The sequence below is a fragment of the Camellia sinensis genome, chromosome 1 (genome assembly GCF_055761805.1).
Source record: "Camellia sinensis isolate YWXY chromosome 1, ASM5576180v1, whole genome shotgun sequence".
Lineage (NCBI taxonomy): Eukaryota > Viridiplantae > Streptophyta > Magnoliopsida > Ericales > Theaceae > Camellia > Camellia sinensis.
In genome coordinates this window covers 161,950,314-162,022,402 of record NC_138961.1, presented here as the reverse complement: position 1 = coordinate 162,022,402, position 72,089 = coordinate 161,950,314, and the positions used below count along the sequence as shown (strand labels likewise).

Below are 72,089 nucleotides of genomic sequence, written 5' to 3'. Positions count from 1 at the left end.
GACGGGGTTGGATGAGGCACATAGAGGTTGGTTCAATTAGGCGTGGATTCGCTAGGTAATTGAGAGTATACCTGTGTAATTCCTTTAAATCTTCTTAGTGGATTGTTTTGTGGCTGTTGCCCATAGTTTTTTAATCACAGTTGGAGGTGTCCAATTGTGATTTTTCCACGTTAAAATCGTTGTGTCGTTTTGTCTTGATTGTTTGATTGGGATTGTTTTATTGCTTAAAATCGATGTATAATGACAAATCAACATCTAGAGGATTTTTAGGTTTTTCAAATTTATTATACATTATGAAATATTAATAAAATAGAAAATTAATAAATTAATTTTTATAAAATTAAAAAATTATTTCATTATACATTTTATAAATACTTGTAAATATAAAATTAATAATAAATTGTAAAAAAATGGGAAGGGGCCGAGGCCCCTCTCAACCCCTACATAGTTTCGCCACTGTTTTTAGATCTGTGGAGTCTATCACATGTGCTGTTTCGATAATTCAAATCATTCATTTTATTAGGCATTTCGCGTATCTCATCTACAAAAAATTAAGTTGATCCGATAATCGTAACCTATTGATCGCATTTGTCACAAAAATCATGAATGGTTATTTTGAAAAATACAATTGTTCATTTTTTTAGTGATAAACGCGTTAAATTAAATATATTATAAATATCGGATCAATCTTTTTTTTTTGATGAATGAAATACATGAAATGCACAACAAAATTAATGGTTTCGATTATCGAAACGAAATTTATAGTAAACACCCACGAATCCAAACAGTGCCCTCTAGTATGAACTGAAGGGAATCTCCTCCTAAATAAAATGTAATATATAAAAAGAACAAGATTAGTTTGTGGCATAGCCTTATGTATGGGGCAGCAAATACTTTTTGGGCCAATGGTGTATGTCTCATAGGATTCCTAGGTATCAACGTTAGTCCAATTAGAATGCATTATTCTATCGTACAATAAAAACAAAATAAAATTACAATAAGACCTGTAATATTTCAAACAAAATTTGTACATATTCTTAATTAATATGATTATAACAAAGAAAATTTTAAAACATGGGACACCTTGGCCGATGGAGAACATTCTATTTCAAACAATTTTTTTTAGAATCTCTACCAGCCATCCTTTCTTGCTTCCGTCCATCCATCCCCAACACCAACAACTAAAAAAACAAAAATAAATATGAGTTGAAAACAAAGTACTTGTGTTAAAAATGGGGAAAAAAAGAAAATAAAAACAAAAGAGTAACATCACATGATAGGCAAGTTGAGCTTTTTTGTTTTTTTTATTAGCTGAAAAGGAACTTTATTGATGAATAAATAAACAACTATTTGGATTACATCAACAAAGATGAGGAAATGGAAAGAGCATCATAATAGACCTACACCATTCCAACTATGTTGGCACTGTGAGACCTATCTGATCATATGCTAGCACAGCCCCAAAGTTGGTGAGAGACCAACAATACAACCAAGAGAACAAAAACAGAAGGAAAACAGACAAAAAACAAACTGCCCACTACCTGGCCCAGTCCCACTAGCATAACACTCCCTCAGTACATCACAACTCCTCCCAAACACATCCTAATCTATCCCAAGTTGAGGATGAAATTATGAGTTGTAAAATGAAAATCCTTCAAGAGTGGTTTCAACCACAGAGTTATTCTAGTCTTAATCAACTTACACAGCTCAATCAGGTTTGGATTGGTTGCTTTGAAAACACACTCATTTCTATGCTTCCAAACTAACCACAGGACAGCCAATGGGATAGCACTCCATATCTTCCTTTTCATCTTCTTCATCTTCCCTCTACCCCACCATAGTAATAGATGATCCATAGAGCCTGGTAATGTACCTTGAACCTCCCACCATTTCAGCATTTCAACCCAAACATTCCAGACAAAAGGATAACAAATTAAAACATGGTTCACAGATTCAATGTCACTCTTGCAAAACACACGGACAAGTCACATTCTCATTAAGAACACCAACTCTTTGTAAGAACTCAGTTGTCTTGATTCTCTTTTTCCAAGCTAACTACCCAAATTTGCACCTTAGGAGGGATGAAATTTAGCCAAACCAACATGCTAATTCTGAGAGTTGGGCCAAGATTATCCACAACAAACTTATTCATTGATGCTACAGTGAACTCACCTGAAATAGATGCTACCCAAACAGTCCTATTTACATACTCTAGTCTCATTGTAGGTTCTGCTGTTAGCTGACTTAGGAGATTCTGAAGCTCCAATTCCTCTTACACATACAATTCTCTTCTGAATGATAGATTCCATTCACCTGATACATTTTTCCGATCATAGATTGCTCTCAAGGAATCACTTTTCTCTAAAGACAATCTATAGAGGCCTGGAAACTCATCTTCAAGCATAGTGCCTAACACCATCTATCAGTCCAGAAGATAGTCTTTTTCCCATCCTCAACCTTCAAGTGAAAATTATTCAAATAGAACTCTTGTAAATTGTTTCTCTGCTCAGCAATAGCTACAATTCCTTTCCATACAACTGAGTGGTTACTGGTAGGATTGAAAGATGGCATTAGCTTCCTATCTCCAACTTGTATTTGCTACGTATAACCCTCTTCCACAGAGCTTCATTTTCACAACCAAACCTCCACCACCATTTTACTAATAAGCAATTGTTAACCTCTCTCACCTTCCTAATACCTAGCCCTTCTTGCTCCACACTTTTATACAATTCCTCCCATTTAATCATATGGATCTCTCTCTTTAGTTCTAAACCACCCCACAAAATTGTAGCTTGAAGCCTTTCAGATTCTTTAGCTACCCCTTTAGGCATCCTGAACAAAGACAAGTAATACACTGGTAATGAAGAGGTTACAGTTTTCACATGTGTGTAACCTCCCTACAAAGGACAGTTGAGCTTGGTTGTGTGTATGGCTAAGAAAAGGTGTGGGAATCCCTTTTGATGAGTTCATTTGGCAATACATGAGAACATGGATACGATGGGAATTTTGCACGCAACTTGTTAATATGACTTAAACTGTATATGTAATTAAAAGGCTATAATTGACTATTTTTAGTATGAACCCGAACATAATGCGGCAAATATAACTTGACCCGGTAGCACAACTATTAAATAAGTTGTGTTAGAGTTAAACATGCGTAATCCAAGCATGACCCATCTAAAACATGTAAAATTTTGTGTCAACACGTGAACACAAACTCATATTAATTTAGTCCAATAAATAACGGTTATTAAGTTTGGTAGATGGAAAGTCAAACTATATGTCAATTTGGTCCCTGTAATTTACGAGAAATTTTTATATATAGATAGGGTACCAAGTTGGCATGTATATGTGGTACCTTTAACTAATAACATATTGACAGCAATTCTCTTTGTCAGAGAACATTAACAATCAATCCACCATAAAGTAACGGAAAGTTTACCTATGTTAAAAATTCTCTCTCCTTACTTACCTCTTGCTTCTCTCTCATCATTCAACAAATTGACTTTACACTTCACCTTCCCCATTCACAAAAATCATTCTCAGCTAAAATTCCATGGAAGTAGTTTGAGCCCTTCCACGCCTCAATCTCATCACTTTCAAGTTGGCCCCTTGTACAAAATCAATTTCCTTAGATGTGCGGTTGACCCAAATCAATATTTAAACCGATAATCTAATTTACACCACTGACGTGTAATTTTTCAAAGGATTGGAAGCTTTAAATTCATTCAAATAATCTAAATCCCAAATTATCTATACATATTGGATCTATTTAGTTTGGTTTTCAAAATTTATAATTTAATATAGTTTTAATCTTTTTTAGAACTGAAATAAAATTTGAAAATTTAATGTATGTACTTTTTTTAAACTAGCATTGCATAAAATTCTCTAAATATTTTTATTATTATCATTTTTTATTCCAAAAAAAAAGAAAATAAAATGAATAGTATATAATTGTCTTTTGTATTATGTTAAGTGTTTCAAAAATGTTCAAAGAAAATAATTACTAAAATTTGTTACAAAGAAGGTAAAGAAACAAAAATACTCAAGAAAGAAAAGACATTAGAAATACAAATTTCATTAAAATTCAAATTAAGCCATGGAAAATGTTACAAAGCCAAATTAACCTTTCAAGATCGTCATCGAATAAGCAATACAGAAGCATAAATTAAAACATAAACCAGAATTTTTGTAGACAAACCAAAAGTTCATGAATTTTACAAACATCAAGCTTAAAAGAAACCAAAACTATATTGTTCTTCACAAAACAAAACCCAAAGAATTTGTTCCAGTTGCATGCTTAAAGAGAGAAACTACAGTCTTCTTTAACATCTTCACTCAAGTTACACATAGTGGGAGAACTTTGATTTCCTGTAACACTAGCACCGTTTAGTGACCCCTGCATGAATGTAAATAATACAATTAGATTAGTTATTACATTTGAAAATCAAATATATTGTAATGAGCTAAATATTAAAATATAATACCTGGCTCAAATGTGACATGGAGAATCTAGATTGTAGCATAGTAGCAAAAGGCATATTCAAGTATACAGGCATCTACATTTGCATTAAAGAAGTAATATACTTTAAATAATATAAACTAATTAAACAAAATGAAATTAAGTTGCTTTTTTACATGATGAATATACCTCCTGGACAATTGGAATATTTGTTGTTGGCACAAAAAACCTTGAAGCTCCTACAACATATGGCTGCATTGCGGTATCTAATAATAAATAAATAAACATGTGTGACTATCATTGCTTGTACGAAAAAAAATTAAATTTTATATCTCCAAAAACATAATTTTATTTACGTGTCACAACAGTGTGTAGTGCTTGAGATTTACTTGTACCCACCTTTTCAACTTTTCTTTTTTTCCTCTCCAAAACCCCCTTCATTCTACCATACGTCTGCCCTTTCTTTCTTAGCTGAGGAGGATCCTAAATCGAAATATCAGAAATTGCTAAGGTTGCATGTCCATCATCTTCACATGTATCTCCACCACTTACAGATGCATTATGTTTTTTAATTTGCTCAAAAGTACTATCCATGATCCTATCTACAATCTCACTTGTGGCATCGGAATTAGAACATAAATTCATGAGAGCAAACGCTTTAGGCATTAACCTATTAAGGCACAATGTTTTAGCTGAATTGCCACTATTATCTTCTGCTAATTTAGAATGCCTCTCCCCTACACAACCCTGTTTTACATCTTTTGTCCATCGCTCCAAAATATACTTTTCAGGAATTTTCTTCACATTATTCAAATTGAACACTCTTAAAGCATGACGACATAACAATCCCAATGACTCAAACCGTTTACAACTACATGAGATTGAACAATCAAATGAGTTGAAGTTCACATAGTACTCTCAAGTACCATCCTCTATTCGCATCTTATACATTTCCAATGTCCCATTAGAAATGCATTCGACAACCATTAATGATGTTGTTTGTAAAAACTCATCTTGAAACATTGCAAATATTTTGTGTCTATACACTTTACATGCATGTTTCAAAATTCCACTACCAAGAGATGCAATATGAGGTTTTCCATTAGCATAATTAAAATCATCAATCATCTCTACCTCATGCATCTTCTCAGCATTTTGTTCATAGTGATGCACAAATTCAATAAGAGTCAATGTCTTACTTGCCAGATGCTGAAAAACATTATTTGTGCTCTCACTTCTTTATCTAGAATTTATGTTGCATGAAAATACATCACGACTAAAGGCGGGAGCCCATTTTTCCCGAATGCTATATAGTTTTAAGAGCCATGATTGATTGGGACAATTCCATGTATCAATCATTTTCTTCCACTTATCCTCAAATTCACTTTCATTATCCCATTTGTACAACAAATAGTTAAGCATGTCTTTAAAACTAGAATTATGATAAAGACCATAAATATTCACTATAGCATTATTTGAAATGTGCCATTCACACAAACAATGTTGTGTTTTAGGCAAGACCCTTGCAATGGCATTTGTCATTGCATGATCTTGATCAGTGAAAATAGTTTTTGGTGCCTTATAATCCATAGACTCAAGAAAAGCATCAAACAACCAAACAAATGATGCAATTGTCTCATCACACAAAAATGCACAACCAAATAGTACATTTTTCCAATGATGATTTACCCTTACAAATAGAGCACAAATCATGTTATATTTGTTTGTCCGGTAGGTGGTATCAAAAATTACATCTCCAAAACATTCATAGTCCAATTTTGAAATTCCATCTCTCCAAAAGAAATTACTCATTCGATTTTCGTCATCAACTTGCACTATATAAAAGAACATTGGATTCTTTGTTTGCTTATGCTTAAAATGATTTATTACACTCTGACCATCACCAGCTTCAATTCTTTTTGACCACTCAACTTGAATATAGTTATGACAATCACGCTTAGTGCATCCAATACTTTGATAACCAGCCGCTTCATTTAACAAATATCCATATGTTTTGGACACTCTTATACCAGCATCAACCATGGATTTAATAACACCTTTACTAGTGTCATGTATTTTACGTGCAAATCTTATCAAGTGTCTTTGACTTGATTCAATTAAGGGGTGATTGTGCTCCATGATTAACTGACTGATTTCATAAATGCCATTTTCCACCTTAAAAATAACCCGAGCCTGACAACCACATCTAGTGTCTAGCCTATCATACTTCTTCTCTTGGCTAGTGTCATTAAATTCTCTAAACGCTTCTCTTGAACAAACAAAGCTACGACAAATCAATTGAGTCATCCCTCTTCTGTAAGTTTTTTCATCTCTTCAAATACTAAAGCCTTTGTGATAGGCATATTCATTGTACATGTTATAAGCTTCCTCTTCACTATTTGCAATCATTCCAATTTTTAACTCAACAACGCTATCATCTTGGGCACTTAAAAAATTATCTGGAGCATTTGTATCTACAAATGAATTACAAAAAAAAAAATATTAAGATATGTATATCAAATTTATACATAAAATATTTAAAGCAAAAAATTGATATATATATATATAATTTATATACAGATTTATACATAATATTTATATGTATAAATATTAAATATTAAAATATGTATATATTTATTTATTTAAAGCAATAAATTGAGTATATATATTACATATATTCTCTCTATCTTCAATATTAAAACAGAATGTTGATGAGTTTATGTTTAATCTCCATCAAGTTAGAAGTTGTGTTTAGTGTGTCTAGTAGGGCCTTGTAGTAGAATTGCAGCTACTCTGCCTCAGATTCTGTTTAATCTTCATTTGCTGTTCTTTTGTTCTTATGTTGGCTTTGGTGTTTGGGACTACTTTAGTCTGCTTATGGGTACATCTTGTTGGTTTGCCTTGCTCAATTGTGGTCTGCTTTGTTCAGCTGTGGTGGTTCCTCTATGTATTTGGTTAAGTATGATTTCAATATTGGTTTAGGCAGGGGAGTTGATTCCAGCCCTGTCATCTGCTATCTGCTTTCATTGGTTGTGATTTTTTGATTGTTTGACTCCAGTCCTGTCATCTGTGGTCTGTCTTCAATGGTTGAGCTGCTGCTACTGTGGACTGATTATTGGCTTCAGAGTTTGCACTGCTACTGCTGTGGACTGTTGTGTGTTAAGCTCTATGTTAATGGTCTGCCTTACTCAGGTGTAAAGGTATGCTGCTGTTATGAGAGGATGGATTGTTTTGCTTCAGTTTCTGCTGCTTTGGCTCAGGCTCTATTCTTTTGCTTCAGTCTGTCAGTTTGTTTCAGTTTGCTATGTGTATGTACATAGCTATGTGTGTGTTTGTTGCTTCTATTTTGTTTCTCAGTGTCAATTTGCAATGCTAGTGAAGGCAGGCTAGTGTGTGTATGCTGCTACAGTTGAGAGTATAATTTAGTTGGTGAAGTTGCTAGGTTTGATCAAATGCAGCATGAAATGCATTCAGGAACTACAGCGTGAAATACAATTTTCAATTTTGAATCAAATGCATTTAATTTACTGAAATGCATGGCAAGGCCTTATTTTTCCTTAGAAAGGGTTGTCTGGAGGTTTCTGCTATTGGGCCCTGGTGTTACCAAATCTGCAGAGGATGCTAAGAGTATTATTCATTAGTTTGGTCATTGCATCCTTTGTAGCAAAATCTGCCTCATCAGTAGTAATCTCAGTAGTGGAGTTAGTTGATTCAACATTTATAATATCAACAATTGCTTCAATATAGGATCTGCCTCTGGTTGCTATTGTAGACGTCCCCGAACCCGTCGCAGGGGGAATCCCGTTCTGTTCATTTTGGGCTCACTACAGTTCAGGACTCAATGTCACGGTCCTGTATCTAATCTCGCAGAGTACAATGCAAGACCGATGAATCATCAAAGAGTCCAAATCTGGCAAATCATTTTTTGAAAACAGATTTTTTTGAAAGAAGTGCCAAACATGGACTGCTTTGCCAGATACAGAGTCGCCACCTAAATATTTTATTTTAGGGAATTTAGGAAACCCTGACTTGTTGCCTAAGGCCACGTGTCCGTCATCACCAAAGTTGCCTCGGCTCGAGAACTTGGGTACGATTAGGAAAGGTCACTTTGTGAGCACCCCCGCTCGCCCGATAAAAGATCGGCCTCTACTAACCATGATATCTAGTTTTGAAAACATTATGCGTTCTTATTCCAGTTATTAGCCTAGATTTACTATGTGATGCATACAAATATAGACCGGATCGCCTAAATTGGAACAACATATCTCATGTTTGTTTTGAAAATGGTTTGCTACTCGCAAGTAGGCCTAAAATGCAAACTTTGCCACCCTCGGGTGGGCTTAGAAAACAAGATGATTTGCCACTCTCAAGTGGGCTTAAAACTCACAATTGATGAATTGTTCCAATCCAAATAACCCAACCTTCACCCACAAGCATTCAGGCAGGTATACCACGAAAGCACGTAGCCTCATGGTAAGCATGCTATCATGGCAGTCACTCACACGCATGCAAGGATGCTAACGCATAAAACTTACCGAGTATTCCAAGCCAAAACAGAAGCTGATTAGAAATGATGCATGATCCTAACTATACAGGAATGCTTAATGCAACACATGCAGAATGCAACTATAGTAGGCTCGGCTATTCTAAGGATGGCATGTGAAATGCTACAACTAACAAGTATTCAACTCGGAATTGAAATACAATGCAGTTAGTATGATGCGCCGAGCCCGGTGCATGCAATATAGATGAATGATGCAAACATGCAAGCATAAGTATGCTAATTGAAACATGTCCTAATCTAACCATCATAAGCGGGTAAATAAAAGGGAGAAAGACGTGGGGTTGGAAGACATACATCACACGCACGCACACTTATTACAATTGCGCCCTCGCTCGGAGGGTCCGAATAAATAATACAGTCCGAATAATATTTACAGTTCGAATAAGTACCAAACCCTAATTAATTAACAGTTTAACCAGGAAAGCAAGTAAATTAGCATGCAAACTTATGGACCGCCTTAGCTCTGTTCTGAACGATGAAAGATGCATGCTTGAGTTGCTTGGCGCGGAAATCCATTGCGATGCCCGATTCGCCTCTGTTTACACTTAATCCCGAAATGTTGTGCGAAGCTCCAGAAGGCTGTTGATTTCTGATTTGCTGCAACAGAGAGCAAGAAAGGGGCATGGCAAAGTATTTTCACATATGTATGCATGACTACTCTTCAGGGAGTGTAGTCCTCGATCCTCGTGCCACCAATCACACATCTCGATGCATGATGGCTAAGGAGTCGAATTGCACAACTCGATGTGAAATGAATGCACATGAAAACACAACAAGACCTAAACTCCATCATGGGTAATCCGGAGTGTCGGCGACCGGGAATTGAGACACGTTCCGTCACTCGGAGTACGAAACGTCCCTCGTTTCCAGTGCTTGGGCTAACTCCTATCCCAAACACAATGCAAATGAGATGGCATACACAATGCGACTAACATACAACCTAGCATACACAATGCTATGAAATGGCATACACGATGCTCAATGTAACATGGCACACACAATGCTCTAACATGCGACCTAGCATACGCAATGCTATGAACTGAAATGGCATACACAATGCAAGCTAGGGGGCCCGGGTACCGAAACTAGTGAAGTGCGTTACTCTAGAGGTACCCAAAGAAATGCACCAAAGGCAAAACCAACCCCAAACAGACCCTAGGCAGGTCTAAAACAGTGGGGAAATGGCCTAAAATGATGGCTCGGAATGCAATGGAATGGAGCTCATTCAATGGTCGGTAAATGAGGCATACGAGCCCGACTCTCAAACGTATTTAAAGAGATGAAAACATGGCAACATGGCATTCATATAAGCTTTGAAATGTGATGAAAAATGACCCCAAGGCATAAAAATACCTCAGTATATGCATGCAATGGATCTCAAAACTCAAAGCTAAGCATGGACCTTGAACTACAAGCATGCAAAACTAACATCATTCAACCACAAGACCCAAAAATAGAGCTATGGAAGTCCAAAATAAGCACATTATCAGTTTAAGGCATGGCCAAAATATGCTAGAATCAATGGCCTATAAAGCATGCAAAGAAAGCTAGTGAACCATGAGTTGTTCTACAACTATATGAAGCATATGAGGGCTCACCCAACCATCCAAAAACAGAAGTATGCCATGTCAAAATATGCCCAAATAACCACTGAAACTCAGTCAATGCATGCAAAAATGATGAGCTCCTTTGGAAGGCCATGCAAGGGGTTACTCTACACCTACATGATGGACACATAAAAGGTCAAAACCACATCTGGAAATGAGTTATGACAACCTTAAAATTCACCAAATAGGCCCTGGAATTGGTCTAGGAGGCATGTAATGAAAGGTCTCTTTGAAAGGCCTTGAATAGGATTGCTCTATACATGCATCATAGACATGAAATATGGAAAAAAAAAGGGCTCTGGATAGAGCTAATGCAGACCATAAAACTCACAAAATAATTCATGGAATGTGACTTCACAACATGCAAAATGGAGCTCCTTTGGAAGGCCAACAAAGCTAGTAAAAAGAATGAGGGGTGAGAGGGCCACCCCTCTATGATTTTGGAGCTCAAAGACACATCAAAGCCACTGAAAATCCACTGGATTTCAGTGGTTAAGAGGCCAAAACAAGGCCAATGCAAATGCTCAAATGTGTGGCTCAAAGCATGAGGAAATGAAGCATGCAAGGAAGAAGATGACTCCAAACAGAAAAGTGACCTCAATAAAACTTAAAGAGGAGGTCAAAAAAAGACTTTCTTCAGTTTAGGTCGAAGTCCAAAAATGCCCACAAATAGGGCTAAGATTTGAAGCAAGATAAGCCTTAAAAGAGAGATGGAGCAAACAAGGAGGTAGATGGCCTCAAACAGAAAAGTATCCTTAAACAAAGTTCAAGAGGAGCTCAAAATAAGACACTTTTCAGTACATGCTAAAGCTCGAAAATGCTTGCAAATGGAGCTAAAGTATAGAGCAAAATAGTGCAAAAAAGGGGGTAAATGAAGACTTACCCTTGTATCATAACAATGCAGCAACTTCTGGACCAAGAATGTGAGCTCTCAACCTTTGCAAATGACCTCCAAGGTGCTGGAATGGATGGTGGAAGTGGTAGGCTATGAGGTGCAGTGTAAATGGCCAAGAATATTAGGGTTTGGAGGCTTGAAGTATAGAGATAGAAGGAGTTGTATGTATGCTCCAGCCAAAACTTTCTAACCCCTGCAAATAGAAGAGGAGGCCTCCCTTTATAGAGAAGAGAGGCCAAAGCTTCTCTAAGAAGCTTCAAACCAAGCTCACTTCTGAGGCTTCCAACTGGCACAGCTGGCTTACACTCAAAGAGACCAAAAAATAGGAAGCAAGCTGACCAGTTAAGGTAGTCGGCCGACCACTCTCCCTGGTCGGGCGACCAGGGGTCAAAAAGGTCAAGGAGAAATGCTGGCCGGCCACCCCAGAATGGTGGCCTCCTATATGAGTGCAACACAGCTGTATGGTGGAAAACCAGAAAATGTGACCCAGGAGAGAGAAAAACCAGCTTTTTAGCAAGGTTCGAAAGAGTCAAGAAGAATTACTGGTCGGCCTACCCATATTGGTGGCCTCCCAGATGAGCACAACACAATGGTGGTATGAAAAACCAGAAATTGTGGCTCAAAAGTGAGAAAAACCAGCTTTTTGTCAGAAAAATCGGCTTTACGAGAGAGAAGAAAAGAAAATTGGTTTCCAAGGGAAAAAGGTGGCCTCCCACCATACTACCACCTCCCTAGCAATGAAAATAGGGTCCCTACCAAAAATGAATCCTAACCGATGCAAAACGAGGGTTCGGGGGCCAAAACGCGCGGTCCGGGGCCTTGAAAACAGGTTGTTAAGCACCGGAGGTGGCGTACGACTATGAAGGTGGTCTCCCGGGCCACAGTGTCCCTCTAAAGAGAGGAAAGAAGGTGTGTTCCAAAAACCGGAGCAAACGGAAATAGTCAAGTGGTCCCGAACTGAGGCGCACGGCCGACGACTCAGAAAACCAGAAACTGGTCTCCAAACGGGAAAAATGGCCTACGACCACAAAACGTAGCCTACGGCCACTGAGAGATGGTCTACGAGACTTCTCTCTCCCTTCGGGAAGAGAAAACAGAGAAAACAGGACCTGGTTTGCAAACCGAGACAAAGCACAAAAGAGCCCCGAAGTTTGGAAGCAAGACTTGCAGCCGAGACTCTGCAACCTCAGAACGAGCGCAATATGCACTATCACTGAGCGCTCAATCGGTGACGTCTGAGTCTTAAGGTCGGTCAAAAATAGGGTGTCTACAGTTGCCCCTCTTTGACAGAACTCGGAAGTCATACGTGACAGGAGTGAATGTCAAAGCCCAGAGATGACCCATTTTTGACAAGGCCGAAGACTCAGACAAGCAAGCGAGATAAACAAAGATGTGCCCGCAGGCATGCCCGCAGGCGGGGGCAAAATGCAAAACGATATGCAAGAAGATTTCGACAATTGGACTTATACGCTACGCGAAGCCGATTTGAAAATTGGACTTATACGCTACGCAAAGCCGATTTGAAAATTCAGAATTTATGCAATGCAATGTAATGAAACAATGCCAATGATATGCAATGCATTTGAGATGATCAAACCACAAGCAGTATAAAACCACACAAATATCATAAAGATGATGGAGATGCAAAATCCGTCTACCATAGAAAAGGTGCCGACACCCTCACACCACAATCCCATCAATGGAATAGGCTCGTACACATGCAGAACTATGTGTGTGTAGACGAAACACAAGATACAAGTAATTGGGTGGCATGATATAAGTGAGGAATGATCTGCTGAGGAAAGATCATGATCCTAAATGCTGGATGCAACACACTACACTACAATGCAATGAATGCAATGGATAAGGTGCGCGGCCAAACTGTATCTTGCCTAGGAAAGGCATGGACACAAACAAACCACATCTAACACGGAAATGGTGCCGTCACCCTCAAACCACAATCCCATTGGTGGGATAGGTGCGTACACAAAATCTCATAACCATGCTTCGACGTGAAAAGTATGGGCACATACCAGACCAAGCTCAAGATGGAAAGGCGTAAGCCATAGATGGATAATGCAGTAAATGCATGCAAACTATAATGCAATGTATTCTATATGCAATGTAATGGACATACTAGACGATGTAGTAGTTAGGAAGCGAAGGTACCTTACAGGGGCATTTAGCAATGACCCACCTCAGCAATGTCCTACCTCATGCTGATGTGGGAATCTTCCCCTTCTTCTCAGTTGAACCGCAGGTACTACTTTTCTCCCTGACTATGGTCACAGCTTTCCCTATTCTCCAACAGGGTGACAGACTAGGTTGATTCGGTATCCAGAATTGAGGCGCATACACATGCTATCTCAATCTATGGGGCTGCCATACAAATTTCAAGCCGAGGATAGACCCCTGGGTATTTAAACCAGACTTTAGTCTCGGAAATCTCAAACCTTTGCGTTCTAGGTATGAGCCATTCGAACTCTAGTTTCCACCGTCTCAGTTAGTCTCCTAGGAACTCACCGCAAACACAGACAGGTGGCTATACCACACCACCGGAAGTCATTCGGGCACGACAAACACCAAAGGAATTGCACCTTTAGAGGATTTAAGGTCTCCTAGACCAGAGAGTTCACAAGACAGTGCGAATGAAGATGCGGGATTTAAGGTCTCCTAGACCAGACGATAAAACAGATATGATGTAATAGATAATAGATGCGATGCAACAGAGAGTACAATAGATGCAAAGGGTGACATACTCCAACCACGCTGGACTCATGAGTGGAGGCAAAACAAAGAAAATTAATCAGGAGCGCGTTCCACGCAACCTAAGATAAATTCCAAACACGTTGAAAATCGTGTGAGGAATGGGAGGCTCCAATCACGCTGAAATCATGAGAAGAGGTAAACAAATTCCAAACAAGCTGAAATCGTGTGAGGAAAGGAGACACTCTAACCACACTGAAATCGTGAGAAGAGGTGCAAAAACAACTGCTTGAGCTCGTGCTTCACGCGTCCCGAGATAAATTCCAAATACGCTGGAATCGCGTAAGGAATGGAACACTCAAACCACGCTGAAATCGTGAGAGGAGGTCCAACAATCCGCCCAGCGCGTCTACAACGCAACCTGGGATAAATTCCAAACATGCTGAAATCGCGTAAGGAATGGGACACTCGAACCACGCTGAAATCATGAGTGGTGGTCCAACAATCCGCCCAGCGCGTCTACAACGCAACCTGGGATAAATTCCAAACACGCTGAAATCGCGTAAAGAACGGGACACTCGAACCACGCTGAAATCGTGAGAGGAGGCCTGAAAACAACTGCCCAGGTGCGTACACAACGCAACCTGAGATAAATTCCAAACACGCTGGAATCGCGTAAGGAACGGGACACTCTAACCACGCTGAAATCGTGAGAAGAGGTAAACAAATTTCAAACACGCTGAAATCGTGTGAGGAAGGAACAAACTCTAACCACGCTGAAACTATGAGAAGAGGTCAGGTAAACAACTGCCCAGGTGCGTACACAACGCAACCTGAGATAAATTCCAAACACGCCGGAATCGCGTAAGGAAAGGAACACTCTAACCACGCTGAAATCGTGAGAAGAGGTCAGGTAACTCAGGAGCGCGTTCCACGCATCCTAAGTTAAGTCCCGGGGGACCACGATCCTAAATGCTGCCCGGCGTAAAAGGATAAACAATAAGAGATAATACAAGATGCAAATGAATGCAATAAGTGCAATGATACAGTACATGTTACAAGCGATGTAGAGCATGACATTTAGGGAATGCAATAAACAAACAAAGTGGCACTTTAGAAAGCACCTCATGGAGTGAGTGGCGGTAAACCGCTTTACTCTGACGGGGAATGGTATTCAAGGAGAGTACTTTTGATCGCCATTCTGGCTTGAAACAGTGAAACAATCAACACAGTATTCTGTTCACTTTGAACACACAACTTGTATCAGCACACTGCTCATTCTGAACACGCAGCTCATAACACAGTATTCGGTTTACTCGGCACACAGCTCAGTCTGAACAGACAGTCCGATCTGAAAAGACGGGATGTAAAAACAGAACCAGTAGAAGTTGAAACAAACTCGGATGCTCCAAATTTTCCCTCTTTTATTTTGCTTTACAGTCTGGAACCCATATAGCTTCATATAGGTCCTGGTTTTACTGTTCTCACATAACCTGGGTCAAATCCTGCGGTTTTTTTTTTTTTTTGAAAGAACAAAATCTTGTTTTGCACAAATATGGAGAACGACACGACACTCCCAAGCACAAAACGATTCATTTTGAAATTGAGAAATGAATTCTTAACCGGGTATTGAGCCTACAACTGACCACAGCCAAAATGACTTAACAACGGAAAACAAAGGTAGAACAACCTAAACACAACTCAACAAAGGAAAAACAAGGTAAAACAACCTAAACACATTTATTGACACTCAAAACAAGAATCGAGACAAACAAAATACACAGACACAACACTCAGCTGTGTTACAAAGGCAAGATACCTCTTGGTGCACGAGGAGCCAGTTTCTCCGGGTATTGTTTCCCACCCTTTCTTATTTGTGATTCTCACATCACTCGGCCCTCAGGCTCAGCTTTTCTCACAAAACCCTTTTCCTCACTGTCTCTCAGCGCACATCTCTCTATTCTTTATTCTCTCATTTTTTATCACTCCCCTGGGTGGTTGATGGATAAACAAGAAGTTGCGGGCTCTTGCCCCTAGCATTCTGCTAGATTCTCTTTCTTCTGCGCACAACTAGTGAATTCCTCCCACAGAGGAATTGCGCTACAACTGGGTGTGTAGCAAATCTGCAGCTGACATCGGTTGACGTTGCTCTGCTGGGGACATTGGACGTGATCAGATCTGTCCAGATGAGGGAGTGTAATATCTTGCCCCATTCCAGCTCGTGCTTCACACTTGGCTTGATACCTCGTTGCTTGGAGGATGTGAGAGCTTTCTGCCCTTTGTGGTCAGCTTCAGTGGTGCCCCTTTCTGGCAGGTAGATTGCCCTTTTTGGCAAATAGAGTGCCCTTTCTAGCAAGTGTGTTGACAATGGGGAAAAAATAGAACACCTGACCCAACTGTGCCCCTAGTTCATCAATTTGACCATTTTTTGTTTTTGGCTTTCTGTTAAAACAATTTTGACCAAAATGAGAGTTAGATTAACATGCTTGTTCAATTTTCTGATTTAAAATCATGCAAGTCAGGCTATGAGCACTGAAAATTTTCCTTTTTTGGGTCCAAGAAATGGTCCAGTTTTAGAAGAATGGAATAATTTTTGAGAGAATTAGTCAACCTCATTAAAAATTCTCAAAAACTATTTTTGCAAATGGTCACTGCTCAATGAGCACAGAACCTACTCTTGAGATGCACAACCTCAGATATGAAGGAAAATTACCCCTCGCTTGAGGAAAGTTACGTGGCAACGGAAAGTTGCCCCTTGTTTGAATAACGCCACATCGCGTTGTATGGCAACGGAAAGTTGCCCCTTGTTTGAATGGCACTGCAGCGCATTGCAATCAATCATCAGGGTGATGATCACAACCGAATTCTCGGATATAGAGAAGACAAAGATGACCAGAACCATCACATGGACACAGTCGGATTTGAAGTGTTTTACGCTGGACTTCAGAGTGAAGTTGCCTACGTATCCCAAAGATGGGAATCAAGCCTTACGTAGTTCGGGGTTAAGGTACACTCGTGTATTAACCTCTCCCTTTACACTTGAACTTTTGCCAAGGCCGCCCTTCCGGGTTTTCAACCTTGCGAGCTATGTTCTTCTTTTCTTTTCAATTCTTTTTTTTTTCTTTTTTCTTTTTTCATCTTTTCCTTTCATTTTCTTCATTTTTCTTCTTTTCTTCTTCTTTTTTTTTTTTTTGCATTTTTCTTTTTGTTTTTTTGTTCTTTTTCTTCTTTTTTTCTTGCTCTAACTTTTGCCTAGGTCGCCCTTCTGGGTTTTCGGCCCAGCGAGCCTCTCAAGGGTAAAAGTGTAGCTTTGTCCATGTCAAATGGTTTTGAGATCCTGAAATCATCTAAATCCAGGAGAATGGCTGTCATTCCCTGACGATGCAGGAGTCCATCCAATGGGGGCTGAATTTGCCCCTAGTGTTGTGGATAGGAACTCAGTTGTCCTTCAACAGTATTTTCTTCTTTCCTCCCTTCTGGGATTTGGCATTCTTCCCGATCATCATTGATTTGCGGAATGATCCATCTTCGGCTCTTCGAGCACAATCGGACATTTTTCTGCCTCTACGTCGAGGAATGCTTCGAATCTGGCCACACAGGCCTCACATTGCGGTTGACCGTTGAACATTCTGAGTTAAGGCTCAAGGTCGGAAAGCAAAGGGGAGGTCGAGTCTCAAGGTTGAGAGCGATCCTAAGCTGCACAATCTCAAGAGCGATTCCACACAGGTCTTCACAGGACTGCACAAAACACACATTTTTTTTTGAAATCTTTTAAGAACGTGACTAATCGCTCGCGCGAAAGACAATGTAGAACCAATCTAGATCAAGCCAGGATCCTTCTCAGTACTCACATTAACAAACATGATTTCATTCATTGAGGGCCTAGCATGTCTCTCTTCCTCTCAGTTGATCAAATTTTGCAAAACCCGAGGAATTCTTCCCTTTTTGTTTTCACCGCAGTGTTCAAAAAGTTTTGAAAAACTTAAGTCAATGCAATAATTTCAGGGCACAAGAGAGCAGGTGGAATGCACTGTCGTTTCATTTAAATCCCGGCACAACTAGCACACGATAGAAGCAAACACAAGAGTGCGAAAATTACTGTTGTTTCATTCAGATCTGTTGGCACAACTGGCTCCTCGGCAGAAACAGACTAAAAAGAAAACGAAAAGACAAACACAAAACAAGCAAGTGATGTCCGAGGTAACACCCCCAAAATCACTAGACTCCAACAAAACAGGACTGACTCAGTACAACAAGACAGACCCAACTGACTCAGTAAGAAAAGACTGACTCTATACAAAACAACAAGACTGACTCAATACCCAAGTCAGAAAGCACAAAAACTAGTGTTTGCATATTGCTCAGAACAATGCGTGCCATTCCCACGTCTGGAATTAATCGAGCGCCACCCGCAGCTGGTTCATCCCCCGATCACATCACATTATCCCCCAAGTTCATCGTTCCAGTGCCGATAGACTTTGCTGAGCTCGGCGGGAGGATGACCCCATTGTCAAATAGATCCTGTACTTCATGGCGAAGACGGAAGCAGTTATCGGTAGTATGGCCAGTTTGCTGATGGTACGCGCACTACTGGGTAGCATCATGCGTAGCCGGAAGAGGGTTCAGGAGAGGCCGAGGCTCAAGGGGTTTGAGATGGCCTTGTTCAACAAGGATTTGGAGAGCTTTGGACAAAGGCATATAGAGGGCATGGAAGGCCCTCTGTCCTCGAGGTAGATACTTCGAGGTTTGTGGATTTTTGCTAGACGCACCAGTAAAGGGATTGGCAGACGCTGACTGGGTTTGCTGATTTCTTCCGAGCACGGGATTAGAGCTGAAAGGAACATTCTTGGTACAACGGCCCTTCTCCCGGCTTGCCCCTTGATTCAAACTGCCCCCAACTTGAGTGGCGAAAATGTCGTCCACAGTTTTTGCAACAACTGCGAGCACTTGCTCTTTGTTCAGTCCCTCGGCTTTCAAAGCCTCAACAGCCAACAGAAGATGTTCATGGGGATCCATGTCCGCCCCTATCTTGTTCTTTCCACTCGCCTCCACTTTGCTAAGGGATTGGCATTCCTCAAATGTAGCCCGTTCCAAGACTGGGGAGCCTTTTGACATGAACTCCCTGGTATGTGATGTGGTTGATGATGGAGCCAATGTCCCGGAGGCCAGATCTGTCACAGTTCTCTGAAGATCTTCGATCATTCTCTTCAGCTCAGAAGTAGTGGGCTCACGAGTTTGAGATGATTGGGGTCCAGGTGCATCCATCATGCATAAGTCCATGCTTTCTGGAATGAACACCTCAGGCTTGGGTAGATAGGCTGGGGTGATGTATATGCTGGGGTCGAAGGTGGATGGTAGTGTATAGATGAGGTTGAGATGGGGAGGTGACGAGTCAATACTAACCTGAGGTCCTTTGGGTGGAGCTAGGGTCTCTTCGTCAATAAGATCCTGAATCTTATGACGGAGACGGATGCAACGGTTCGTATTATGACCGTATTGTTGATGATAGGCACAGTATTTAGCTGGGTCATACCTTGGTGGAAGAGGATTTGGAAGGGGTTGGGGTTCTAGGAGTTCTAGGTGCCCTTCTTCTTGCAGTTTTTTCAAAGCTTGAGAGAGACTCATGTAAAGAGGATGGAATTTTCGGGCTTGGGGCCGATTTGAAGTGGCGGTTTTTTGGTCATTGAGGGAAGTGGTGATAGAGTCTACTTCTAAGCATTTCACAGCTGCACTACCATCAGTAGTAGCATTGGAACTGGGAGCAACATTTCTCTTCAACAGCTCATTATCTTCTGCAAAGATCCCTTGTCGGATGGCATCCTCAATTTGAACCCCCATTCCATGAAGGTCTGGAAAGGTAAACAGTGGTAGTACGATCATTTTCTGCAATAACGTGCCATGTAAATTCTGAACAATCATCCTGATCTGATCTTTTTCAGAAGGCCTTGTAGTCATCATTGAGGCCTTTGCTTTCCATCTCGTCACGAATTCTGAGAAACCCTCCTTTGGTTCTTGGCAGGTGACTTCGAGATCACGAGTTGTGACCTCGATCTGTGTGTTGTACGAGTATTAAGCAATAAAGGCCTCAGCCAGCTCTTCCCAGTTCCATTTCACGGAGTCCTCGAATTTCGCATACCAGATTGCGGTTATCCCAGACATGGTTCGGCCAAAGAGAGACAACTTCTGAGCTGTGGTCAAACCCATTAGCCTCAAGATATCAGAAAACAGGTGGAGGTGCACCCTTGGGTCTCCAGAGCCATCGAAGCGGTCGATATATGGCATTTTGAATCGGTCCGGCAGAGTCACGGCCGAATCGATATACCCATCCTCAATGTCTGGAATGGACTTCACACCCTGAGATTTCTTGAATAACTTTTCAAGCTTGCTTACTTTTAGTGCCGTGGGGTCCACCTCGAACTCAAAGGGAGAATCCGGTGGGTTGATCTGTGCCTTGGATAGCTGAGGTGGGATCGGGGGCGGAGCTGGCCCTGTTGGAATGTCCGTATCTTCCAGGACATTTGCTGTCTCCTCGGGTGCTGGAACTCCTGGTGGGGGAGGGGCTTGGTGCGAAGCAGATGCTCCGGTTTGCTGTTGCAGCCTGGCAATTAACTCTGCCTGTTGGGCCACTACTTCTACTTGACGTGCAGCCACTTCTGCCTGGCGGGCAGCATCTTGTTGCATAGCCTGCATGGTTTCTTGGAGCTGACGCATCATGTGCTCCATATTAACTGAAAACTGCGGATTTTACTGGACAGGTTTGTATTCCCTCTCTGAAGTGGAAGCAGATATCTCAGCCCCAACTGCGCACAGGTGAGGTGGATAATGATTGCTGAGCTGGACACTGTTGAATTGGTGATTTGTGCCCGACTGGCCTTTTTACCCTGCCTCTGGCGAAGGAACACTGATTTGCCCTTGAACTGAATCTCTGGCCTGACAAAGTCTATCAATACAAGTCCGGTGTACCCGGGGGATATTGGAACCTTCTGAAGCTATGATTCCAGGACGACCCTAGCAAAAGGGAAAACAGAGAGCATATCAGCCTAATTTCACGATAACCCATATGAGTAGAGCTGAATGACTGTGCCCCTAAAATTCTGCCCGTAAACTGATACCCTCAGGTAAACTAAATCCCAAAATACTGAACTGGTGCCCGCAGGCCTGATACCCAAACTTGCAAACTGATACATGCATTCCTGTAGAGACGCACTCTAAAAGCACACAACAAGCAAGTGAGAGCCAACACACCCCTATGTTGGGGTAGGGTTTCCCTATCCTATTTTGTCGGGAGCTAGGGTTTCACTACGCCCGCAGCGGTTTCAAACAACCTATAAACGGGTAAGCAACCTGTCCTAGTTTGGAATGGTCACTATGGATTCCAAATATGCACTAGATCGAATGGTCAAAAAGGGTGCCCCGATAAAATCGGGGTTTGTGTTCCCGTCGTGGCAGAGCCCGCAACCGGTCAGCCTTATGGCACGCTTCTCGAAGCGAGCCTCCGGCAAACCGTTCAGGAATAGCATACGGAAAACATGGTGTCCTAGGCGCACCAATGCAAATGCAATACAAAGAAATACACATAAGTGTAGTCAAAATCAGATATCATGAGTTCGAGTCAAGTTCTCTAAGTCCCCAGCAGAGTCGCCAGAATCTGTAGACGTCCCCGAACGTCCCGGGGGGAATCCCGTTCTGTTCATTTTGGTCTCACTACAGTTCAGGACTCAATGTCACGGTCCTGTATCTAATCTCGCAGAATACAATGCATGACCAATGAATCATCAAAGAGTCCAAATCCGGCAAATCATTTTTTGAAAATAGATTTTTTTGAAAGAAGTGCCAAACATGGACTGCTTCGCCAGATACAGAGTCGCCACCTAAATATTTTATTTTGGGGAATTTAGGAAACCCTGACTCGTTGCCTAAGGCCACGTGTCCGTCATCACCAAAGTTACCTCGGCTCGAGAACTTGGGTACAATTGGGGAAGGTCACTTCGTGAGCACTCCCACTCGCCTGATCAAAGATCAGCTTCTACTAACCATGATATCTAGTTTTGAAAACATTATGCGTTCTTATTCCGGTTATTAGCCTAGATTTACGATGTGATGCGCACAACATACAAATATAGACCGGATCACCTGAATTGGAACAACACATCTCATGTTTGTTTTGAAAATGGTTTGCTACTCACAAGTAGGCTTAAAATGCAGACTTTGCCACCCTCGGGTGGGCTTAGAAAACAAGACGATTTGCCACTCTCAAGTGGGCTTAAAACTCACAATTGATGAATTGTTCCAATCCAAATAACCCAACCTTCACCCACAGGCATTCAGGCAAGTATACCACGTAAGCACGTAGCCTCATGGTAAGCATGCTATCATGGCAGTCACTCATACGCATGCAAGGATGCTAAAGCATAAAACTTACCGAGTATTCCAAGCCAAAACAGAAGCTGATTAGAAATGATGCATGATCCTAACTATACAGAAATGCTTAATGCAACACATGCAGAATGCAACTATAGTAGGCTCGGCTATTCTAAGGATGGCATGTGAAATGGTACAACTAACAAGTATTCAACTCGGAATTGAAATACAATGCAGTTAGTATGATGCGCCGAGCCCGGTGCATGCAATACAGATGAATGATGCAAACATGCAAGCATAAGTATGCTAATTGAAACATGTCCTAATCAAACCATCATAAGCGGGTAAATAAAAGGGAGAAGGACGTGGGGTTAGAAGACATACATCACACGCACGCACACTTATTACAATTGCGCCCTCGCTCGGAGGGTCCGAATAAATAATACAGTCCGAATAAGTACGAAACCCTAATTAATTAACAGTTTAACTAGGAAAGCAAGTAAATTAGCATGCAAGCTTATGGACCGCCTCAGCTCTGTTCCGAATGATGAAAGATGCATGCTTGAGTTGCTTGGCACGGAAATCCATTGCGATGCCCCGATTTGCCTCTGTTTACACTTAATCCCGAAATGTTGTGCGAAGCTCCAGAAGGCTGTTGATTTCTGATTTGCTGCAACAGAGAGCAAGAAAGGGGCATGGCAAAGTATTTTCACATATGTATCCATGACTACTCTTCAGGGAGTGTAGTCCTCGATCCTCGTGCCACCAATCACGCATCTCGATGCATGATGGCCGAGGAGTCAAATTGCACGACTCGATGTGAAATGAATGCACATATAAACACAACAAGACCTAAACTCCATCATGGGTAATCCGGAGTGTCGGCGACCAACACGTTCCGTCACCCGGAGTACGAAATGTCCCTCGTTTCCCGTGCTTGGGCTAACTCCTATCCCAAACACAATGCAAATGAGATGGCATACACAATGCGACTAACATACAACCTAGCATACACAATGCTCTAACATGCGACCTAGCATACGCAATGCTATGAACTGAAATGGCATACACAATGCAAGCTAGGGGGCTCGGGTACCGAAACTAGTGAAGTGCGTTACTCTAGAGGTACCCAAAGCAATGCACCAAAAGCAAAACCAACCCCACACAGACCCTAGGCAGGTCTGAAACAGTGGGGAAATGGCATAAAATGATGGCTCGAAATGCAACGGAATGGAGCTCATTCAATGGTCGATAAATGAGGCATACGAGCCCGACCCTCAAACGTATTTAAAGAGATGAAAAATGGCAACATGGCATTCATATAAGCTCTGAAATGTGATGAAAAATGACCCCAAGGCATAAAAATACCTCAGTATATGCATGGAATGGATTTGAAAACTCAAAGCTAAGCATGGACCTTGAACTACCAGCATGCAAAACTAACATCATTCAACCACAAGACCCAAAAACAGAGCTAGGGAAGTCCAAAATAAGCACATTATCAGTTTAAGGCATGGCCAAAATATGCTAGAATCAATGGCCTATAAAGCATGCAAAGAAAGCTAGTGAACCATGAGTTGTTCTACAACTGTATGAAGCATATGGGGGCTCACCCAACCAGACAAAAACAGAAGTATGCCATGTCAAAATATGCCCAAATAACCACTGAAACTCAGTCAATGCATGCAAAAATGATGAGCTCCTTTGGAAGGCCATGCAAGGGGTTACTCTACACCTACATGATGGACACATAAAAGGTCAAAACCACCTCTAGAAATGAGTTATGACAACCTTAAAACTCACCAAATAGGCCCTGGAATTGGTCTATGAAGCATGTAATGAAAGGTCCCTTTGAAAGGCCTTGAATAGGATTGCTCTACACATGCATCATAGACATAAAATATGTAAAAAAAAGGCTCCAGACAGAGCTAATGCAGACCATAAAACTCACAAAATAAGACCTGGAATGTGACTTCACAACATGCAAAATGGAGCTCCTTTGGAAGGCCAACAAAGCTAGTAAAGAGAATGAGGGGTGAGAGGGCCACCCCTCTATGATTTTGGATCTCAAAGATACATCAAAGCCACTGAAAATCTACTGGATTTCAGTGGTTAAGAGGCCAAAACAAGGCCAATGCAAATGCTCAAATGCATGGCTCAAAGCATTAGGAAATGAAGCATGCAAGGAAGAAGATGACACCAAACAGAAAAGTGACCTCAATCAAACTTAAAGAGGAGGTCAAACCAAGACTTTCTTCAGTTTAGGTCAAAGTCCAAAAATTCCCACAAATAGGGCTAAGTTTTGAAGCAAAATAAGCCTTAAAAGAGAGATGGAGCAAACAAGGAGGTAGATGGCCTCAAACAAAAAAGTGTCTTTAAACAAAGTTTAAGAGGGGATCAAAATAAGACACTTTTCAGTACATGCCAAAGCTCGAAAATGCTTTAAAATGGAGCTAAAGTATAGAGCAAAATAGTGCAAAAAAGGGGTAAATGAAGACTTACCCTTGTAGCACAGCAATGCTGCGACTTCTGGACCAAGAATGTGAGCTCTCAACCTCTGAAAATGACCTCCAAGGTGCTGGAATGGATGGTGGAAGTGGTAGGCTATGAGGTGTACTGTAAAATGGCCAAGAATATTAGGGTTTGGAGGCTTGAAGTATAGAGATAGAGGGAGTTGTATGTATGCTCCAGCCAAAACTTTCTATCTCCTGAAAATAGAAGAAGAGGCCTCGCTTTATAGAGAAGAAAAGCCAGAGCTTCTCTAAGAAGCTTCAAACCAAGCTCAAAGATCCTCTATACACGTGTATGGAGGATCACTTCTGAGGCTTCCAGCTAGCACAGCTGGCTTACACTCAAAGAGACCAAAAAAGCAGGAAGCAGGCCGACCAGTTAAGGTGGTCGGGTGGCTACTCCCCCTGGTCGGCCGACCAGGGGTCAAAAAGGTCAAGGAGAAATGCTGGCTGGCCACCCCAGAAAGGTGGCCTCCCAGATGACTGCAACACAGCTGTATGGTGGAAAACCAGAAAATGTGACCCAGGAGAGAGAAAAACTAGCTTTTTAGCAAGGTTCAAAAGGGTCAAGAAGAATTACTGGTCGGCCTACCCATACTGGTGGCCTCCCAGATGAGCACAACACAATGGTGGTATGAAAAACCAGAAATTGTGGCTCAAAAGTGAGAAAAATCAGCTTTCTGTCAGAAAAATCGGCTTTAAGAGAGAGAAAAAGAGAAAACTAGTTTCCAAGGGAAAAATGTGGCCTCCCACCATACTACCACCTCCCTAGCAATGAAAATAGGGTCCCTGCCAAAAATGAACCCTAACCGATGCAAAACGAGGGTTCGGGGGCCAAAACACGCGGTCTGGGACCCGAAAACAGGCTGTTAAGCACCGGAGGTGGCGTACGACCACGAAGGTGGTCTCCCGGACCACAGTGTCCCTCTAAAGAGAGGAAACAAGGTGTGTGCCAAAAACCGGAGCAAACGGAGGTAGTCAAGCGGTCCCGAACCGAGGCGCACAACCGACGGCTTAAAAAACCAGAAACTAGTCTCCAAACGGGAAAAATGGCCTACGACCATGAGACGTAGCCTACGGCCACTGAGAGATGGTCTATGAGATGTCTCTCTCCCTTCGGGAAGAGAAAATAGACAAAATAGGACCTGGTTCGCAAACTGAGGCAAAGCACAAAAAAGCCCTGAAGTTCGGAGGCAAGGCTTGCAGCTGAGACTCCGCAACCTCAGAACGAGCGCAATATGCACTATCACCAAGCGCTCAATCGATGACGTCTGAGTCTTAAGGTCGGTCAAAAATGGGGCGTCTACAACTGTTTTGGGGATTTGGTACTGGTTGGTTTGTTTTGATGAATGGTTGTTGTTTCAATGTTTGTCTGCTGGTTGGTCTACTTGTGTTGTTTGTCTGCCTCTGTTGATTGTTTGTTCTGGTCTCGTTGGTCTCTCACCAACTTTGAGAGTGCTAGCAAATGATAGGATGAGCTAGATGGTGCCAACATCGTTGGGATGATTTAGCCCATTGTGATGCTTTTGCACCTCCCTTTTCTTTATTGATGTAATTTGTCTTGTACCTTGTACTTGTTTATTCCATCAATAAAGTTCTTTTTTTTGCTAATAAAAAGAAATAGAATGTTTAGATATATATATAATATAAAAGTACCTCTTTCTTCAACTTTTTCTTGATTTGAAACCATTGTGGGTTCCACACTTTGATTTGGTTCAGATGCCATGAGATTTATGAGAATTTTAACCTAAAGTTGAAAAAATAAAATAAAAAAAATTAATAGATTTGGTTAGAAGAAAAACGAAAAAAAAGTTAGGAGGTCTTAACTTTAATTCCAATAAAAAACTTACCAGGTTACCTTTAGCAAGAAAGAGGAGATTCAAGTCTGGAAGAAGATAACAATAGAGGACAAAAAGATGAAGGCAAATTCTCTCTTCAAAATGGGTCAGCAATTCGTATGAGAAAGTGGTGGGGTGGAGTGAGGTGGGTCTTGAAAATATGAGAGAGAAGAAAGTTGGAAGACCCATGTGGGAGTGTAAAGTCAGTTTTTTGAATGATGAAAGAGAAGGAAGAGGTAAGAGGGGAGAGAGAATTTTTAATAAAGGTAAACTTTCCGTTACTTTATAGTGGATTAATTGTTAATGTTCTTTGACAACACTGCAAGAAATTCAACTTTTAGTGGCGTTTAAAAAACGCCGCTAAAAGTGCCAAAAACGCCGCCAATTCTTTTTGTGACGCTTAGCACCAAACGCTGAGGACGCGGCTGTCGCTATAGATTTATGGCGTTTTAAAAACGTCGTGATATTAGTATAGGTGGCATTTTTAAAAAAGTCGCCAAATGTCCTCCTAAACACACGCTGACGTCACTGACGATATTTAGCGACGTTTTGGAAAAACGCCGTCATATCTTTTTAACAACATATGACCGTTAGTATGTAGGGTTTAAGAGGCATTTGTAGAAACACCGTCATATCTGTGAGAACCCGAATATAAAAATTAAGTAAATAATTAAATAATAATTTTACAAATCTCAAATATTTTATTATGAATCTTTAAATGCAAATTAAATATTATTGGAGGATCTTTTAATTAATTTTAAACCTAAAATAAATTTATGGTGAAAGTCATTGATTGAGAAGCAAGATTTATTATTAAAAAAAAATAGAGAAGAGGGTGTGACTTGAACTCTAGACCACAAAATTAATAAGTTAGACTCTTACCATTTGAATTGCATGTAACTTATATATGTATTTTGTATATTTATCTATCTATTTAACCTAAGTGTGCCCACAACTAGTATAAAATAAAATAAACACAAACCCTAACTCTTGTTATAATTGTTTTCCACAACACTAGCAGCCCTAGCAGCCGTGGGTTTATGAAGAAAAGAGAGGGGTTTTTCAATCATCAAGATTATTGTTGTAGCCAAGAAGGAGAGCTTTGGGTGTGTTGTGCTGTGTGGCTTCCTAGGTTTTCTTCTCTTCTTTCTTTGTTCTTTATCCTAATAATATTGTTATTTAATTCATTGATGGAGAGATTGTAGGTGTATGTATTTTGTGTATATATATATATGCTGTTAAGAAATCTAAGGAGTTAAATTCATGTATAAAGAATCGGTGTGAATCTTAGTCCAAAAATTCTGCACATAATCGCTAACTTTAAAAATCAAGAAACCATATCAAACGGATGAATTTTAATCTGAAATTTTTACAGTAGATCAATTACACATTGAATTGCATATTTGAATTTTTTCATAATTTTTGGGAGTCGAAATCCATATAAATTGAGGTATTCAAATCTGTCCAGGAAACCAGTCCGAAACAGTAAATTCGGGATTGTTGTTCTCTTTGGGTATAAATCCAAAAATTATCAAATTAGTGTCATTAGAACCGGTTATGAGTCTAGTTTCGTACGTTTTTGGCCTTGCATTGATTGCTCGTGTATATTAAGAGAACCGTTAATTTCTTTAAAGTGCTGCAGAAAACAACCTGTTTGGATATAATAAATTGTAGAAAAATTATTTTGATAAGCAAATCAAGTGAAACCAATTGGGTTTGAAACTTAGGATATATTAGATCATATCTGGAGGTTATTGGAATTTTTCGAATAGCGTGGAGTGGATTTTGTAATTTTCAAAGTTAGCGAATAGATTGGGAAAACTTGTTTAAAACACTGTTTCATCTCCAAGTCATTTTTAGTTAAGTTTCGATCGGAATCTATGTCTTGGGTGATTTTAGACCTTGAAGAATATGAACTTAGGTAACATTTAGGAGTAACAGTGAGTTGGGTTGAGCCGTGTTAGTGCGCTTTAGTTTGGGGTTACTTAGTTCGTATTCTTTAGTATTTTTAAATTTGTAGTGACGTGTAGTTTTTATACTTGGTTCAGGGCACTAGTTGGACTTTCATACTCTATTCGAGGATTATATTATTGCGTTTCAGGTGAGTAGTTTCATGCTACGTATTTTTATAAATGTTTCCCTACCCTAAATTGTTGGAAAATCAAATTGTTGTTTCAAGACTAAACTGCTTTGATAAATTATTATATTATCAATTGAATCAAATTATTTCTGAAACATGTGTGAACTTGGCATACTGTAAACTATTTGTTTTGGTCTCATGTTTATAATGATGAACCACCATGTTTTGCAAAACTGATGTGTATTGATTATTGGGACCATGTGTGTATTTAGTCCAGGGAAATTATTCCACTGTGTGTGGTGACTCTGGCCACTAGGGAACAGATCCGGGTTGGGCCGTGATGACTCTAGTGCTCAACGATTGTAAGGAACAGACCTTTAAAAACAACTAGGTGACCTTCAATCGGATCGTCTTTGAGAAAAGGCCCAGGTGCCACCCTGAGGATGACTCTTAGTTCGGTATTGGATCCAACGGGGCTTATAGCCTGAGAAATGTGTGGCAGATTATTTGTTTTTATTGGTACCCAGAAAATTATTGGTGTTCATGTTATAATCTGTTTTAAGTGAAAAATGTCGTTTATCATGTTCTTGCGAGACATGAGTATTTTAAGTGTTGAATTGCGGAACCTTCTTTTTGAAACAGATTGTATTTACCAAACTGTATGCCAATCTAGTTTCTGTGATATATATCTTATTTTGGAATTGAACCCTGTTTTCAAAACTGTATTTACTATCCATGTTGCTACTCACTGAGCTATCAGCTGACTTAGTTGTTACCATTTCCAGGTGTTAGAAGGACTTAGAGTGGACTCATGGCGTAGCGGGGACTCAATTGCATGGACCTCTAGGGCATTCCTTTAGTTTAGAGTGTTATGTCAAATTTGTGCATATTTATATTTATTCTTATCGAAGTTCATTTAGGATTATTTTTTTATATGTGGGTTGTTTATATCCCATAAGTTTGGATGGTTTGTGATTACGGTTGATTTTGCCGTTTATACTTGTGACATGTCTGGATTGAGTTTTGGTTATTTTTTATTGGACTATTGTTCAGTTGTTCAATATGATTGGATTTGTGTTTAGGCTTACGTGTGCCTTGGGCTAAGTCCTTGTGGGCCACGGCCGGTCATGCCCGGATTTGGGGTGTGACAATTGTGGTATCAGAGCTGTAGATTTATCGAGTTACATATCTTGCATTTCATCATTTAGACGAGGTCCCAGTCCTTATAGTCCTTAGTAGTGTTTGGTTAAGTTAGTTTTGTTTAAACTTGTGTTGAATCTTTCTTGATTTCAGTTTGAGGTTAAGCGTTGGTACCTAGATATTTACACGGATTTTTGATTTTTTGTGAGCCTTTGATGTTTGTATTACCGTGTGTAATCCATTAGGAGAAACAGTAGTGTTGAGAGATGTCTGTAGATCTTGTCAGATAAAGATGGATGGTAGGATTTTTCTAGTGGATTTGATTTCTTTAGAGATGAAGGATTTTGATGTGATTTTGGAGATGGATTTGTTGACGAAGCATCATGCTTCTATTGATTGTTTTAGAATGGGAGTAGTTTTTGCTATGCTGGGACAACTTGAGTTTTTCTTCTAGGGGGATAGGAAAGGGTTTTCTATCTGTTTTACTTCTTCCTTTTAGGCTAATCGAATGTTAAGTAAAGGGTGTAATGATTATTTAGCTTGTGTGGTGAGTATTGAACTGTCAGAATAGAAGTTAGAGGAGTTGCCTGTAGTGAGTGATTGTGTTGATGTTTTTCCAAAGGATCTACCTGGACTTCCTCTAGATCGCGAGGTAGAATTTTTCATTAACTTGGTCCCAACACAACACTTATTTCTAAAGTCCCCTATATAATGGCACCATTGGAGTTGAGGGAGTTTCAAACTTAGTTATAGAAGTTGTTAGAGAAATGTTTTATTAAGCCTAGTATTTCAACTTGGGGAGCACATGTGTTGTTTGTGAAGAAGAATGATGGGTCTATGAGGTTGTGTATTGATTGTTGAGAACCGAACAAAGTCACAGTGAAGAATATGCATCCTTTGCCACGTATTGTTGACCTATTTGACCAATTGTAGGGAGTTCAAGTATTCTCTAAGATTGACTTGAGGTTAGGCTATCACCAGTTGAAAGTAAAGGATGAGGATGTTCCTAAGACTGCTTTTAGAACCCGTTATAAGCATTATGAGTTCTTGGTGATACCTTTTGGTCTCACAAATGCACCAGCCACATTCATGGATTGAATGAACTGAGTATTTAAACCCCAACTAGATAAAATTTGTGGTAGTGTTTATTGATGATATCCTAATTTATTCGAGGAGTAAAGAGGAGCATGAGCAGTATTTGAGGGTAGTATTTTAGATCCTTAGGAAGAAGAGACTGTATGCAAAATTTAAGAAGTGTGAATTCTGGTTGAGCAGTGTATCCTTTTTGAGCTATGTCATGAGTAAAGATGGGGTATCTATGGATAGCACGAAGGTGATAGCAATTATTGATTGGCCGCGACCTATTTCTGTGACAGAGGTACATAGCTTTCTAGGGCTTGCTGGATATTATAGACAGTTTGTGGAAGGATTCTGCTGTATTGCTTTGCCATTTATAAACCTCACTAGGAAAGAGGTAAAGTTTGAGTGGAATGATGATTGTGAGTGTAGCTTCTAAGAGTTTAAACAAAGGTTGATATTAGCTCCAATCCTTGCCTTATCTACTGATGGTGGTGGTTTTGTGATTTATAGTGATGCTTCACGACAAGGTTTAGGATGTGTGCCCAGGCAGCATAAGAAGGAGATTACTTATACGTCACAACAGTTGAAAGTTCATGAGAGAAATTATCCTACGCACGACTTGGAGTTAGCAACAATGATTTTCGCTCTTAAGATCTAGCGACATTATTTGTATGGAGAGTCATGTGAGATTTACACTGATCATAAGAGTTTGAAGTATATTTTCACACAGAAGGAACTAAATTTGAGGCAAAGAAGATGGCTTGAGTTATTAAAAGATTTCGATGTAAATGTTTTGTATCATCCAGGGAAGGAAATGTAGTGGTGGATGCCTTGTGTAAGAAGGTCGCAATTGGAGATACAGCTGCTTTGTGTATTAAGAGTTGTTTTGTGGAAGACATGAGACGTTTGAGGCTTGAGGTTGTTACGCTTGGTGATAGGGCTTATTTTAGTCAATTGACAGTTCAGCCAACCTTTAGAGAACGGATTCATTTAGCACAGGAGATTGACCACCAGTGTGAGCGTATTAAAGGAGAGATGGCAGAGGGTAAGAATGTAGACTTTGTGGTTAGTGATGACGGGTTGCTTAGATTCCGTAGCCGAATTTGTGTTTCTGTTGGTTGTGATTTGAGGAAGGAGATTATGGCAGAGGCACATAGTTCTAGTTATAGTTATAGCATTCATCTTGGAAGTACTAAGATATATCGGGATCTTTATAAACATTTTTGGTGGAATGGTATAAAGGGAGATATTGCAGAATTTGTGGCTCAGTGTTTGGTGTGTTAACAAGTTAAAGTAAAATATTAGAAACCTGCGGGGAAACTACAACCCTTACCTATACCAGAGTGGAAGTGGGATCATGATACCATGGACTTTGTGTGTGGTTTACCTTGTACTAGTAGTAATCACGATGCAGTTTGGGTTGTTGTTGATAGATTAACCAAGTCAGCACATTTTATTGCAGTTCGGATGAACTATTCTCTAGCTCGATTTGCACAGTTTTATGTGAAGGAGATTGTTAGATTGCATGGTGCACCTGTGTCAATAGTGTCAGATCGGGACCCTCGTTTTGTGTCTAAGTTTTGGGGTGCATTACAGTCAGTTATGGGTACTTGGTTAAATTTTAGTTCAGCTTATCACCCTTAGACAGATGGGGTATTGGAGAGGACTATTCAAATCCTTGAGGATATGTTGAGGGCTTATGCTTTGGAGTGGAGAGGTAATTGAGATGATTATTTGCCGCTCATGGAGTTTGCGTATAATAATAGTTATCATTCTAGTTTGGGAGTAACGCCTTAAGAGGCTTTGTATGTGAGGAAGTGTAGGTCTCATTTATGCTGGTATGAGGTTGGTAAGAGGCGAATGTTGGGACTTGATTTGGTGGAGGATGCTACACAGAAAATTATCACCATTAGAGAGAGATTATTGACTGCTCAGAGTAAACAAAAAAAAGTTATGTTGATCATCGTAGGAGAGATTTAGAGTTTCATGTGGGGGATATGGTATTCTTGAAAGTATCACCATGGAAAGGAGTCATCAGGTTTGGAAAGGAAGGAAAGTTGAGTTCTAGATACATTGGACCATTTGAGGTATTAGAGAAGGTTAGTGAGGTTGTGTACCGTGTTGTTTTACCCCCTAGGTTGGCAGGAGTGCATAATGTGTTTCACGTGTCTATGCTGAGGAAATATGTGCACAGTCCGTCGCATGTGATAGATTATGAGCCGCTTCAGATTAGAAAGGATTTTTTCGTATGAGGAGATACCTGTTCAGATTTTGGATTCGAAAGAGAAAATGTTGCGTACAAAGGTCATTAAATTGGTTAAGGTACTGTGGCGTAATCATCTAGTTGAAGAGGCGACTTGGGAATGCGATGACGAGATGCGCGAGAAGTACCCACATCTATTCTCATGATTTACTCAGGTTAGTTTCGAGGACGAAACTTTTTTTTAGTGGGGGAGAATGTGAGAACCCAAATATAAAAATTAAGTAAATAATTAAATAATAATTTTACAAATCTCAAATATTTTATTATGAATCTTTAAATGCAAATTAAATATTATTGGAGGATCTTTTAATTAATTTTAAACCTAAAATAAATTTATGGTGAAAGTCATTGATTGAGAAGCAAGATTTATTATTAAAAAAAAATAGAGAAGAGGGTGTGACTTGAACTCTAGACCACAAAATTAATAAGTTAGACTCTTACCATTTGAATTGCATGTAACTTATATATGTATTTTGTATATTTATCTATCTATTTAACCTAAGTGTGCCCACAACTAGTATAAAATAAAATAAACACAAACCCTAACTCTTGTTATAATTGTTTTCCACAACACTAGCAGCCCTAGCAGCCGTGGGTTTATGAAGAAAAGAGAGGGGTTTTTCAATCATCAAGATTATTGTTGTAGCCAAGAAGGAGAGCTTTGGGTGTGTTGTGCTGTGTGGCTTCCTAGGTTTTCTTCTCTTCTTTCTTTGTTCTTTATCCTAATAATATTGTTATTTAATTCATTGATGGAGAGATTGTAGGTGTATGTATTTTGTGTATATATATATATGCTGTTAAGAAATCTAAGGAGTTAAATTCATGTATAAAGAATCGGTGTGAATCTTAGTCCAAAAATTCTGCACATAATCGCTAACTTTAAAAATCAAGAAACCATATCAAACGGATGAATTTTAATCTGAAATTTTTACAGTAGATCAATTACACATTGAATTGCATATTTGAATTTTTTCATAATTTTTGGGAGTCGAAATCCATATAAATTGAGGTATTCAAATCTGTCCAGGAAACCAGTCCGAAACAGTAAATTCGGGATTGTTGTTCTCTTTGGGTATAAATCCAAAAATTATCAAATTAGTGTCATTAGAACCGGTTATGAGTCTAGTTTCGTACGTTTTTGGCCTTGCATTGATTGCTCGTGTATATTAAGAGAACCGTTAATTTCTTTAAAGTGCTGCAGAAAACAACCTGTTTGGATATAATAAATTGTAGAAAAATTATTTTGATAAGCAAATCAAGTGAAACCAATTGGGTTTGAAACTTAGGATATATTAGATCATATCTGGAGGTTATTGGAATTTTTCGAATAGCGTGGAGTGGATTTTGTAATTTTCAAAGTTAGCGAATAGATTGGGAAAACTTGTTTAAAACACTGTTTCATCTCCAAGTCATTTTTAGTTAAGTTTCGATCGGAATCTATGTCTTGGGTGATTTTAGACCTTGAAGAATATGAACTTAGGTAACATTTAGGAGTAATGGTGAGTTGGGTTGAGCCGTGTTAGTGCGCTTTAGTTTGGGGTTACTTAGTTCGTATTCTTTAGTATTTTTAAATTTGTAGTGACGTGTAGTTTTTATACTTGGTTCAGGGCACTAGTTGGACTTTCATACTCTATTCGAGGATTATATTATTGCGTTTCAGGTGAGTAGTTTCATGCTACGTATTTTTATAAATGTTTCCCTACCCTAAATTGTTGGAAAATCAAATTGTTGTTTCAAGACTAAACTGCTTTGATAAATTATTATATTATCAATTGAATCAAATTATTTCTGAAACATGTGTGAACTTGGCATACTGTAAACTATTTGTTTTGGTCTCATGTTTATAATGATGAACCACCATGTTTTGCAAAACTGATGTGTATTGATTATTGGGACCATGTGTGTATTTAGTCCAGGGAAATTATTCCACTGTGTGTGGTGACTCTGGCCACTAGGGAACAGATCCGGGTTGGGCCGTGATGACTCTAGTGCTCAACAATTGTAAGGAACAGACCTTTAAAAACAACTAGGTGACCTTCAATCAGATCGTCTTTGAGAAAAGGCCCAGGTGCCACCCTGAGGATGACTCTTAGTTCGGTATTGGATCCAACGGGGCTTATAGCCTGAGAAATGTGTGGCAGATTATTTGTTTTTATTGGTACCCAGAAAATTATTGGTGTTCATGTTATAATCTGTTTTAAGTGAAAAATGTCGTTTATCATGTTCTTGCGAGACATGAGTATTTTAAGTGTTGAATTGCGGAACCTTCTTTTTGAAACAGATTGTATTTACCAAACTGTATGCCAATCTAGTTTCTGTGATATATATCTTATTTTGGAATTGAACCCTGTTTTCAAAACTGTATTTACTATCCATGTTGCTACTCACTGAGCTATCAGCTGACTTAGTTGTTACCATTTCCAGGTGTTAGAAGGACTTAGAGTGGACTCATGGCGTAGCGGGGACTCAATTGCATGGACCTCTAGGGCATTCCTTTAGTTTAGAGTGTTATGTCAAATTTGTGCATATTTATATTTATTCTTATCGAAGTTCATTTAGGATTATTTTTTTATATGTGGGTTGATTATATCCCATAAGTTTGGATGGTTTGTGATTACGGTTGATTTTGCCGTTTATACTTGTGACATGTCTGGATTGAGTTTTGGTTATTTTTTATTGGACTATTGTTCAGTTGTTCAATATGATTGGATTTGTGTTTAGGCTTACGTGTGCCTTGGGCTAAGTCCCTGTGGGCCACGGCCGGTCATGCCCGGATTTGGGGTGTGACAATATCCGTTTTTTCTTTTTTTTTTTTGAAATTGTGCTAATTTTATTTGATTGAACTTAAAAAATACCTGTAATAGCACTAATATAAAATAATAACTCTTATTCAAATAGTTGTAATAAAGCATTAATTCGCTTTCTCATTCAATTAATATACAATCACCATTACCCACAAAATTAACATATCCAAAATCCAAAAATCATGTTTTAGCATTAACCACAAACTAACATATATCTAAAAATCATGTCTTAACATTAACCATAAACTAACATATATCCAAAAATCATGTCTTAGCATTAAAGTTGTAGTCTTCACTGGTCTACATGCCTGCATCAGAACACAAACTGCAATCAGATTCACCAAAATAAACACAAATTGAAGAATTTGTACCCAATACTTATAAACAGTACTTAAAACTTGAAGAAGCACTAACAAGAAGATTTTATCACATACCAAGAAGCACTAAATACATATAAAGAAAAAAATAAAAATAAAAACGCTATTGATTTGTATCTCTCCCAAATAAATAAATAAGTTGATTTGTAGCATGTTGTACCAATGTATGTCAAATTAGGCAAGACTTCTGAAGGGTCTTTAACATATTTTTTCTTTTAGAATGTGTATAACCTTATCAAATTGAGATTTGCCATCACATACAAATTCAAATTCGAATCCAACCAAAAATCTGGGCCAATGTTGAACGGGTCTATGATGAACAAATCTAGACCTTTAATTGACAATAAAAAAAAATAATTGATGGCGCCATCTAATGCTCTCCAATTTGGCAAACAACCATTCTTTCTAAAAAAATTGCAAAAATTGCCAACAATTTCTTCAACGTATGATCAATTCACACAATAGAGAGTATTCATGAACTCAAATCCAGGCAACAGGCTACAAAACCCATAAAAAAAAGGAAAGAGAATACAAGATCATTGAAGCTTGAAATACCCATTTAAACAAGTGTACAAGCCCAATTCAATAAAAGATGCAAATCCAACTAAATTCCTATACTTTCATTAAAAAGAAATAAATTATAGAAAGTAAAAATTATACAAATAACGTAAAAGGAAAAGAAAAAGATGCCTAAAGCTACTATGAGCAAAAATGAACAAACATGCATAAAGAAAACAAATTGGAACAAGGGATGCAAACATGCCTAAAGCTACTATGAGCGAATTGGAACAAGGGATGCAACACTGGGCAGAAAAGAAAGTCTAAAATTTTTCCATAGAAGTTTTATAAAGTACAGGTCAGGTACAGAGAATCAAGCCTTCCAAAGATAACTTCCTACACAATTCCTACTAATTTCATACTCATATCTAATCCAAATGTTGCTTAAAGAAAACAATCCAACTAATTTGATCTCAAGCTGAAAAACATGTCCAAATCAGGACTTTTTCTTCTTTTTTCATAATCGGGTATTTGGACGGACTAGTTTACACACACCTCGACTAATCAAGTTAAAAAACATGTCAAATCAGGACTTACCTGAAACTTCAACATAAAGCTCAGCAAGAGAGCTGAAATACCAAAGAAACTGCCCAGTGACACAATTTTCTGATTTTCCAACACTGAATTCTAGCACTAAGCTACCTACCAACTGCTAGGCCACAACTTTGTACTACTGCCTTTTCTTTCCCTCACAGTTCATTCAACTTCCCATGGTTGTGCATGTTAAACTACTTAAAAGGCATGTTTCAGATGTTAGAAAAAATAAAAATAAAAACGCTATTGAGAAATTGCAAACCATGCTGCTTGTAGACCAGATCAAGTGTGAACTCTTATCACAACAATTATCAAGTACATATCCCACCACACAAGAAAATCATGAGAGTCAATGATTTTCTTTCATGATTAGCTAAAATACTAATACATTTAATGGTAACCTACAGAAATCAAATAAATTTCAAATACTCATAGACTAACCAGCAAAGAGACATAAACACAATGTAACAATGAGATGATGTAATAAATGTCTGTTACCTCCGTTTTCTATTATCATCTAGAGGCACTGAACTGCTCATTTCCTTTCCAACACGCTTGTCAGGCAGGGTTTGCTTATGTTCACTATCAGATGTGTCCTCGTTCCTAGAATCTTTGTTAATCAAGGCATACAACCTCTCTCCCAAGGAAGCCCTATTCGCATTGGTGGTAGACTTTCCAACTTTTGTTGCAGCAGTGTTGTTCAAAGGCCTTCTGGATGTATCTGCCACTTTTTGTTTCTTTGAAGTATCAAGACCAGTCGATAATCTCACCTTTTTTTCAAAAGAATTGCCCTCTTCGATTTTTGAAGACAAATCAACCCCTTTCTGCACTTTCTCAAGAGTTCTCTTTCTGGGAGCATCTTGTGAGGCCAGACTTCTCTCCTTTTGCAGAACTTTAACTTTGCTTGACAGTTGTTGTGATGCTTGTTTTTTCTTTTGTTGTCCATCATCTAGGAACTTTATGTGGTTTCTATCCGGAGTACAAAATTCATCATCAATCAGATGTTCTCTGGAAAAAAGGGAAAAGGTCGGTGAATATTTTGCAAGCTACTATGAAGAAGATCAAGAAGAGCGCTAGAAACAAATGGTGGAGAAGATCAAGAAGAGCTTCTAGAAACAAAAGAGCACTTACAAGCAATATATCAAAATACGGTTTGGAATAAAACCTTCCCAAGCCCTTTGTACGATGCCCTGAACCTCATCATCTTCAAAAGCAATCTTCCTGATCAAAGTAAAGCAAGCATCAACAGCTACAAAATAGTAGCTAAATTTATACAAGAAGATTTCATGATGACGTTCAAAAATAAAATAAAAAAATGGACATAGTTAAGCAGTACGTAGGCAAGCATTTTTTGTGGAATGACTTGGGACAGCGCCTGCATGCAGCAAATTGCAAATCAGGATCCATCTTATTTTCACCCAGTTTGCAGACAGAGCATTTATGAATAGGACATGTGAAAGATTCCTCAGCATCAATCTTCTTCTGAAGCTCTTCTGCCTCAGCAGCACTCCCATGATGGAGTAGTTTTGCAACACAATGTGGATGGTAAAAACAGCCACATGTTGCAGAAACACAGGGAAAGACCTGAAAAGCATTTAGCAGGCAGAAATTTGAGCAATTCAGATGCAGATCCACTCACTGTTCACAATGAAGTGAAGATCACCAAGCAACACAGTTATTTCCAGAAATGTGAATTGACATTCCAATAGATTCACCTCAACCATAAATTGTAATCAATTGTTATCACATGGGCATAAAAGAAGAGAGATGTGTGCCAAAAAAAAGGAAACAGTAAGATCTGCAAAAATCCAAAGCTACTAAGAAGAAGCAGACGAAGAGGAAAGAATAACAGCTGCAAGGTTTCTCTCTATGAAGTTAAAAAATATGCAAGAACATAACTGAGGGAGAAGATTGAAGGAAGGGGAAAGGAATTTCCTTAAAAAATAAATTGAAATAAGAAAATTTAGCAGGATATACAAGGAACAAGAAAGAAAAAACAAAGACGGAATCCAGAATATAAAGGGCCAGGCCAAACTATCCTAAAGCCTTCTAGACACCATAATAAAATTCAAACTATCAGATCAGAGAAGCCATAGATAAGGCCCGGTAGGAGTAGAGATAAGGATGGGAGGGAAGGGAATTATGCGAACATAGCATTGTACCATTGTCCAATATAACTTCTCACTAAACATCTCTATGGATCACTTGACTAATTTGTAAGGTAGAATAAATACTTATCTCACTTTCAAAAATATCAGTTGAAAATTATTCCATTCCTGTAAATAAAAAGAATAATTACTAATTTCTAATTTCTATCAGCCTCATTAACGGTATTAATGGTAAATAAAAAAGAAATGTGATTTTGGTGGGTATAGAGATGTTGTGTAAGCCTCATTAACTTCAAGCCAAATTGAGTACAAAATATTGTCAAATTTTAACAGTTCCAATAACAATTGCATTACAGCATTTTCTCTTGTCCTGCTCCAACTTAGCAAGAATTAGAGCAGCTACATTAGATACTAAAATATGAACAAAATATCTCTTCTGCTTCAAACCAAATAATCATCAAGACAGTTAATCCCAAGGGAGCCCTTTCCAATTGCATGAAGGAAAACTGAATTTAGATTTTTTGAGAGAGAGAGAGATAGAGAGAGAGAAGTCAACAATAATTAAGATTAGTGTAATGCTATATAAAAAAAAAATTATATATTAAAAAAATCATAAAAGATAAGTATTTTTTCAATTGAAATCATTTATAAATATCATGAAAATTACATTAAACTGAATCATCTGTGAGCCCAATACCATCATAGCCTCAATACAATAAAGAACCCTAATAGTAATAAGAAATAAAATAAAAATCTTTTTGACTTTGACAGTAATTAATATCCTTATAAATCTTGATAGTCACAGTAAATAGAATCCAAAGGATTTTAATGAAGGGTCATGCCATAAACAGATCGAAGTGTGGATCTCATTATTTTTCACAAATCGAAGTGTAATGTTCACACTCCAAAAGTGTGCGAACTAAATCAGACTCGTGCCTTTCGGCACCTCTCAATCAAGGGCAACACAGCGTTTGTTGTTACACTACAATCCCAAAATGTTTTGGCAGAAAATATTTTTAAAAAAAAAATCAAAAATTTAGTTGGAAAATTTTTTTGTGTCCAACAAAATATAAGTTAATTTTAATGAACTTAAGTGGAAATTATTTTTGGCATTAAACGAAAAAGCCATCACCCCCACCAAAACCCAACCACCGCCACCATGACTGTCATAAAATATTTTTAATGGAAAACATTTTACCAAAACAATATTTTTCTGCCAACACAAACAGTGTAAATGTGATATGGAGAGAGAAATGACCACAAAAACCCTAAAACATAAATCTTTCCACCATTCCTGGTTGACCAATGTATAGGCAAAACTACACATTGGTCAACCAGGGCATTTGGCCGAGTGGTTGTGTAACACCTTTTGTGTATGAAGTCTCAGGTTCAACTCTTATAGAATGAATTTGCAAAGAAAAAGGGGAGGGGGGGGGAATGTCTGACTAACCTCTTCCTGAGTGATCAGTTGGCTTGCATTGTATTATGCAACCACGGCTTTCAGTGTTTCATGAACTATAGAAGGCAACACTCTCTCATTGTAGTTTTCACCAAGAGTGCAGTAGATTGTTGGCAACTGATCTGGCACAGGGCGTGTAAGGACACGAAAAGCTATCTTAACCTATTCAGCACAAATAGCAGGAATTAAATACCAGAATAATTAAAGACAATCGACCTCCTAGCATATAGCAATGCTAAATAAATATTAGTGCAAATAATAAAGCCCAGATCGAATAACAAGAAACAAATCTACAAAAGGGATTTAGAAAGGTCAGAATGTTTCCATAAATTAACCTCCTTAACTACCATATAAAAGTGAAACCTTATTTCGAGGCACGTAATTCTTTTTATCCAGGCTTCAATCAAGAGTCCATATCTGGAAAAAGTCACTAAAATAAACTAGCAAGTTTTGTTGCCATTTTATTTTGTGCATGATAAATATAAGAAAATCTGTAAAACAAACTTACCATTTGGAGATCGTGACTCCCCGAAGAGCTCTCAACAAGATTGGGACGTGCACGAACATCATAAACAATAGGCCTTTCAAACCAGGGAATCATCAAATGTGTTCGTTCAGGATAAACCTAGACACATTTTATGTTAGTGCAAGCACAAAATGATCTTGTTTGTCAGAATGAATTTAGATAGAACGCAAGTAAACAGAGATACTGATTCTATATCACTGAATAAGTAACCCTTTCATAGTTAATAATATAATAAAATAAAACGTAAGTGGATATAAAATAAAAATGAAATCATGCTTCTCCATTTTATGTGATACCTTGCTAAAATGCTAACTTCAAAATACGCAAACCCGTCACAGGTAATTAAAATAGCCTTTGGCTCATACCTAAAAGTGCAATCATCAAATGGGAGATGAACCTCATGTGCCAAAACAAGGTTGTACATCTTGACGTTCTTATATTACACCAACAAACAAAGGAGAATCTTATTACAAATTGGGACTTAATTAAATGTTATGAGCATAGTCGTCAAATCGAGATTTGAAACATGAATTGAAATGCCTTGTATTGAATCGCAAATCGAATAATTACTAATTTCTAATTTGTAAGTTTGACATAATTATGTCAAGTGCCCTTAAGATTTTATTTCACATAGAACTTAGCCCATAAAATAGCAAAAAACAGCAGCTAACAAGATAGCTGTGCTAGAGAAGCACTAATGTAACAGTAGATACACCAATGTAGCAGCATACTAGAACACATATACAGCAAAACATAGCAAAGGTACACCAGAGCAGCACACAGATACAGAGACACCAGATTAGCAAAATGCACCAGATTAGAAGATTAGCATAAAATATAACTCCAAATTTTCCATCATGTTTATTTCTATGAAATCTTGAAAATGAAACTTTCTATTTATGTAGCATCATGTAGAGCGAGAGAGAGAGAGAGAGAGAGAGAGAGAGAGAGTACCGATTTGAGCTTGAAATGCGAGTAATCAAGGGGTCAGAGTTCAGATCTGAGCTTCTGAATTTCTGAATCTCTATCTGAATCTTCGATGGAGCTTCGAAATCGCTTCGATGGAGCTTCGATCTGAATCTTCGATGGAGCTTAGATCTGAATCTTCTATGAAGCTTCGAAATTGCTTCGATGGAGCTTCGAATATCTGAATCTTCGATGGAGCTTAGAGATGGTTGAGAGAGAGAGAGGGCTCAGATTCAAAATGATGTATACGTCTAAGGGTTGAGAGAGGGCCCAGATACAAAGTAAGGTTTGAAAAGGCGCGTGTGGCTACCGCATTCGGAGGCGTTTTTAAATGCCTCCTATTATAAAACAGTACCGTTTTGGTTAAAAGAATATGCGGCGTTTATAAAACGCCGTTAAATATTAATAATAGTGACGTTTAAAAAAACGTCGTTAGAAAAACGTCACCATATCCCCTTTTTCCAGCAATGCAAAGAGAATTGCTGTCAATATGTTATTAGTTAGGGCAATGATAGAGACCACTAAAAGTGGTGCTCTAAAGCAATCACTAATGATGTGGCATACACTTCTTTTTTTTTTTTGTAAAAAAAAAGACACAAAAACACTGTGGCAGTGGATGGGACCCACTACCACATCATTAATTATGGCACTAATTAGTGCTCTCACTCATTTTCCCATTAGTTAAAGGTACCACATATGGATGCCAGCTTGGTACCCTATCTGCATATAATAATTTCTCGTAATTTACACAATGTGTCAATTTGATCCCTGTCAAAATAGAGCAATTGTGTAGACTTTTTATCCACCAAACTTAACAACTGTTATTTATTAGACTAAAATAATACAATCTATTAAATTAAGGGACAAAATCAAGCAACTTAAAACAACATATATCAAATTGACAAATCCTATAAATTACAGAAACCATTTGTATAATTTACCCAAAATTAGATGAAAATTTCGAACTTGAGGTTCATGATTTATAATGATGGAAGCAACAACAAGGGAAAGGAGACGAAGTTTAATCCATCTCTCTCACAGATAGTCATCTGTGTGGGTTTGTGTGTGTGTGTGTGTGTGTGTGTGTGTGTGAGAGAGAGAGAGAGAGAGAGAGACCCCCGACATCTGCTGGACGTGGATTACCTTGTGAACAACCGTCAATATTTAATTTAATGAAGAGCTTGGAAGAGGATGTCATTTAGTAAAACACAGACTAACACTGTTTAGTTCATTGATTTGAGTAGGATTCGAAAAGGAAAATAGATGTAAATTGTGAATGAAATATAATTACATTTTATCTATATTTTACACACTTTTTTTTTTCTTTTTTCTTTTTAAATTCTTTTTCAAATTTATAAACCAAACATAGTTTACAAGCGTAAACCTATAGAACTGCTCAGTTTGGTCAACATAAAAATTCATAGTAATTTGAAGTAAAATGATTGAAATACTAATTTTTTTAATAAAATTGCATTGCGAGTAGAGCATATGTGCCAATGTATAAAAGGTTTCAGAGATTTTTTGTCTCTAAAAGAAAAACATTGTTAGAAAAAATATTAAGAGACAATTTTTAGTCGTTATGTGAGTTGTTATACTACAAAGTCGTTTTGAAAATTCAAAAAAAAAAAAATTATTGGTAAAATTTTAAAAATGTTTCTGATAAATATATTTTTACAATACAAAAGAAAAATTCATACTAAAAGATTTACTTTTTGAGACATAAATTTTGATTTTAAAACGATAGTAGTAATTCATTACTAAGGTGCCATTTAGTAACAATTAGACACCTATTTTTAGTTTAGAAAAAAAAAAAAAAAAAAAAAAAAAAAAAAAAAAGCTTTAAAACATGTTTATGTTTATTTTGTGTAAAAACGAAAACAAAATATATATTTGGGGCTGGTTTGGCATCCATGAAAAAAGACAAAAAATTAAAAAGTTATTAAAAAGTCAAAAAGTTATCCCTATTTAAAAAATATATACATAAAAAAATAAATTAAAAAAAAAGTACAAGTCAAGTTTTGGCATGGCAATGATGGTGCTGTCAAAACATATATGTATATATATGTGAATAAATATTATTGGAATGATGTGCTGTCAGAACATATATGTATATAGGATGAAATGTCATCGGTACTATTGGGTCAATGGAGGCCCATCAAAAGTCCCGTTTTGATAATCGAAACCGTTCAATGTGTAGAACTCGTCGACTACTATATGCTTGTAAAAACTCATGTTGATCGGATATCGATAACTATATGATCAAATCAATTTTGTATAAACAAATGGATGATGCACAAAGTAACGGTTGACAAAAATCTAATCCGATCAGATAGCTATTGACATCCGATCAACATGATTTTTTATAATTATATAATACTCGACAAATTCTACATATTGAATAGTTCCGATTATCAAAACGAGACACGTGGTGGGCACCTACGGGCTGAACAACATCGTAGGCAATCTGGTCCTAGCTGCCCACTGTATGCATGACGATACCATCACTGTCAGTAGGCATTTATATATGTAGGGAAAATGTAGTAATTTTGTTATTTTATACAATATTTTAATATACATTTTTTGGTAAAAAATCAAAAATTTATTCCAAACAACCATATAGTTTTTCCTCTACTTTTTAGTCTAAAAAGTCAAAAAGTGCACTTATTTAGAACACCCCAAACAATCCCTTAATATATACATATTTTAAAATTTTATTTTGAAAATAAGTGAAAGGGGTGGCTGCAAGTGATGGTTGCTGATGGTGACCGAAAACAGTTATCATTGTTAAAAGTGGTGGCCAAAACTGGTTACCAACAATTGGAGGTGGTTGCCACTGATCAGATATATGGTTGGCGGTGCCGGAGGTAATTGTTGGCCATGGGAAGTAGTGATCTCAGTGGTTGTCAAAAGTCAGAGATGATGGTCGGTCAGCCACCCAAAGTGATTGCCGAAGGTAGTAAATCCTAGTGAGATGTGGCTGGCAACCGAGGAAGATGGTGGCCAAATGTCCTTGGTGGAGGATGTCATGAGCGATAGTGGACGACGGTGGTAGGGATGAGAACCATGAAAGTGAGATATTTAAAATATTAACGAAAGATTATCAAAAATAGAAAAATATTATGCATTATGAAAGTGTGCTACGCATTGAACCTACACTAGTAAAACAATTATCTCTACTTTAGAAGTATGCTAAACATTGGACTACGATTGCTTAGGAAAAATAAAGTTATAGATCATAAAAAAAATTTCATGAAAATGATCATGAAAGAGTTATGATTCTTGGATTACCTTGATTAGTGTGTGGTGCTTTATTCTAAGTGTAATCCAATGGTCACAAAACTTTCATGATTATTTTCATGAAATTTTTTTCATGATACCTAGCATTACTATTTACATTTCACACTGGAACTTTCGGATATTAATGTTAAACTTACTACTTCATTGATAACAGAAAATATTACATCAAATGATAAACTTATTGTATTAATTATACCACAATGTACCACATCAAACCATAAATACTAGACTTGTTTGTTTTCCAGAAGAAGAGAGACTGGATGGTTTAGTTTAGTCCCTTCAATTTTGCATCTTTATTTCGCTCTCTGTGAGACTTAAAGTAATCCAACAAGTTGTTCACATATTCGTCTTGAACATTCCTGTCCACAAACAATCCTTTCATTTTTTTGATTCTCTCCCTGTATATCTTCCCCTCTGTCTCAACCATCACCAATCTCAGTGACTCGGCCACTGAGTCCCTCGTGAACCACCCGTCTTTCTCGTCTCTGGGTACCGAGTACCCCATCTTCTTCTCCTCCAGAAGCCTAGCATTCAACCCCTGCTCTGCCAAGAAAGTCAACAAAATAAGAGCCTTCTCGAACTGTATTGCCTCAACCACCGAGCTCCACCCAGAGTGACTCAAAAACCCACCCACTGAGTCGTGACTCAGTATCTCGAGTTGAGGCACCCAGCTCGTCCACACCACCCCGCGTCCCTTCATTCTGTCCTCAAACCCATCTGGCAACTCAACAACATCAGTATCACCCAAACCACGTTGCGTCCTCAGAGCCCAAAAAAATGGTAACTTGGACAGCTCTAACCCGAGAGCTATCTCTGTGACTTCGGCTTGACTCGGCTTTGCCTCGCTCCCGAATGCAACATAGACCACTGACCCTTTAGACTGCTTGTCAAGCCACTCTTTCATGGCTTTCCATTCGTCGTTGTCATCGTAGTCCCCAGAATTCAGAATCGGAGGAAGCTGGCCAACCGGTATAACTGGTTTTTGGTGAATCTCTTGAAGAAGTTTTAACCATTCAGGTTCAAACTCATGAGAGCTCCTCACAGCCAACACATTGCAGCCTTCAATAGTAGCTCCCACACGATAGGTAGCCGGAATATTATCATCATCCCCGGTGGTTACGTCATCAAAGACACGGTTGATCTCAAAGAGTCGAAACGCGACGGTGGATTCAAAGGGCACCCATTTGGGTGGCACAGTGAAGTCCTCAGGTTTTGTGCGGTGGTCAGGAGTCAAGCCCATCAAAGCCGGTGCAGGACCCAAAAAGCATAATGAAGCAGCAATGAAAATACTGAAGTAGGCACGTGAAATGCCGAGTTTGGAGGCAATAGGGCCAAGCCAATAAGGCGCAAAATCGTAAATAACCCACTCTGGAGCCATATCTTGTAAAAGTTGAGTGATGGGTTGTTGGAGCTGATCGTAGGCCTTCTTGAGGTACTTGACCTTGTCATATGGAAGATCGATGGTGGACTCCGCGTTTTCGGGGAGTTTGTCGACTTTAGGCAATTGAACCTTCACTAAATTGATGAGAGGAGCTAGATTTGAAGGCAATTTTGGGAGTCTGTCAATGTTTTTAGGAGTGGATATAAAGGAGACTGTGTGACGCTTTTGGGCTATGAGCTTGGAGAGTTCTAAGAAAGGAATCATGTGACCAAAAGCTAACCATGGGAACATTACTATGTGTAGCTTTTGATCTTTGCTCATGGATGGGTTACTTGTGGAGTCCATGGTTAGAACTTTTAATGTTTCCCGTTCGAATTCTCCTATATAGAAAATGGAATGCACTGACTGACTGGCAGTTAGGAGATTGACTGGGGTTGATTAGAACATCGATGCCATCTATTAACAAAACAAATTTTTATTGATTTTTAACATTTCTTTTTTGGCTTTGGTTTTTGTTTCTTCTTTCTATTTGGTTTAACTCACTTTACTGAAAATTAAAATTTTCATTTTTTGTGTTTTTTTATTTTAATAATTTTTTAATAGTTTACGTAATTTTTTTATTTTTTAGATACACATAATCTAGATATATTTAAAAAATATAAAATTTGTACGAAAGTCTTTACAAAATTTATTGAATACAATAAAATATGAAAATATATTGATTTTTCATATTTTGTTTGTAATTTTTATATTTGATGATTTTTTTTTTAAAAAAAAAATAAATATTATTTTTTAAGTGTATCAAGATTAAGTAAATCTAAAAAATTAATAAAGTTGATTAAAATATTTTAAAAAATCACTAAAAATAAAAAAAAAAATACAAATTAAAAATTCAGAGAAACTATGGATCATTACATTTCAAACAAATACATTTATTATTGAATGATAAATATTTAGTAGGGTATTATTGGGTTTGGTGGGATTACAATTTATTTTTTTAGATTTTATGTGTAGATCATTAAAAAAATAGATTAATTTGATAATCATAACTATATTATTTTTTTATATTTATTTTTCAAAAAATTGTTGGAACATAAGTTCGATAGCCACCACCCTAGCCACCGAAAGCCACCCTAACCGCCGAAAAAATCTGTGATCAAAGATTTGTTAAAGCATGGAAAGTCAAGATTTGTAGGCTTAAAATCAAAATAAGATTGTATTGTTATGCCTTTACATGATTAGTTTTATCTATATATAGCTATTGTATTATGAGAATTCAGTGTATGGGAGAGAAGAAGAAAAGAGTGTAAGAGTTAGAGAGACAGAGAGTGTGTTTCTCCTCGTTTTATGATTTTCTCAAGAGAAGTCTATTTGTTTGTCTCTAAATTTATCTCTTTGAATTTTATTTCAAGTTACCACAAGTAATTTGAAGTCTCCCTTCCACTAACAAAAATGAACAATAACTATAATTTGAAAAATAGACTAGTCATTTTTTAAGACAAACAAAATAAAATTATATATCTATAATTATTAAATCAATTTAATTTTTTAAATAATTTATACATAAAATTTAATAAAATAAATCATTCAATTTATCAAAATGATCTCATAATTGGCTCCACGGACCCTTCAATACGCACTCAATACAAACCAAACCCTATAATTTATAAATATTTGAGAGTTGTTAGATGTCCTTACTTTATTCCATATACTTTATTCTATATACTTTATTTGAATATGTTACTATCACTTTATTCTATACAATATTTGAAGGTGATTCAAACGTAGTGAGTAAATTATTAAATTTTAATTTCATCAAATTAATTATTAATGTAGCTTTTTTAGTTTTAGCTTTAGTTTAGTGAATTTGGCCCAACAAATCTAGCTAGCAATTTAAATTAGTCAAACATGAAATTAATCTACATAATGGAAGATTGAGTAGGAGAATGCAATGAATAATATGAGTGAACTACTAGAGTTATATTTGTCTTCTACAATTCTCTTTCAAATTTGTGCGAGTATTGTTGTGTAGCATTTTTATTTCTAACAGTTATGACATTTATGGCCTTTAATTATAATCTATTGTGATATTAGTTATGACTGTGATATTAGTTATAACCAAAAGCTATTTAATTATAGTGTTTGGTTACAACTTTCTTTTTAAAAAAAATTATTTATGACTCCGATAAGATTGAATTATGACATTTATAATAATCAAACCCACTAATATTACATCTGACACACAACCTTAAGACATTAAACGTTAAATACAAATGATAAACACTTGTTTGTTTCCCATTTTGACAGAAGAAGAGAGAGATTGGCTGGTTTAATTTTTTTTTTCTTTTTTTTCTTTTTTTTTTTTTTTTGAACTGATTGGTTGGTTTAAATCAGTCCTCCAATTTTGCATCTTCACTTCATTTCACTCACTCTGTGAGCCTTAAAATAATCCAACAAGTTGTTGACATATTTGTCTTTGACATTACCAAAAATCAAAGTTTTAGAAACCAAAATTTAAGAATAAAATTATTTTTTAGAAACTAAATATTTTTGTTGAGAAAATTATCGTTATTATATTTTTAACAACAAAAAATTAGATATTAGTGATGAATTATTATATTTTTTGGACCAAATTTTTTGTCTTAAACAATAAACCTTTTTTGGACCAAATTATTTTGTTCCCAAAAGTATATTTATTAGTGACATTTTCAAAATTTTGTCGCTAAAAACATTATTTTTGACTTTTTGAGATAACCTTTTAGCGACTATCTTCACGGCGATAGAAATTGGTCTCTAAATATCTTTTTAAAAAAAAATTTCACTTTTGAGAATCAAAAAATTTAATCTCTTAAACTCTTATATGTCGTAATGTGAACATTCCTGTCCACAAACAACCTTTTCATTTCTTTGACTTTCTCCATGTATATCTGCCCCGCTTTCTCAACCATTAATCTTAGTGACTCAGCCTCTAAGTCCCTAGTGAATCACCCATCTCGCTTGTCTCTAGGTACCGAGTATGCCATCTTCTTATCCTCAAGAAGCCCAGAAATCATTCCTTGCTTTGCCAAGAAAGTCAACAAAATAAGAGCCTTCTCGAATTGTATTGCCTCAACCATCAAACTCCACCTAGAGTGACTCAAGAACCCACCCACTGAGTCGTGACTCAGTATCTTGAGTTGAGGGGCCCAATTCGTCCACACCATTCCGCATCCCTTCATTTTGTCGTCGAACCCATCTGGCAACTCAACAACATCAGTATAAGCCAAACAACATCGCGTCCGTAGAGCCCAAAAAAATGATAACTTGGATAGCTCTAACCCGAGAGCTATCTCCTGAATGCAACATAGACCACTGACCCTTTAGATTGCTTGTCAAGCCACTCTTTCATGGCTTTCCATTCCTCGTTGTCATCGTAGTCCCCAGAATTCAGCTTCGGAGGAAGTTGTCCAACAGGTAAAACTGGTTTTTACTGAATCTTTTGAAGAAGTTTTAATCATTCGGGTTCAAACTCATGAGAGCTCGTCACTGCCAACACATTGTGACCTTCAATAGTAGTGTAGACACTTAAATTTTCACGTGTCTTGGTCACCATCTGATTAATCAAGGCAAATAAATTTTCTTGATTGGTTAAAATTAAGATGGTGAAAATTTTCAAACGGATGTGAGTCCTACTAAAATTATGGATCTCAACCCATTTTAAATTGTAGGTCATGTCAAAAGAGAAGTAAACCTATTTTGACAATTGGGTCAACCCAATGTGTGGGGCCCATGAAAATATTTTATCAAAATTTTAGTAGAAGAAATCAAATTTAAATTAAATTTGAATACAAATTATGTCCATAAAATAATAAATAAATTGCTTGTTTCTTGGAAATTAGAGTTAATTTTGGAGTTTCCAAAATTAAAAATGGAAGAAGAAGTCAACAAGTTGATCAAAGTTGGGTTCATACGTGAAGTAAAATATCCGACATGGATATCAAGAATGGTCCCGGTAGTCAAGAAGAATGGACAGATTAGAATATGTGTCGACTTTCGAAATTTGAACGAAACATGTCCCAAGGACGACTTTCCGCTTCCTATTATGGAATTAATGATAAACATCACTACCAGACACGAGGTGTTGTCTTTCATGGATGGGTGTTCAGGATACAACCAAATACGGATGGCACCTGAGGATGAAGAGTTAACTGCATTTCGTACCACAAAAGGCATCTATTGTTATAAAGTGATGCCTTTTGGACTCAAGAACGCCGATGCCACCTATCAACGTACCATGAAAAAGATCTTCGATGACATGCTCCATAAATTTATTGAGTGCTATGTTGATGATTTGGTGGTCAAAACTAAGAAAAAGGAAAATCACCTAGAGGACCTTCATGCAGTCTTCAATCGGCTGAGAAAGTATGACTTGAAGATGAATCCACTCAATGCACATTTGCCTCTTAAAAATTGAGAGATTATTTCCAAGCCCATACAGTGCATCTCTGTAAACACCGCATTTTTGACCGTCCTCAGGATTTGGTTATGCTTGCAGGTACACCCAACAACTAGTTCGACTGCTCGCCGAGTACTCGACTGTCGCGGCGGAACGTCACCGGTTCGAGCTTCCTGGACCCTGTATCCTTTCTGCCTCATTTTTGGACCGTGACTAGGTCCTGTCAGAGTGGACCCTGTGGTGCACTGCCGGCCATCGCATGGCACTGCCGGCCATTGATGAGGCCCTGCCGGCCATCAATGAGCCACTGCCGGCCATTGCTGATGGCCGGCACCCCCTATCTCAGCTGGTTTTCCTCCAAATCTTTTGAGCCAGCTGGATTTTCATTTGCTCCACTCCATACACGTGTATGGAGGGATGAAGGCCTTGCAAAGCTTCTTGAAGAAGCTTTGGCTTTTCATTCCTCTATATAAGGAAGAGGCTTCTTCCTTAGACAGGGTTCTGAACTTTTGCAGAGAAAAAACTTCTCTTTCTCTCTATATTGTGTGTGTTTTGTGCTTTGAAGTTGGATTTCCTTGCACTTTTACACTACAACACCTAGATATACACCACCACCATGGAACCAAGCTTCTTGGGAGGTCTTCTTGAGCTCTGAAAGCAAGCTTCCACCCCCTGAAATTGCTGGTTTTGAAGAGGGTCTTCAAGGGTGAGCATTTCCCCCATTTTTTCACTTTCTTGTACCTTGCTTTAGCCCTCTTTACATATTGATTTAGGCTTTGCTTATAACTGGAAAAAGTCTTGTTTTTAAGTGGTTTTTAAGTTTGGTTAAGGTCATTTTTCTGTTTGGGGTGTGTAGCCCCCTTGCATGCTTTGTTTGGCTTTGTTTTAAGCCATATCTTCAGGCCTCCGAGCTAGCCTTGGTTTGGCCTTCCTACCACTGAAATCCAGTGGATTTTCAGTGGTAGAGGTGTGGTTTTGAGGTCCTAAATCAGAGGGGGTAGTCCCCTCTCTTTGTGTTCTTCTTTGCTTGCATTTTTGGCCTTCCAAAGGACCATCCCTCTATGCATTTTTGAGGCGTGGTTCAGGCCTATTTTTGTGACTTCTAGGACTTGTCTTAGCCCTGTCCATGGCTGGTTTGGCCATATTTTGCATGCATATAGTATGTGTAGTGTAACTCCATCCATAGCTCATCAAAGTAGCATGTATGCTTGGACAAAGCTACACTTTTACCCTTGAGAGGCTCGCTGGGCCGAAAATCCGGAAAGGCGACCCAGGAAAAAGTTAGAGCAAGAAAAAGAAGAAAAAGAACAAAAAAAAAGAAAAAAAGAAAAAAAAAAGAAGAAAAAAAGAAAAAAATTCTAAAAAATGAAAAAAAAATGCAAAAACATGGGAAAAAAAAAAAAAAAGAGAAGAATTGAAAAGAAAAGAAAAACAAAGCTCGCAAGGTTGAAAACCCAGAAAAGGAGGCCTTGGCAAAAGTTAGAGCGTAAAAAGAGAGGTTAATACCCGAGTGTACCTTAACCCCGAACTACGTAAGGCATGATTCCCATCTTCGGGATACGTAGGCAACTTCATTCTGAAGTCCAGCCGCAAACACTTTCAAATCAATTGTGTCCATATAATGGTTTTGATGGTCTTTGCCTTCTCTGTATCTGAGAGTTCGGTTGTGATCATTACTCTGAGGACTGATTACAATGCGCTGCGGTGCCATTCAAACAAGGGGCAACTTTCCGTTGCCATACAATGCGCTGCGGTGCCATTCAAACAAGGGGCAACTTTTCATTGCCATACAATGCGCTGCGGTGCCATTCAAACAAAGGGCAACTTTTCGTTACTATTCAATGCGCTGCGGTGCCATTCAAACAAGGGACAACTTTTCGTTGCCATGTAGCTCTCTTCAAGCAAGGGGCAATTTTTCTTCGGATCTGAGGTTGTGCATCTCAAGAATAGGTTCTGTGCTCGTTGAGCAGTGGCCGTTTGCAAAAATAGTTTTTGAGAATTTTTATTGAGGTTGACTAATTTTCTTGAAAAGTTATTCCATTTTTTTTCAAAATCAGACCATTCCTTGGACCCAAAAAAGAAAAATTTTCAGTGCTCATAGCCCGACTTTCATGATTTTAAATCAAAAAAATCGAACAAGCATGTTAATCTAACTCTCATGTTGGTCAAAATTGTTTTAGTGGAAAACCAAAACAAAAAATGGTTAAAATGATGAACTAGGGGCACAGTTGAGTCAGGCTTCCTGTCTTTCCTCTGTTGTCAATGCATTTGCCAGAATGGGCACCATACTTGCCAAGAAGGGCACCTTGTTCGCCAGAAAGGGCACCACTGAAGCTAACCGCAAAAGGGCAAAAAGCTCTCATATCCTCCAAACAACGAGGTATCAAGCCAAGTGCGAAGCACGAACTGGAATGGGGCAAGGTATTCCACTTCCTCATCCGGACAGATCTGATCACATCCAAACTCCCCAGCGGAGCATCGTCAACCGATGTCAATTGCAGATCTGTTGCGCGTCTGGTCGCATTGCAACCCCTCTGTGGGAGAAACTCACTGTTGTGAACAAGAAAGAGAATCTAGCAGAATGCTAGGGGCAAGAGCCCGCAACTTCTTGTTTATCCATTAACCACCCAGGAGAGGGATAAAAAATGAGAGATTGAAGAATAGAGAGATGTGCGCTGAAAGAAAAAGTGAGGAAAAGGACTTTTTTAGAAAAACAGAGCTTGAGGCCTGAGTGATGTGAGAATCACAAATGAGAAAGGATGGGAAACAATACCCCAAAAAACAGGCTTCCTGTGCACATCTGAGTGTCATGTCTTTTTGTTTTATCTCGATTCTTGTCTTGAGTCGTTTCGAGTGTTACTCGATGTGTTTAGGTTGTTTACCTTTTGTTTTTCATTGTTGAGTCGTAGTGTGCTGTATTCAATCGTAGGCTCAATGCCCAGTTGAGAACTTATTCTCACTCTCAATTTCAAAAAATCGTTTTGTACTCAGAGTGCCGTGTCGTTCTCCACATTTGTACAAAACAGGATTTTGTTCTTTCAAAAACCGCAAGATTTAACCCGGGTCATGTGGGAACAGTAAAACCAGGACCTATCTGAAGCTATATGGGTTCCAGACTACAAAGAAAAAGAAAAGAGGGAAAAATTTGGAGCATCTGAGTTTGTTTCAACTTCAGTAAATTCCATGATTGTATTCCGGATGCACCTCCTCAGGCCTTGTTAATGCTACCGAAGTATGAGTGCGCCTCTACCTCAAGTGTAAGCCTGCTTCAAGTCAGAATGCCAGTCCAAGCAGCACATGTGGTCTTCACATGCAGATGTTATCTCTCGCCAATATAAACAGGGTATCCTCTTTTGAGCTGAGCGTGTTGCCAAATCCTCCGAGAGGTAAATCGGAGGCACTGAAGTACATGTTTGATGCCCCTCTATTGCATAGGATGTGCACTTTCATATACACTTTTGTTGCATACGTGCCGCGCATCGTTATGATTCATGCATAGAATATGCTTACTTTTGATTCTGCATAGAATATGCTTGCTTTCGATTCCGTATAGAATATGCTTTCCATGATTGCATAGAAAATGCCCCCATACTTGCATAGAAAATGCATCTTATTGCACTTCTTTTGTGCACCTCACTCGCACTGTCTTGTGTACCTGTATTGCATTGTTTTGCACATCTCTAACATGCGCTGTCACGCACATTCTACTTGCATTGTTATGCATGTTTCAGTTGCATTGTTATGCACACTCTAGTTGCATTGTTATGCACACTTCACTTGCATTGTTATGCATGGTTCTAGTTGCATTGTTATGCACACTTCACTTGCGTTGTTACACGCATTCCACTCACTTTGTTATGCACCCTTTCAATTGCATTGTTTTGCACTCTCCTTTGTTTCTAAACACCGAGATATGTCCCTATGTTTCTCCTTCCCATTCCGAAACATCGGGATACGTCCCTATGTTTCTCTATCTTTCCGAAACACCGAGATATGTCCCTATGTTTCTCCTTCCCATTTCGAAACACCGGGATACGTCCATATGTTTCTCATTCCTTCCGAAACACCGGGATACGTCCCTATGTTTCTCCTTCCCACTCCGAAACACCGGGATACGTCCCTATGTTTCTCTATCTTTCCGAAACACCGAGATATGTCCCTATGTTTCTCCTTCCCATTCCGAAACACCGGGATACGTCCCTATGTTTCTCTATCTTTCCGAAACACTAGGATATGCCCCAATGTTTCTCCTTCCCATTCCGAAACACCGGGATACGTCCCTATGTTTCTCTACCATTTCGAAACACCGAGATATGTCCCTATGTTTCTCCTACCATTCCGAAACACCAAGATACGTCCCTATGTTTCTCTACCATTCTGAATCACCGGGATACGTCCCTATGCTTCTCCTACCATTCCGAAACACCGGGATGCGTTCCTATGTTTCTCCTTTTCCGAAGCACCGGGATACGTCCCTATGTTTCTCCCTCTTTGGTTAAAAGCGTTTGGAATACGTTCCAATGCTCACACCATTCCGAAACGCCGGGATACGTCCTTATGTTTCTCACTCAATCCGAAACAGCGGGATATGTCCCAATGTTTCTCCTTCTTTGGTTACGAGCATTTGGAATACGTTCCAACACTTATACCTTTCCGAAACACCGAGATATGTCCCTACATTTCTCCCTCTTTGGTTAAGAGTATTTGGAATATGTTCCAATGCTTATACCTTTTCGGAACACCGGAACATGTTCTAATGCTTATGCCACTCTTTTTCCTTTCGCGTGCAACGCGTCGGAATCTTGTTTGAGACCTCGGGTGTCCCCAACGGTCGCTCCTAGTGTTCTCTACGTGAGACGTAGCGAGAATTGAATAATTCTCTTACATCCTTTCTGCATTATAATGTAGCTTGGTTTCTACTTGCTTAAAACTGTTGCATTGTTATGCTTCGTTACAACTTTCTTTGCATGATCATAAGTTATGTTCGGCATTGTGCATATCATTTGTATCTTGTCCCTGCCTCCGGGAGCATCTCTGTATGCCTATTGATTGATTGTCTGAGTCTTCGGCCTTGTCAAAAATGGGTCGTCCTTGGGCTTTGACACTCACTCCCGTCAATTTGTGACTATTGAGTTCTTTCAAAGAGGGGCAACTGTAGACACCCCATTTTTGACCGTCCTCGGGACTTGGTTGTGCTTGCAGGTACACCCAACAACTAGTTCAACTGATCGCCGAGTACTCGACTGTCGCGGTGGAACATCACCGGTTCAAGCTTCCTGGACCCTGTATCCTTTCTGCCCCATTTTTGGACCCCGACTAGGTCCTGTCAAAGTGGACCCTGTGGTGCACTGCCGGCCATGGACTTGTTCCTACCAGCCATTGATGAGGCCCTGCCAGCCATCAATGAGCCACTGCCGGCCATTGCGAATGGCTGGCACCCCCCTATCTCAGCTGGTTTTCCTCCAGATCTTTTGAGCCAGCTGGATTTTCATTTGCTCCTATCCATACACGTGTATGGAGGGATGAAGGCCTTACAAAGCTTCTTGAAGCTTTGCCTTTTCATTTCTCTATATAAGGAAGAGGCTTCTTCCTTAGACAGGGTTCTGAACTTTTGAAGAGAAAAAACTTCTCTTTCTCTCTATATTGTGTGCGTTTTGTGCTTTGAAGTTGGATTTCCTTACACTTTTACACTACAACACCTAGATATAGACCACCACCATTGAACCAAGCTTCTTGGGAGGTCTTCTTGAGCTCTGAAAGCAAGCTTCCACCCCCTGAAATTGCTGGTTTCGAAGAGGGTCTTCAAGGGTGAGCATTTCCCCCATTTTTGCACTTTCTTGTACCTTGCTTTAGCCCTCTTTGCATATTGATTTAGGCTTTGATTATAACTGAAAAAAGTCTTTTTTTTAAGTACTTTTTAAGTTTGGTTAAGGTCATTTTGCTATTTGGGGTGTGTAGCCCCCTTGCATGCTTTGTTTGGCTTTGTTTTAAGCCATATCTTGAGGCCTCCGAGCTAGCCTTGGTATGGCCTTCCTAACACTAAAATCCAGTGGATTTTCAGTGGTAGAGGTATGGTTTTTAGGTCCTAAATCAGAGGGGGTAGTCCCCTCTCTTTGTGTTCCTCTTTACTTGCATTTTTGGCCTTCCAAAGGACCATCCCTCTATGCATTTTTGAGGCATGGTTCAGGCCTATTTTTGTGACTTCTAGGACCTTCCTTGGCCCTGTCCATGGCTGGTTTGGCCATATTTTGCATGCATATAGTATGCGTAGTGTAACTCCATCCATAGCTCATCAAAGTAGCATGTATGCTTGGCTTTTGTTGAGTCCATTTCAGTCCATTTTTGGTGATGTTTTACCATGCCATGAACCTTTTTTGGGTTAGTTTTGTTACTCCATGCTTGCATGATGCACTTGTAGTGTAAATCTCCTAAACTAGCTTTATATGCCCCATGCTTTGCCATGTCATTTTAGCTTGTTTGGTTTGCATTTCAGCATGTATTTGGTCATCATTTGGCATGATATGACCTTATCCATAGTTGGTTCGATCATCCTTTGCATGCTCCATATAGGTGTAGAATAAATCATGTTTATTAGCCCTTTGTGCATGATGTTTTGACTCATCATACTAGCATCTTTTGGCTTTGCTCAAACTTGATTTTATAATTATTTTGAAGTGCTCTAGGACTGTTTTAGGCTTCCATGTCCATACCACTCATGCTTTGTATAGCTATAGTGCAAATGCTTAGGCTAGTCATGGGTTTTGAGGCCCCTACCATGCCATACATGTGATGTTTGCATGCCTTGCCCTCATTCCACATGCTATTTCAGTCCATGAAATGTTGCCATACACTTGCATTTGACATGTCTTGAATGCTTTGTATAGCTTGTGCTTTATGCCTCAAGAATGAGCTTTTGTGCATGCCATTAAGCCTAAGCCTTTGGCTCACCATTTCAGTGCATTTTGGGTCCTAATATACCATGATGTAACTTTGTTTTGGTTGTCCAAGTCATGCCATGATTGGTTCTAATAGGTGCAGTGCATTGCCTCTTTTGTAGCCTTGCATGTCCTATGTTTTAGCATTGTATGCTAGCTTGCTTTGGCTTACTTCCTTGCATGTTTTAATCTCATATCAACATGTACTAGGACTGTTTTGGGTTGCCCTTGCCATATCCTTCATGCTTCGTATAGCTGTAGTGTAATTGGCCTTGCAAGCTTCATGTTTCGGTGATTCACGTATGCTATCCTTGAGCTATTTAAATAATTTGGCATCATTTATCATCTCATTTCAGTGCATATAGTGTTGTTGCACTTGCACATTTGTCACTTCTTATGCACTTTTGAGAGTTGCCCTTTTAGGCCCCTTTGATGAACCTTTCGCATTTCGCATGCTTGAGTGTGTTGTATGGCTTAATTCATCGCTTTGGCTACTGATTTGGACCTAGTTGAGAGCCATCCATGTTTGGTGTAAGCCCATCTTACCATGTTGTCGCATGCTTGTTTCATTTCGTATGTTGTCGCATACTTGTTTAGCTTCGCATACCTTGCATGCTCACATGTTCATGTTGCATTTTGTCATGTTGTCCAAGGTCATCACCTCACATCATGCTTATATGCTTGTTGCATGCTTGGTTTAGTTGCATGTTTGCACATTTAGGTCATGTTGCATGTTTGTCATGCTTATGTGTTGCATTGCTTGGATTAAGTGTTAATCCGAGCATGAGGAACGAGGGGCATTTCATACTTCAAGTGATGGAACGTGTCTCAATTCTCGATCGCCGAAGCTCTTGATGATTCATGATAGAGTTCTAGGCTTTACTTGCTTTATTTGTGTATTCATTTTCATATTGATTTGTACAAGTTGGATCTTTGGCCATCATGCATCGGGATGCGTGATTGATGGTCGTGGATCTGACTAGGCCTCTCCCTTAATGTTTTAAGGTGATTTGGAGTGCCATGGTGCGTACATGTCCTTGGGAAACCCTCCATTTTCTCTATTTTGTGCTTCGTTGCAGTTTGGTGTCACAGCACACCAGTGGCTGGCAGCCTGCCATTGATGGCCGGCAGTGTGCCACCCTTGGCCAGCAATGGACCATCTTTGGCCGGCAGATCTCCTTTCCTGGCCGGCAGGCCACTGGTGACTTCCCCTGCAGTGTTTTGGTAAGGTCCAACAACAAGCACTGGAAGACACCCTGCAAACAGAGCCTCTAAAGAGCAACCGGAAGGCCTTCCAAAGCAAGGAACCGAAGCGAGCATGCATGCCTCCCTTCTTCAAACAGAGCTGGAACAGCATCGTTTACTGCTTTCCCTATTTGTTTGTTGTCTTTCATTTGATAGTTAATTAATTTGTTAATTGAATAAGTTGTGTAATAATTAGTTGTAGCTAGTTATTCAATTCGGTTCTGTAATAATTAATTAGCTTGTGAGTTAGTTAATTAGGTGACTTGTAGTATTCATTCGGACCCTCGGAGCGAGGGCACAATTGTAATAAGTGTGGGTACATGTGTGCATGTCTTCCAATCCCATTTCTTTCTCCCTTTTATTTAACCGCTTATAATGGTTAGATTTAGGTCATATTTCAATTAGCATACCTTATGCTATGCATGCGTGCATTCATTCATCTGTATTGTATGCACCGGGCTCGGCGCATCATACTAACTGCATAGTATTTCAAATCTAACTTGAATACGTGCTATCTGTTGCATTTCACATGCCGTCCTAGGATTAGCCGAGCCTATTCTAGACTGCATTTTGTATGCGATACATTAGGCACTTAACATGGACTTGGATCATGCATGATTGCTAACGAGTTCTCTGTTTTGGCGCGGAGTACGATGTAAGTATTTATGCTTTAGCATCTCGCATGAGTGTGATTGTTAGCATGACAGCATGCTTACCATGTGGCTATATGCTTATGTGATATACCTGCCTGAATGCCTGTGGGTGAAGGTTGGATTACTTGAATTGGGATAATTCATTGAAATCCGCATTTTAGCCTACTTGCGAGTAGCAAACTTCAAACATTTCCAAACAAACGGATATGCAATGCTTTGTCCAAATTAGGTGATCTAGTCTATACTTGTATGCTGTGCGCATCACATAGTAATTCTAGCTAATTAATCGGAATAAGAACATATAATGTTTTCAAAACTCGATATCATAGTTAGTAGAGGCCGATCTTTGATCGGGCGAGTGGGGGTGCTCACGAAGTGACCTTCCCCAATCGTACCCAAGTTCCCGAGCCGAGGCAACTTTGGTGATGACGGACACGTGGCCTTAGGCAACGAGTCAGGGTTTCCTAAATTTCCCGAAATAAAATATTTAGGTGGCGACTCTGTATCTGGCAAAGCAATCCATGTTTGGCACTTCTTTCAAAAAAAATCTGTTTTCAAAAACGATTTGCCGGATTTGGACTCTTTGACGATTCATCGGTCTTGTATTGTATTCTGCGAGATTAGATACAAGACCGTGACTTTGAGTCCTGAATTGTAGTGAGCCTCAAATGAACAAAACGGGATTTCCCTCCCGGGACGTTCGGGGACGTCTACAATCTCATTGCAAGAGCCGACCCAATAAAGTATGTTATGTCTAAGCCCATCCTCTCAGGACGCTTAGCAAGATGGTCTCTCCTCTTTAATGAATTTGAGATCATTTACGCGCCAAGAAAACGGTGAAAGGGCAGGCCCTTGCAGCTTCTTGGCCGACCATCCCATCCCTGCTGATTGGGAAATTTATGAGGAATTTCCTGACAAAGATGTATTGTTCATAGAACTTTTACAGCCTTGGATGATGTTCTTTGATTGGGCTGCCAGGAAGGAAGGGGCAGTAGCAGTTGTCATTTTTGTTTCACCACAGAAGCACATTTTGCCTTACTCATTTATTCTTGGCAAAAATTGCTCAAATTTGGTTTATATGGATCTGCCCCCTGGGTATGTTGTTCTCAACCAAGAGCATCTTGTTTGTCAATTGCGAAAGGCCTTTTATGGTCTTAAGCAGTCCCCGCGTACCTGGTTTGATTACTTCAGTGCTGTTATGCTTGCCTATGGATTTCACTGTTCCACCTTTGATCACTCTGTTTTTGTTCGCCACTCGTCTATTAGGAGTATTGTTCTTACTGTCTATATGGATAATATCATCATTTCAGGGAGTGACTCCAATGGTATTGCTAATTTGAAATAGTATTTGGGACAACAATTTCACACCAAAGACTTGGGTCATCGTCGGTATTTTCTTGGGATTGAAGTTGTAGGCTCTTCTTAAGGCTTGTTTCTTTCTCAACGGAAGTATGTTCTTGATCTTCTTACTGAGACTGGCCTCTTAGGCACTCACCCCGGTGATACTCCCATGGATTCTAGTGTCAAGCTTGATAGTGACACTGGAGACCTATTTCCCGATATTGGTCGTTGTCGTCGGTTGGTTGGGAAGTTAATATATCTCACTGTCATTCGTCAAGCTATTACTTATGCGGTGGATGTGGTCAGTCAGTTTATACATGCTCTCCGCCAATCCCAATTTGTGGCTGTGTGTCGTATCTTGCAATACTTGAAGCGTACTCCAGGTCGGGGTTTACTCTATCACTCATCTTCCTCTTTGTCTATCACTGGCTTCAGTGATGTTGATTAGGCTGGTAATAAGACTGACCGTCATTCTACCTCAGGCTATTGTACTTTTGTTGGTGGTAATCTTGTTACTTGGCGTAGCAAGAAACAAATTGCTGTTGCTCATTCTAGTGCTGAGGCTGAGTATTTTGCCATGGGTTATACTGCTTTTGAGATGCTCTGGGTTTAGTCTCTTCTCCAAGATTTTGGCTTTTCTGTTCCCACTACTATCAGCATGTCTTGTGACAATCAGGTTGCTATCTTCATTGTCAATAATTCTGTGTTTCATGAACACACCAAACATATCGAAGTTGATTGCCATTTTATTCATGATCGCTTACTCTGCAAGCAACTTGTGACTCCTTATGTTTGTTTTGTTGATCAATTGGGTGATATTCTAACCAAGCCTTTGGCTCGGCCTTTGTTTCATCGTTTATCCATCAAGCTGGGCCTATTCGATCTCTATGCTCCTGCTTTAGGGGGAGTGTTAGAATACTTATTTTTGTTCTTTTGTTCTCTTGTTAATATTTATTTAAGTTGAGGGTACGATGGTCATATTACTATGCTAAGGATTGTATATATATTATGCTAAAGTAAAGTTGAGGCACGATGATTATTTAGTGTATATAAAATTTATCTTTCTTCTTCTTCTTCTTCCTCCTAAATCCCAACCTTAAATTCCTTCATTTTACATTCTAACTCCTTCCTCAGCTTTGCCCCTTCCTCCTAGCTACCGCCTCATCAAAGTCTAATTTTTGTCGTCTAAGTTTTCCAATTTTTACTTTCACTATTTTTGTGCCTCTTTCATTACATAATGAGCTTTTCCTTTTTTTGGTTTTTTCGTTTTCCCATTATACGAACTAATAGATCTCTAGAAATATTTCTATCTTCAACTCAAGCTGTGATAAGATCCTTAAGTGCCTTCGTTTTCCAATTTGATTTTGATTTGCTGTTTGTTTACAATTCTATTTTAGGTTTGTTTTTATACATCTATATTCCTAGCATTGTTGTTTAGATCATATTAGAGCTCTTTTATTCAGATTTGTATTTGTCTTCTTGCTTTTCTTTTCAGTTTTTCTTTTTATTTATTTATTTTTATTATTCTTTGTTTTGGACTTTGTTGCTAACCATTTAGAGTGAACTTTTTTTTGGATGAATATTTAGAGTGAGCTTTGTTGCATTAATATCCTTAATTTGATTTTCTTGGGAAAATTGAGGTTGCGTTTGGTAGAGCTTTCTAAATATGATTTCAGAGTAGGAGTTGTATTTTGAATTTGTGAGCTTTGGAATTATGATTTGCGTGTGAAAATTTTGTTTGGTGAAAGAGTTTTGAAAATAATTTTGAATTGAGTGGAGAATTTTTGATGTGATATATGATATTTGATACAAAAACTTACAACTCAACCAAACACGCAACTCAAAATTCCATTAAAGCTCATAAAATTTTTTAAAAAATTCAGAAATTATTTTTTTTTAATAAATAAAAATTAACATATGTCAATTGCAAATATATATATATATATATATATATTTGCACTATTCAGGTCAACCGGCCGGACAACTGGTGGGACGACCGGTTAGCCCAAATTTTCCTGCCTTCGACCGAGTTTTCAAAAGTGAGTGTGGAATTTTGATTTGAAACTCCTAAACAAACATCATGTGCAAAATAAACTCTGGAATGTTAGTTCCAGAGCTACACCAAACAGAGCCTGAATGTTTGAGGATTAAAAATGGAGTGTGAGGCTAACAGTGAGTTTAAGGACATATCAGATGTTGACAATTTACACTTCATTTTGGTTGGGGAGTGCCTTTAGGCATGGGTCATTCGCTGGATTATTTTGATATATTCTTTTTTTTTGGTAATGTCTTTTTCTCACAGAAATGTTTATTTTTCTTTCTTTCTTATTTTTTCTTTTTTGGTGAGATACTGAGTTTTTTATTTTGTCACAAAAGTATATTTTTAAATTTTTTTTTTTTTAAAAGAGGTTCAACAACCTTCAAACCGTTGACATTGCAATTTTTTTTAGTCCCATGATAATTCTTGAATAAAATTCTTACCAACTGGTATGGTTCTTGAAGCATTTTTATTTTTTATTTATTTATTTAAAAATTAAATAATTAGTATGATTCAAGACTACAAAACACTTGATGCTTCATAATATTAGTATTGTTGTTAAACTTTTATTTAATTTTACCTATATGTTGTGTTTTGTCAAGTTTATATGTGGCTTATAATTTTTTTGGCTTATTATGAAAAAAAATGTACAGAACGTAGAAAGATGATGTGACTTAAATAAACCAATAAGTCAATAAGATAGCTCATAAGCCATTTTCCAAAATAGCCCTTGGGTTACGAGTTTAGTTGATCTAGATGTTTTGGCTTTTGTAGATTTTGTGAATGATTTGATTTCTTAGATTTGTTATCCCTTTGGGGGCTGAATTTTTGTATTCTTTGCATCATCTTGATACTTTTTAACAAAGTCTGCTTATTTATGAAGAAAAAAATTATGTTGAAAGCTCCTCATGTTCAAATTCTAAATGCAACTTTGTCGTCTTTTCTTAATTCCGACACAGATACATACTTAGGAATGTAGTAATAGGTGTAATATCAATTTTGCCATTGACTACTAGATTTGTCGTGCCCATCAAAAATAAAGAATTTAAAGTGTTGACATCGTAGTGTTTTTTAGTCCCAAGATGGTTTTTTATTAAAGTTCTTATCAACTGGTATGGTTCTTGAAGCATCTTTATTTATTTAACAATTAAAATATTAGTATGTTTCAATACTACAAAGCACTTGATGCTTCATACTATTAGTATTGTTGTTAAACTTTTATTTGATGTTACCGGTAGGATGTGTTGTGTCAAGTTTCTATTGTTATTCTTCTAATTATGTCAAAAACTCCTCATGTTTTAATAATTTAATGCAACATTGTGGTCTTTTCTTAATTCTAACATTGATATATACTTAGGAATGTAGAAATAGGTGTAATATTAGTTTTTCCATGGACTACTAGATTTGTTATGTTCATAAAAAACAAAGAATTTAAATTTAGTGAGATGTCAAATTTGTTCCTGCATGCAAGATTTTTTTTTTTTTTTTTTTGGTTTGCATATTCGGGATTTTTCTTCTAATGAATAGCTGGATAAGTGAATATTTGATCCAAGGGCACAACAAGATGGTGGATTTGATGGCCATGGATCTCATGGATTTTTTTTATTAGTTTAAATATGTTCGTAATTTCTAAGCTTATTTCTTTTAATGAGATTAAGTGAGAAACAAGGGATAATGTACTATTAATGATTGTGTAGGGTCTTAGATTTTAAAGATTCAAGCAGTCTCATCACTATCTAATGAAATCATGCATGATGTAGTCAATAATTTTTTTTCAATTAACTTTTTTTTCAATGCCTATTTATTTAACATGCATTATTATGTCATTTCTTATGTGGCTTTATGTGAACAAAGTATAAAGGTTATTCAGATCAGGGAAGTCAAAGGAATTGAACCAATCTTTTATAATACTAATTCACAGATTGTAGTGATGGATGCATTTGGTAATTCTTGAAGGCATTTGTAAGCATTGCCCTTTTTTTTAACATTACGTAAAAGGACAACAACTGGACTGAGATTTGTTCTATCTATTTGTTCTATTTTGGACAGCAGCATGCAGGTTTTGATTAGTTATTTTATTGTTTCCATGAGAGATGGTGGGGCTGTTGAAAGCTAGAATTGCTGTTGTATGCTAAGGTTGTAGACAAATGATATGGGGAGTGAATTATTTAGGAGGTCTGCTGTTGTATGATGTTGTTTCTGAGGTTGCAAATCTGTCTAGCGCTAAAAATGCTACTGTTTTGACTTTGCAAATCTGTCTGCTAGTGGTCGGTACAGGGGAAGGTTGTAAATTTATTCTCAGGTTGCAAATCTGTTTGCTGCTGCTTGGTGCAAATCTTTGTACTGGAGAGTTGTTGGTGTGTGCAGATACTATGAGGATTGCCCTTGAGCTTTGCTGCTGAGTTCTATTGTTGTTTTGTTTTTGCAGTATTGTTGTTTTATTCTTCTTTTTCTTTTGGTTTCTCTTGATTGGCTGCTCACCAATCTTAGGTCAAGTACTAGCAAATGATTGTGCTGCCTTTACGGTGCCAACCTAATTGGGATTGTAGAGTTTAGCTATGATGCTTAGTGCACTTCCCCGTTTTGTTGATGTATCTTTGCGAGTTGGTTGCTTTTTCATCAATAAAAACTTTTATTTGCTGATAAAAAAAAAAAAAATTAGTAAAAGGAAGTGCAAGACTTTATATTTCTTTTCCTATTTAGTTCTATGATACTCCATTACAGCTGAAGGCAAATTTGTTTGAAGGGAATAAACCGGTTATCTACAGTACACCTTCATACTTATAAAGGTGAGGAACCTTGGCTAGGTGTCCTATCGTTTTAGTTTTAATACAATAGTTTGTTTTGTCTCTTAGCTTTTGTCGACAATAGTCAATTTAGATCGTTTAGATTTTCTTAAGTGTTACATTTTTTTAGTGGTAACTTTTTTTAAATGTTTTTTTTTTTTTTTTTAGCCTTCTATGAGGAATTGCGTATTTTGATCACGGAAAATTTGTTCAAGTGTGAATGTGATAATTGATGGTATTTAGTTTGATTATTGCAGGTAACTTGGGGAAGACACTGGTGCTTTTATCAAGAAGAGTTATGTTAGAAAATTTTTTATGTTTAATTTATCTCAATTCATAATTATTGGTTTTTTTGTTTCTCGTAAATATTTTGAATGAGCTTTTCTGTTATGATTTCTTTTAGTTGATTTCTTTTAAATTCGAATTCAAGTGTTGGAGTTATTTTGTTACAGGTAACTGATCAGCGTTAGAAATATTGTGATTGTGGTTGTGTTGCTTTTTTCTATGTGTGTTTATGGTTGGTCTTTCATTTCTAGCTGGATGATTAGTTTTTTTGTTTTTAATAAGCTATAATGATTACTCTTTTGAACCAAAATGTTCATTCACCATTCCTCGTACGCGTCAAGTATGTCATTTTGAATTGATTTGTTATAATTGTGTTCCATAGCGCAGTGAAATTGTTGTCATTTTGAATTGATTTATTTAAATTGAAATCTATAGTGCAATGAAATTGTTATCATTCTGAATTGATTTATTTTAATTGAGTTTTGTAGAGTTTGAGTTACCAAAAAAAATTGTTGAGAGTGCCTTTAGGCACGAGTTATAGATTTATATTTTTTTTACTTTACATTTTATTATTTTGATTTGCAATATTACTGAACATTACAAATTTTATATGTTTATTCCTTAATTTGCAGTAAGATTAGGAAGAGTTTTTATTTTTAATTGAGTTTTATAGAGCATGTTGTACAAGTAAAATGATTAAAAAGTTCTTTAAGAAGAATCAAAAAATGCTATGGACTCCGCAAATTTTAACATGATACGTATAAATTATAACTATATTTTGATCTCAATATTATTTACACCGTGCCTTTAGACATAGACATGCATTAGTATATTTATAATTTTGAACCCTATAATTCGCTTCTAGTGGCACCAAAATTTGGTGAGATATCCATTCATATATGGGCGTTGTTAGATAATGTCTCAATGGGACCACATATTTAAATGTGGTGTTATCATTTATAAGAAGCCTGCAATTTAAGTGATTCAATTTAGTTAATAGGCTTAAGAGTATATGTGTCATGAACCTAATGTGTAGATACTAGTTGAGTAATTTCTATTTCTATGAGGGGCAGAAATAGAAATTAAAACATATTGGTTAAGTTGGTTTTCAAAAAAAAAAAAAAAACTGCCACACGGTTGTGTTGTTGAAAAACCTATTTCAACCTTATATTGTTATGGTCCCTAATCCTGCCAATGGTGAAGAACTGCCATTCTTCTTCTATTCCCTCTCAAGGATAATTGATAAGGCACTGGTAAAGGAAAGGATTAGAAGACAATAACAAAATCAATAACAAAGGGTTTATTGATAATCACGCTTCCGTTTAACCGTTCATCGATGGATTCGGGTAAGTTTTTGTCTTGATTTCTTGATGATTCACATGGTAGCTGATCCAAAGCATAAATTTTCATGTTCTGAAAATAATGTTTACAAGTGGTATCAGAGCGGTTATATCATGTGTATTATTAGAAATTGATATGCTTTATTCATCCAATTTGGTTTCTTGGTTTTCGGATTCTTTTTTTTTTTTTTTTTTTTCCTGCTGCAAATTCTGTTTGGTTTCTGGAAATGTAAAATTCTGTTTGGTTTTCGGTTTTTTGTTTGATTTGGGTAATTCTGTTTGCTTTAGTTCATCAATAATTGAGGGTTTATTTATATCATGTATATATATATATATATATATTTATTCTCATGCGGTTTGATTGGTTTTATTGTGAACAATGGTTTAAAAAAAAAAAAAAACACACCCACTTCCATCTGCCTACTTTAAGCGTTTGAAAACAGAGCAGTTTTATTATCATTAGTGACTGTTTCAAATGGTTTGTTCATTTTTCTTTTGGGCAGTGTTCTTAATCTCTTAATGCATGTGTTGTGGCTTGGTCTTTGGTTTTTTATTAATCTATCCATGCATGTGTAGTTTTCTATAACGGGTTTGGCTTTGGAATTTAATAATCAATTCTTGCAATGCATGTGTTGGTTGGCCTTTTGTCATCAATTCTTGTATACGGTTTGGTTTTTTTTTTTTTTTTTGGAACCATCAATTATATATATATATATATATATGTATATAATTGGGATTGCTGCAAAGTATATTATATATACGGGGTAACAAATTAAGAAATCTTTAACTTTAATGTAATTTCATACAACGTCTACAGAAATTTAATTTTCTAACGTTCTAAATATAAGTCAATTCAAACAAGATGTCACAAAAGTGATCTCTCTTGTCTAGATTGTTTTATATGGAATGTTTTCATGTTCATGTATGTGTATTTCATGCGGGTATTTATCGGTCCAAAGACATGATTAATACTTGGCAGAATTACACACACATTTTGTGGTGATAAACATGTGCCAATTGTCAAGGAAACCTAATGTGAATAATAAATCCATCAAAAGATAGATTTGTTATTTGACATAACTTATTGTCAATGTTTGATCATTACAACAAGAATACCACTTACAGTTAATATCACTACCCAAAGGCTTAGTATTAATGTTGTGCTAGGTATCTTGAGATGTTGTCATTAAATTAATTTATTTAGAGATTATCTGTTTGGTTACTTAATGTGAGCATAATTGTTTATTCCTTTTATTTTATTTTCTATTCAGCTTTAATGTCAACTACTTCAATCTCTGCCAACATGAACAATGTTCCAATGTTAAATGGAACAAACTTTAAGGACTGGAAAGAGAACATATTGATTGTTCTCGGCTGCATGGACATAGACTTGGCATTAAGAATGCCAAAACCGAATGATCTCACTGAACAAAGTACTCCTGAGGAAATTGTGTACTTTGAAAAGTGGGATCGTTCTAACAGGCTAAGTCTTATGATCATGAAGCGTGGGATTCCAGAAGTTTTTCGGGGTGCCATAACAGAGGATGTTACCGTTGCCGGTGAATTTCTCTCAGAAATTCAAAAGCGTTTTCCTAAAAATGATAATGCTGAAACAAGCACGCTTTTAGCAAGCTTGATTTCAATAAAGTATAAAGGCAAGGGTAATGTTCGCGAGTACATCATGGAAATGTCTCATCTTGCTTCAAAACTTAAGGCACTAAAGCTCGACCTATCTGATGATTTGCTCGTGCATTTAGTTCTCATCTCTCTTCCTGCACAATTTAACCAATTTAAGGTCAGTTATAACTGCCAGAAGGAGAAATGGACTCTCAATGAGTTCATTTCATTTTGTGTGCAAGAGGAAGAAAGATTGAAGCAAGAAAGGACTGAAAGTGCTCATCTGGCAAGCACCTCCAAGCATACGGGCAAAAGAAAGCATAAGGGAAAGGAAGTTGTGCTCCTAAGCGTCCGAAACCAAAGAAACAGAAAGTGCAGGATGGTTGTTTCTTTTGTGGCGAACCCGGACACAGAAAGAAGGATTGTGCCAAATACGTCGCCTGGCATGTAAAGAAAGGTACATTCTATGTTTTGTTCTGTTCTGAAATAAATTTAGCTTCAGTACGAAGAAACACTTGGTGGGTAGATTCTGGTGCTGCTACTCACATATGTGTTTCTATGCAGGGTTGCCTGAACTACCAAAAGCCAACTGATGCTGAAAGATACATCTTTGTGGGTGATGGCAAGTCCATAGAAGTGCAGGCAATAGGGCACTTTAGATTATTGCTGAAAACTGGTTATTATTTGGATTTATTAGACACTTTTGTTGTACCGTCCTTTAGACGGAATTTAATTTTTGTTTCTGTATTGGACAAATTGGGATGTTGTTTTTCTTTTGGAAATATGAAGTTTAGTATGTCTATTAATTCAAATGTTGTTGGTACTGGTTTACTTAATGTGTTTGATAATCTATATTTATAGCGACCCCGGTCTTTTCCCATTTGACTATTGTGTCCGGACATGGGTTCCGTAGATTCTGTCATTGTATGATGGTTGTTGTTGTCCCTTATTTTCTCATTTGGAATTATAGGATGTGTTGGGCAGGTTTGTTTCAGGTTGGTTGGGTTTAGGAATCAAGTGTTGCTGTCCAGAATTTTAGATCTTCGCTCGAGCGAGGAGTTTATCGCTCGAGCGAGCTGTTGTTTGTGGTTCTTCGCTCGAGCCAGGGTTTGGTAGCTCGAGCGAGAGTTTGCGCCTGGTTTGGACCTGTAGCTTTGCATTCTTGGCTCGAGCGAGATTTTCTTCGCTCGAGCGAGTTAGTTCGTTCTTCGCTCGAGCAATAGTTCCTTCGCTCGAGCGTGTGTCTTGTCGCAGACCTGAGGGTTTGAGTTCTTCGCTCGATCGAGCTTTCTTTCGCTCGAGCGAGCTTTTGAGTTGTTGGCTCGAGCAAGGCTTCCTTGGCTTGAGCGTTGTTTCTCTGTGTCTGGTCGCTCGAGCGACCAAGTCTTCGCTCGAGCGAGCCTGTCCAGTATATATTCGCAGCAGCGGGATTTGATCAGTCTTTTTCTTATTCTTTTTGGTTCTAAACCCTAAGTTCGACTTCTCTCTCTCTCTACTCACCTTCTCTCTTAGATTTGATCCACTTAGGGTGTGTTTCTACCCTAGATCCTTCATTAAAAAGATAGAGTGGGTCGAGGGCTTCCATTTAATCTGAATTGTTGGTAGTTTGGAGCACTTTGGAGTTTGGGCATTCATCTCCATCTTCTCTTTTGGGGTTATTTCTTCGAGGTAGGGATTTCCTACTCCATTTTATAGGTTTTGTTCTAAGTTTTGGTATTTTAATATGTTGGGGATACTTTGGTAAATTTTTGAGAAAAACCCTAGTTGTACTATTAAATTAATTTGTATAATTAATTCATGGAATCGGGAAAAGATGGTTAAATTCATGGAATTGGGGAATTCATCGATTAAATGGCGTAGTTGGATAATTTGAATCATTTGTTTATTGAATTGTTGAC

General features: G+C 38.1%; 1 long non-coding RNA gene and 1 pseudogene across 2 annotated transcripts; one reads left to right on the top strand and one right to left on the bottom strand.

The window, feature by feature from the left end:
- Positions 1 to 27,593: 27,593 nt before the first annotated feature.
- On the top strand, positions 27,594 to 36,080 carry LOC145798883 (uncharacterized). The gene is made up of 3 exons (XR_014340709.1): positions 27,594 to 29,044; positions 35,114 to 35,166; positions 35,931 to 36,080. It is a non-coding gene; the product is annotated as an uncharacterized LOC145798883 (long non-coding RNA).
- Positions 36,081 to 46,256: 10,176 nt separating this feature from the next.
- LOC114305039 (UDP-glycosyltransferase 91A1 pseudogene) lies at positions 46,257 to 48,000 on the bottom strand (annotated as a pseudogene). Its single transcript, XR_014340703.1, has one exon. The product of XR_014340703.1 is annotated as a UDP-glycosyltransferase 91A1 pseudogene (transcript).
- Between the last annotated feature and the right edge of the window lie 24,089 nt (positions 48,001 to 72,089).